Here is a 72,089-nt window from a genome sequence, read left to right as displayed (position 1 = left end):
TGATGTTGTTGTGTTTGGCGGGAGCTGGCATTGAAGATGTACCTACTTTCAGGACATAGCTACCACTTGTCCTTGGTAGTTTTAGATTTGTATTCTATTTATGTATATTTCAAACAGATGTTGTATTTATTTTTATACCAGCTTTTAACATCTAAGTCTCAGTGGCTCATGACTTGTACTACCAATCATGGGGTTATTGTATGGAAATTCAGTTATTTCACTTTTTGATTTCTTATTTATTATCATAAAAATTGAGTAACTATTGTTTGACTAACCTAGTGGGTTGGGTTAGTTTCCATCACGACTAGGTGAATTTTGGGTTGTGATAAGTTATTATTAGAGCTCTAGGCTCATAGGTTCTACGAGTCATGAGCAAGTGTCTAGTAGAGTCTTGCAGATCAGTATGATGATGTCCATACTTATCTTCGAGAGGCTACAGGGCATGTAGGAAAATTTCCCATCTTTCTTTCCTTAGCGTGCGACATTGATTAAGCTTAAAGTGTATCTCGTTGATTCCCTTCCATCCACTTGTATGTCATGCGAGCACCCAATATTAGTTGGGCATCGACGGCTTGTGATGTTATGGATGAGGAACGAGATGTTTTCTCGGTGTTGTGGAGATAGGTTAGTCTGGAGGACTTGCGGCCAGATTCAGATCGCAACTTAAGCTCGGTGGTTTTAGTTGTGTGAGTATGCATTTTTGGACTAATATATCTGGTAGTGTCCCAAGGAGTGGGACTAACAGTCCAATAAGTGGTTTGATGGCTATATGATGAGTACTATGTGACTGAGGAATGTGCTTAGATGGTTTGGGATGTGACAAGAAGAATTTTGCTTGGGATGTGAAAGGACTATGGATGTTTGATTTCTGTCTTGAAGTGTTGTACTGTCTCAAATTTTGAGTGTTTTGAGGGATCTTTCATGTTTGGTCGAATGAAATAGATTATTATGTCTTGTTGTTGAGTTTAGACTCGCGAGGATTAAGAACTTATGAAGGACTTAGTTGAATTACAGTGCGAGATCATGGAAATTATGAAGAAAGAATGATGTGGTTATTAAATGATGTGTACTATGGTTTCGGGCTAAGTGGGGGAGTCTGCTATGGACAATCAGATTGCATGGTCATGTGTTATATTAATTTTGGTTTGAGGCATACATGTGAATCAGTTATGACTTGAAAAGGTTGATTTCGAGGATGACTGGAGTAAGGAAATTTTCTGGATGCATAATGTCTTACACTTCTTGGATATATGGAAATCTTGGAGTGATTCGGGATGGTTATTCATAGTGGATGTAGAGCGTGAGGAGAAGTGATTTACTCGGTTGCTGAATGGTCGGGGTTACATTTTTAGGTGATTGTGTGATAATGGAGCATAAGTCGTTCGGCTCGTTTTAGTGGTTCCTTGGAGATTAGAGGACGAGCAGAGCATACTTGAGAGGTTCAAGAAGTATGATCCTCCTACTTACAATGGTGTAGTTTTTGAGGATGCATACAGTTTTCATGACCGATGCTACTGTATTCTCTGTACCATGGGCATCGTGGAGGTGAGCGGGGTTGCCTTTACTTCATTTTAGCTGACAGGGGAAAAATATAGGTAGTGGCAGGCTTATGAGGAAGGTAGGCTAGCTGATGTAGCGCCACTCACTTGGACTCAATTTTCGAATATATTTTTTAGGGAGTTCATCCCACAGACACTCCGGGATGCGTGGCGCACTAAGTTGAAGCAGCTGTATTAGGGGGCAATGACAGTGTCAGAGTATGCCATGAGTTGAGTTATCCCGCCATGCACCTGCTTTGATTTCTATAGTCAAAGATCGAGTTCGCAAATCTATTGAGGGGCTCAATTATTGTCATAGATTCAGTATGTCATAGGAGTTGAAGACTAATACTCCATTTCAGTAGGTTTTGGAGATCGCTCGCAGGTTGGAGCGTATGCATGGCTAGGAGAGAGAGAGGATAGGGAGGCCAAGAGGCCTCGAGATTCTGGAAGATTTAGTTGTTCCTGCGTTGCAGTTTCAGCTCGTCATGGTAGAGGTTATGTAGGTTGACCAGTTCATTCTGCGCTACAGGCAACTCGCAGTGCTCCAGCCATTCCGAGGTCTTAGATCGCCATTATGCACAACCACTTTCCAGTGCACCTTATGCACTGGGTGCCTTCAGAGGTCATTCTAGCTGACCAGGTCTGACTCAGTTCCAACAGCCACGCCCGTAGAGAGGTTGTTTCGAGTGTGGGTATACTAGGCATATGGTGAGGGATTGTTCCATGCTTAGGAGGGGTGTACCTCCACAGGGTCTACATGGTCTACAGGTTCCACAGGGTTCATAGGTTATGGTTGCTGCTCCAGTTGCCACTCCACTTGCATAGACAACTAGGGGTGGAGGTTAGGCGGGTAGAAATCGTCCTAGAGGGGGAGTTCAGGCCCATTGCTATGCTTTTTCGGGTAGGACTGAGGCTGTTACATAATATTTTGTCATCACGTGTATTGTTCTGATTTGTCATAGAGATGCATCAGTTTTATTTGATCCGGGTTCCACCTATTCGTATATGTTATCTTACTTTGCTTCATATTTGGATATATGTCATGATTCTTTGAGTGCCTCTTTTATGTGTCTATGCCGGCTAGGGATTCCATTATGGTAGACCGTGTCTATCGGTCGTGCTTGGTCAAGATCGGGAGTTATGAGATTCGGGTTGACCTTCTGCTACTTAGTATGGTAGACTTTGACGTGATATTAGGCATGTATTGGTTTTCGCCCTGTCACGTTATTCTGGATTGTCACACCAAGATCGTGACATTGGCTATGCCAGTCTTACCACAGTTTGAGTGGAAAAGAACATTAGATTATGTTCCTAGTAGGGTCGTGTCATTTCTGAAGGCACAACAGATGGTTGAGAAGGGGTGCTTAGCATATTTAGCCTTTGTGAGGGATGTCACTGCTGATAATCCTACTATTGACTCAGTTCCGGTAGTGAGAGATTTCCCAAATGTGTTTCTAGTAGACCTGTCGGGCATGCCGCCTGATAGGGATATCAATTTTTGTATTGACCTAGTGTTGGGCACTTAGCCCATCTATATTCCACCATATCGCATGGCACCAGTAGAGTCGAAGGAATTAAAGGAACAACTTCAACAGTTGCTTGATAAGGGTTTCATCCGACTGAGTGTCTTGCCTTGCGGTGCTCTAGTTCTATTTTAAAGAAGAAGAATGACTCTATGAGAATGTGTATTGATTACAGGCAGCTGAACAAAGTTACAATCAAGAACAAGTACCCACTGCCGCACATTGATGATTTATTCGATTAGATTCGGGGTGCTCGGGTATTCTCGAAGATTGGCTTGAGGTCAGGGTATCATCACTTGAAGATCCGAGATTTAGATATTCTGAAAACGGCCTTCAGGACTCACTGTGGTCACTATGAGTTTTTGGTGATGTTATTAGGGCTGACCAATGCCCCAGCAATCTTTATGCACTTGATGAACAGTGTATTTCATCCATATCTTAATTATTTTGTCATCGTGTTCATTAACGACGTATTAGTATATTCTCACAGCAGGGAGGATCATGAGCATCACTTGAGGATCGTGTTCCAGACCTTGAGGGAAAAAAATTCTATATGCTAAATGTAAGGCCCCGTTAAAATTTTCTAATGATTTAATATTTTAAAGTGCGACAACGGTATTCGGTAATAATGTATTCGAGTATCAAAGGAGACCTATGGGGTGGAACCGTATTATTTTGACATCAAAAGTGTTTCAACGACGTCATTTCTTCGAGTATATGTGGCATAACATTAATCAAACGAGCTCCAAATTCAGTTTTTATTAAAGCATTAGATCCGTATTGAAATTACGGAGCCATAGTAAAAAGAATCGTCGAATTCGGACATCGTATGAAAGAGTTATGCCCATTCCCGTGTCAGGAAAAAGCATTTCCCGTCGCCAGCGCCCAGGGTAGCGCGGGACACTGTCCCTGGCACTGGGATTTCTTTCAGCTACTGGAACCAGTGCCACAGGCAGCCATCGGTGCCACCTGTGGTGCCCAAAATGCTATATACTCATTCGGGGTTCATGTTACCCCATATTTCTTGGCCGAACTTTGGGGTTTTCCTCCACTCTCTCAAGACCTCCAACTCCCCCATCATCAAGGTGAGTAATCCCTACTAATTTTGTGATTCATTCCATCAATTCCACCCTAAAACTAACTCACTCCTCCATAAAATATATAGATCTTCAAGAAATTTCTTCAAGAACTCAAAGGAGGGTTTTGCAAGATTTCTTCCAAAAGGTAATCCTACACCCTTAGACTTACATGTATGGATATATTATGAGAATATGAGTATGAATTAAGTATTGGAACTTATGGTATGGTGATTGAAAGCCATAAGTTCCCAATTTAAATACATAACCATTGTAGAGATTGAAAGGTGATTATTTGATGGAATTTTGTTAGTTGAGGGTGGATGGATGGTCATGTATGTGATGTTGGGAGTTATAGATTGTTCAAGAATGATTGTGGGATAAATTATTGGTATATGGTAGTAATTGGATGAACTAATTTTATGGGTAAGAGATGTAGGGATTCATGCCTACTAGGTGTTTGATAAAATGCCTAAATGGCCTAAACTATGAAATTTGTTACTAATATTGGTTTCATTGGATATATCATTGTAGATTGAAGTTGCTTAGTATAGTAGATCATTGTAGTATCATTAAGGGAAAGATTGAGATATGTTGGATAAACGCTTCTCTTAGAATTGGATCCCACGATATTCATGTGAATTATGTAAGTCCCGAGTGGATTATTATAAAATTGGCTGTTCTGAGTAAGATTGGGTTGAAAGATATATGTTCAACAAGTATTCCAAATGCTTTATTTATGTTATGTTATCAATTGAGGATGTGTTAAAGATATGGGTTGTGCATTAGAAATGTTCGACTTCAAGTTAAATTCAAACGAAGGCTATTATGCCAAATATTTGTGGAATATCTCTATGTGCCTTAGACTCTTAATTACTACATGTCTTGATTTGAATTATTGTTGTTGTTGTTGATGATGTTGATGTTAGAAAGTGAAAAGGGTGAGCATGAAATACTAAATATGGCCAACGTGCCAAGAATGATCTTATAGTAATGGCCATTAGTGCTAATGAAATGAAAAGATGTTAAAGTAATATGAAATGCGATGATTGATATAAAAAGGTTGATGTCTCGAATAAGACAGCCTAGCTGATTGGGTCGTGATCGAACACCATGCCGCACACATGGTGTTGATTGTGCCGGAAACTGTAATTTAAATTGTGATTTTGGTCGATGTCCCTAATGGATAGCCTAGCCGATCGGGTCGTGATCGGACTCCATGTTAAAGACGGTGGTTTTAATATTGAGAGTAATTACGGTTGATGTCTCTAATGAGGTAGCCTAGCCGATCGAGTCGTGATTGGACTCCATACTGAGAATACGGTAGTACTGGTATTGTGAATAATGGTATTGTGGACAATGGTATATCGATACTAAAAAAACTCTCCCAATGTGAGATATGGAAATTACTTTGAACACTGTCTTGATCCTAAATTGACATTTGATGTTGATTAAGGCTTTCATTGATATTATGATAATCTTATTTATATTATTTGTCATTCTATTGAGAGGGTGTTTAGTTATACATACTAGTACTATTCAACGGTACTAACGTCCTTTTTGCCGGGGGCGCTGCATCTTTAAATGTATGCAGGTGGTTCCACAACAGGAGATATTGATTAGTGATAGCAGTACACCTTCTTCCCAACTGACTTGGTGAGCCCTACTTCATCTCGGGGTCATAAATCTTTTGTACATTGTGTATTTTGTTTGAGGTATAGTCGGGGCCTTGTTGCCGGCATTATCATTATAATCTTCCTTAACTATAGAGGCTCCGTAGACATAGTGTGGGTTGTGTATTGGTGTTGGGAAAGACAAACCTGTCATGTTGTATTTGAATTACTATTTTCATTTCAGATTATGAAAAAATGTGTGGAATGGAGAGTTTTAAAAAATGAAGTAACTATTGGTAAAGAATTGGTATTGTAGACATGATCACATTTGTGTCTAATTAATGAAATTATGTATTATCTTTATTCGTGGATGAGTTTGGGTAGAATGAAATCTAACAGGCTTGCTTGGTCGGGTTCACTCGGTTGAGCGCCGGTCGCGCTCCTCGATTTTGGGGCGTGACAAACTTGGTATCAGAGCCTAAGGTTTTAAAGTGTCTTAGGATGTCTCGGAGCCGTGTCTAGTAGAGTCCTTATTATCGGTGTGTTGTCGATCACATCTATAATTAGGATGCTACATGGGCATTTAGGAATAGTAGCCTTCTATCATGTTCTTGATCGTGCGATAAATCGGGTTGTAAGATTTTTCCTCCTTTAACTCCTGAGTTGCTCTAATTTTCAGTACATGACACCCAATGTTACCCTAGGAGTGACAGTTGATACTATAATTGATGATGCAGGTGAGCACCCGAGGAGTGAGAATATTCCTCCAGTTACTACATTACTTGACTCTACTACAACTGATCAGACCGCACCTGTCCCTACATCTACTGCAGGTGCAACAGTCCCTCCAACTGATATGCCAGTTCCACATCCAGTTCCAGCTTCCGATTCTGGTGTTTCTGATGTTGATCTTAGGGGAGCCATATAGATGTTGGCTCAAATAGTGGCATCCCAGACCTGGAGATCAAATGTTGCACACACTTCTTCCAGTCAGCCAGGGGATTCTACTAGTTCCAGGGTGAACATGTTTCTCCAGTTGGATCCTCCAGTGTTCATGGGTACTAACCCAGAGGAGGATCCCCAGGATTTCATTGATGAGATGCACAAGACTCCCAGAGTTATGCGTGCTACTGAAACAGAGGCAGTGGAATTGGCCTCCTACCGCCTGAAAGAGGTGGCATATTCTTTGTTTGAACTATGGGAGGAGTCCCGTGAAGAAGGGAGCCCTCCGGCGAGGTGGGGTGAGTTTGCCGATGCCTTCATTGATCATTACTTACCTGCCGAGACTAAGGCAGCACGGAGTTTGAGAACCTGAGACAAGGTAGCCAGAGTGTGTGGGATTACTGTATGAGGTTCGCGTACCTGTCTAAGTATGCTATTTACATGTTGCCCACTCTGGAGACTAGAGTGCGCCACTTTGTGCAGGGACTTAGTCCCTTGGTAATTAATCAGGATGCTACAGTGGCCTTAAATTTTGATAAGAACTATGGAAAGACGGTAGCATTCGCTCAAGCCACAGAGACCCGCAAATTAAGTAACATAATAGAGCGAGAGGGTAGTAACAAGGCCCGGTCTACGGGAAACTTGGGTGGTTCTTTTGGTTGTGGCAAATCAACATTTTGGGGAGGTTTGTCAGGGCCATCCCAGTCCTTTGCTCAGTCTTTGGCTAGTGCATTGCCATCAGGGCCCAGTCAGTAGCAGCAGTGGAGCCATTTCGGGCCCAATCAGGGCAACATGGGCTCATATCAGCAGGGTCATCATGGTGGTAGATTCCAGCAGCAGAGAAGTCCCTCATGCTCTCATTGTGGAAAGATGCACCGAGGAATATGCTTCATGGACTTGCCCATATGCTACGGATACGGATTGAGGGGTCATATTCAGAGGGATTATCGTTCATCCTGCTAGGGTGCGGGCAGGGTCATCGCACAGCCAGCCAGTTCTGCAGCTACTACATTCACAGCACCTCCTCCAGCTCGAGGCACTCCAACACCCGCAGGGCGTGGTTCAGCTAGGGGTGGAGCACAATGTTCGGGAGAATCCTGCCATTTTTATGCCATGAGGGGTCGCCAGAATTCAGAGGCTTCTCCAGATGTTGTCACAGGTATATTGACTGTCCAATCTCATGATGTATATGCTCTTATTGATCCCGGTTTCACTTTGTCAAATGTCACTCCTTATGTTGCTATGGAATTTGGGATAGAACCGGAACAACTTCATAAGCCATTCTCTGTATCAACTCCGATTGGTGAGTCTATTTTAGCCGCGCGGGTTTATATGGATTGTGTTGTCACGTTGCGTGGTCGGGACACCATGTTCGATCTTATTGAATTGATAATCGTCAATTTTGATGTGATAATGGGGATGGATTGGCTTTATTCATGTTTTGCCAAGCTTGATTGCCAAACTAGAACTGTTAGGTTCGAATTTCCAAATGAGCCAGTTATTGAGTGGAAGGGTGATGATGTAATGCCAAAGGGTAGGTTTATTTCTTAACTTAAGGCCACAAAAATGATCAACAAGGGGTGTATTTACCATTTGGTTTGGGTTACGGACACCGATGCTAAGGCACCTACACTTGAGTCTATGCCTATTGTGAATGAATTTCCAGGAGTCTTCCCGGATGAACTCCCTGGGATCCTACCAGACAGGAAGATTGATTTTGGGATTGATGTGATGCCAGACACGCATCCTATATCTATTCCACCCTACAGAATGACGTCGACAGAATTAAAGGAGCTAAAGGAACAATTGAGAGACTTGTTAGAAAAGGGTTTTATCCGGCCAAGTGTGTCGCCTTGGGGCGCACCGGTCCTTTTTGTAAGAAAGAAAGATGGGTCACTGAGAATGTTTATTGACTATCGACAGCTCAACAAGGTCACGATCAAGAATAAGTACCCACTGCCAAGGATAGATGACTTGTTTGACCAATTGCAAGGTGCTAAGTACTTCTCCCAAATTGATTTACGATCCGGGTATCATCAATTGAAGATTAGGGAGCAGGATGTTCCGAAAACAGCTTTAGAACCCGATATGGGCACTTTTAATTTTTGGTGATGTCTTTTGGGCTAACAAATGCCCTGGCAGTCTTCATGGATCTTATGAACCTAGTTTTCAAGCCGTTCCTCGATTCCTTTGTGATAGTGTTCATTGACGATATTCTTGTATACTCACAAAGTCGAGAGGACCATGCTGATCATCTTAGGGTAGTTCTACAAACCCTATATCAGCACCAGTTATATGCAAAGTTTTCGAAGTGTGAATTTTGGCTTGAATCTGTCACATTCTTGGGTCATGTCGTCTCTAGTAAAGGGACTAAGGTTGACCCTCAGAAAATTGTAGGTGTAAAGAATTGGCCGAGGCCTATAACTCCAACAGAGATTCGCAGTTTCTTAAGCTTAGCTGGATATTACAAAAATTTTGTGGAGGGGTCTTCTACCATTGCCTCTCCGTTGACTAAATTGATGCAGAAGGCAATTAAGTTCCAATAGTCAGATGCATGTGAAAGGAGTTTCCAGGAATTGAAAGCAAGATTGACTACGGCACCGGTGTTGACCTTGCCAGAGGGTGCAGATGGATTTGTGGTATATTGTGATGCTTCAAGAATTGGGCTTGGGTGTGTATTAATGCAACAGAGCAAGGTGTTAGCTTATGCTTCTAGGCAACTCAAGAATCATGAAAAGAACTATCCAACACATGACTTAGAACTTGCGGAGGTGGTATTTGCATTGAAAATTTGGCGTCATTATTTATATGGGGTCCATGTGGATATATTCACGGACCATAAGATCCTTCAATATATTTTCAAGCAGAAGGAATTGAATCTGAGGTAGAGAAAATGACTTGAGTTACTCAAGGACTACGACATTGATATCCTGTATCACCCAGGAAAGGCCAATGTTGTGGCGGATGCTCTTAGTCAAAAATTTATGGGTAGTTTGGCTCACTTGGAGGCATATCAAAGGCCATTGGCCAAGGAAGTTCACCGATTGGCTAGTTTGGGAGTTCGTCTTGCGGACTTTAGTGAAGGAGGGGTGATTGTACAAAATAGGACTGAATCATCACTTGTGGTGGAAGTTAAGGAGAAGCAATACAACGATCCATTGTTGGCGCAATTGAAAGAGGGAATTCATAAACATAAGACCATGGCCTTTTCTCTTGACACGTGTGATGGTACACTAAGGTACCAAGGGCGTCTATGTGTTCCAAATGTAGATGGTCTCCGGGAAAGAATCATGATAGAGGCTCACACCTCTAGGTATTCCGTGCACCCGGGTTCTACGAAAATGTATCATGATCTTAAGGAAGTCTACTGGTGGGATGATATGAAAAGAAATGTAGCGAACTTTGTGGCAAGATATCCAAATTGTCAGCAAGTGAAGGCCGAACACCAAAGGCCCGGTGGGTTGGCACAAAATATAGAAATTCCAATGTGAAAGTGGGAAATGATTAATATGGACTTCGCGATAGGATTACCTCGTACTCGTCGTAAGTTTGGCTCAATTTGGATGATTGTGGATCGACTCACGAAATCAGCACACTTCTTGCCGGTTAAGGATGCCGAGACAGTGGAACAATATGCTCAGTTGTATATCAAAGAAATAGTCGGGCTGCATGGTACTCCGGTTTCCATCATTTCTGATCGTGGAGCACAATTCACTGCTAAATTTTGGAAGAAATTTCAGCAAGGTTTGGGTACTCAGGTGAATCTTAGTACAACCTTTCACTCGCAGACTGACGAGCAGGTAGAGAGGACTATTCAGACGCTTGAGGATATGTTGTGTGCTTGCATTCTAGACTTCAAAGGTAGCTGGGATGATCATTTTCCACTCATAGAATTTACCTACAACAATAGTTATCATGCTAGCATTCAGATGGCACCGTTTGAGGCTTTATATGGAAGGAGATGTAGATCTCCCATTGGGTGGTTCGAAATTGGGGAAGCAGAGTTGATAGGGCCAGACCTCGTGCATCATGCTATGGAAAAAGTTAAAATCATTAGGGAGCGGTTGAAGACTACTCAGAGTCATCAGAAGTCCTATTCAGATATTCGTCGTAGGGATTTAGAGTTCAAAGAAGATGATTGGGTATTCTTGAAAGTTTCCCCCATGAAAGGTGTAATGCGATTTGGTAAGAAATGGAAATTGAGTCCGAGGTATGTCGGACCGTACAAAATCATTCAGAGGATTGGTAAGGTGGCGTACAAGCTTGAGCTACCACCTGAGATGTCGTTCATGCACCCGGTATTTCATGTGTCTATGTTGAAGAAAGTTATTGGAGACTCGGCACTCATTATTCCGGTAGAGACTATTGAGGTTAATGAGGAATTGACTTATGAAGAAATTCCAGTTTCTATTATTGATCGGCAAGTTCGAAAGTTGAGAAATAAAGAAATTGCCTCCGTGAAAGTGTTATGGCAAAACCGGCAGGTTGAAGAGGCCACATGGGAGGCCGAGGAAGAAATCAAGAAGAAGTACCCTTATTTGTTTGAATAGCTATGTAATCGTTCTATGAAATTGTTCCATGTTAATTACATATCATTTGTACAGCTTATGCTAAAGGTGTTCTTTTTCTGGTAATATATTTTGGTTTTGAGGCCACGGTTGGTGTTGTTTTCATGTTATATTGCGTCATCGGATTATGTATATGTTGTACGATTGCTTTCTGGGATTCTCTGACAGGTGGATAGGCTCAGTGACAGGGGAGACTCTGGCGAAATGTTTGGAAATTTATGGAGTTAGTAAAATTGGGAACTATTGGAGTGTGGATGAGGATTTAAGTCACATTAGGTGTCTATGGCGGATTCTAACCCTCATTCGAGGATAAATGATCTTAAGCGGGGGAGAATGTAAGGCCCCGTTAAAATTTCCTAATAATTTAATAATTTAAAGTGCGACGACGGTATTCGGGAATAACGTTGTCGAGTATCAAAGGAGACCTATGGGGTGGAACCGCATTATTTTGACATCAAAAGTGTTTCAACGACGTCGTTTCTTTGAGTATATGTAGTATCACATTAAACAAACGAGCTCCAAATTCAGTTTTTATTGAAGCATTAGATCCGTATTGAAATTACGGAGGCATAGCAAAAAGAATCGTCGAATTCGGACATTGTATGAGAGAGCCCATTCCCGTGTTAGGAAAAACCATTTCCCGTCGCCAGCGCCCAGGGTAGCGCGGGGCGCTGTCCCTGGTGCTGGGATTTCTTTCAGCTACTGGAACCAGCGCCACAGGCAGCCCCGGCGCCACCTGTGGCACCCAAAATGCTGTATACTCATTCGGGGTTCATTTTACCCCATTTTTCTTGGCCAAACGTTGGGGTTTTCCTCCACTCTCTCAAGACCTCCAACTCCCCCCATCTTCAAGGTCAGTAATCCCTACTAATTTTGTGATTCATTCCATCAATTCCACCCTAAAACTAACTCAGTCCTCCATAAAATATATAGATCTTCAAGAAATTTCTTCAAGAACTCAAAGGAAGGTTTTGCAAGATTTCTTCTAAAAGGTAATCCTACACCCTTAGACTTACATGTATGGATATATTATGAGAATATGAGTATGAATTAAGTATTTAAACTTATGGTGTGGTGATTGAAAGCCATAAGTTCCCAATTTAAATATATAACCATTGTAGAGAATGGAAGGTGATTATTTGATGGAATTTTGTTAGTTGAGGGTGGATGGATGGTCATGTATGTGATGTTGGGAGTTATGGATTGTTCAAGAATGATGGTGGGATAAATTATTGGTAAATGGTAGTAATTGGATGAACTAATTTTATGGGTAAGAGATATAGAGATTCATGCCTACTAAGTGTTTGATAAAATGCCTAAATGGCCTAAATTATGGAATTTGTTATTAATATTGGTTCCACTAGATGTTGTCACTATAGATTGAAGTTGCTTAGTGTAGTAGATCGTTGTAGTATCATTAAGGGACGGATTGAGGTATGTTGGCTAAACTCTTCTCTTAGAATTGGATCCCATGATATTCCTGTGAATTATGTAAATCCCAAGTGGATCATTATAAAATTGGTTGTTCCGAGTAAGATTGGGTTGAAAGATATATGTTCAAAAAGTATTCCAAATTCTTTATTTATGTTATGTTATCAATTGAGGATGTGTTAAAGATACTGGTTGTGCATTAGAAATGTTCGACTTCAAGTTAAATTCATACGAAGGCTATTATGCAAAATTTTGTGAAATATCTCTATGTGCCTTAGACTCTCAATTGCTCACATGTGTACTACATGTCTTGATTTGAATTGTTGTTGATGATGTTGATGTTAGAAAGTGAAAAGGGTGAGCATAAAATACTAAATATGGACAACATGCCAAGAATGATCTTAAAGTAATGGCCATTAGTGCCAATGAAATGAAAAGATGTGAGAGTAATATGAAATGTGATGATTGATATAAAAAAGGTTGATGTCTCGAATAAGACAGCCTAGCCGGTCGGGTCGTGATCGGACACCATGCTGCACACATGGTGGTGATTGTGCTGAAAATTGTAATTTAAATTGTGATTTTGGTCGATGTCGCTAATGGATAGCCTAGCCGATCAGGTCATGATCGGACTCCGTGTTAAAGACGGTGGTATTGATATTAAGAGTAATTGTGGTTGATGTCTCTAATGAGATAGCCTAGCCAATCGGGTCGTGGTCGCACTCCGTACTGAGAATACGATGGTACTGGTATTGTGAATAATGGTATTGTGGATAATGGTATATTGATACTAAAAAAATCTCCCAATGTGAGATATGGAAATTAATTTGAACATTGTCTTAATCCTAAATTGAGGTTTGATGTTGATTAAGGCTTTCATTGATATTATGATAATCTTGTTTATATTATTTGTCATTCTATTGAGAGGGTGTTTAGTTATACATACTAGTGCTATTCGACAATACTAACGTCCCTTATGCCGGGAGCATTGCACTTTAAATGGATGCAGGTGGTTCCACAGCAGGAGATATTGATTAGTGATAGTTGTACACTTTCTTCCCAGCTGACTTGGTGAGCCCCACTTCATCTCGGGGTCATAAATCTTTTGTATGTTGTGTATTCTGTTTGAGGTATAGCCGGGGCCTTGTTGCCGGCATTATCATTGTACTCTTCCTTATCTATAGAGGCTCCATAGACATAGTGTGGGTTGTGTATTGGTGTTGGGAAAGACAAACTCGTTATGTTGTATTTGAATTACTATTTCCATTTCAGATTATGAAAAAATGTGTGGAACGGAGACTTTAAAAAAATGAAGTAACTATTGGTAAAGAATTGGTATTGTAGACATGATCACGTTTGTGTCTAATTAATGAAATTATGTATTATCTTTATTCATGGATGAGTTTGGGTAGAATGAAATCTAACAGGCTTGCTCAGTCGGGTTCACTCGGTTGAGCGATGGTCGCACTCTCAGTTTTGGGGCGTGACACTAAATTCACCATGTATGAGTTTTGTCTTAATTCGGTGACATTTTTGGGCCATGTGGTGTCTATTGTGAGATTAAGGTGGATCCTAAGAAAGTCGAGGCAGATCAGAGTTGTTCCAGACCGTCTTTTTCTACTGAGATCTGGATGTTTCTAGGCTTGGCTGGGTATTATTGCTGATTTATGAAAGGGTTTTCATCCATTGCAACTTCGTTGACTAGATTCACTCCGAAGGGTGCCCCATTTAGGTGATCGCATGAGTGTGAGGAGAGCTTTCAGAAGCTCAAGACTGCCTTGATCACAACTCTAGTTCTGGTTTTACCTTTAACATCGGGTTCTTATATAGTTTATTGTGATGATTCGTGGATTGGCATTGGGTGTGTATTTATGCAGGAGGGTAGAGTAATTGCTTATGCTTTGCGTCAGTTGAATCCCCATGAGAAGAACTACCCAGTACATGATTTAGAGTTGGTATCCATTGTTCACACGCTGAAGATTTGGAGGCAGTATCTCTATGGCACGTCTTGTGAGATATTCACAGATCACAAGAGTCTACAACACCTGTTCAAGCAAAAAATATGAACTTGAGGCAGCGGAGGTAGTTAGAGCTACTAAAGGACTATGATATCACCATTATTTATCATCTCGAGAAGGTTAATGTGGTGGCCTATGCTTTGAGTATGAAGGGTGAGAGCATGGTAGTCTTGCTTATATTTTAGTTGGGGAGAGACCGTTAGCATTACTGGTAAGGCTTTGTCCAACAAGTTCGCGAGACTAAATATTTGGGAGCCTAGACGAGTTCTTGCTTGCGTTGTCTCAAGGTCTTCTTTGGTTGAGCGCATCAAGGCGCATCGGTATGATGACCCTCACTTGCTTTTCCTGAAGGACATGATGCAACACAATGATGCGAAGGATTATTGGATATGATGGGGTGTTGTGTATACAGGGCCAGATTTGTGAGCTCAATGTGGATGAGTTGCGTAAGTTAATTCTTGAGAAGATCCATAGTTTGCGGTATTCTATTCACCCGGGTGCCGCAAAGATGTATCATGATTTGAAACAGTACTACTGGTGGAGAAGAATGAAGAAAGATATTGTGGAGTATGTGGCTCGGTGTTTGAACTGTCAACAGGTGGAGTATGAGCATCAAATACCCGGTGGTTTGCTTCCGATGCTTGATATTCTAGAGTGAAAGTGGGAGCTAGGTTGTTGGGCACTGTCGTTCTCTAGTTGATTGGTTTGATCCAGGGGAAGCTAGGTTGTTGGGCATTGATTTGGTTGGGAATGCCTTGGACAAGGTGAAGTTGATTCAGAATCGGCTTCGTATGACGCAGTCCAGGAAGAAGAGTTATGGTAATCGGAGGGCTCATGATGTAGGATTCATGGTGGGTGAGAGAGTTTTGCTTAGAGTGTCGCCCATGAAGGGTATGATGAGGTTTGGGAAAAAGGGCAAGTTGAGCCCTCGGTATATTGGTCCTTTTGAAATCCTTGAGAGAGTGGGTGATGTGGCCTACAAACTTCCATTGCCATCTAGCTTATCGGGAGTTCACATGGTCTTCCATGTATCCATGCTTTGGAAGTATTATGGTGATCAGTCACATGTATTAGATTTCAGCTCTGTCCAATTATATAAAGATTTGACTTATGTTGAGGAGCTGGTATCTATCTTGGACAGGCAGGTCCAAAAGTTGAAGTTAAAGAATATTGCTTCAGTGAAGGTTCAATGGAGGGGTCAACCGGTTAAGGAGGCGGCCTGGGAGATTGAGCACAACATGCAGAGCCGTTATCCTTACCTCTTTGGCACTTCAGTCTCTATGCACTTTCGAGGACAAATATTTGTTTTAAGAGGGGAAGAATGTAACGACCCGATAAGTTGTTTTGTGTATTTGAGCCCCGTTTCCCCTTTTTATGATTCACTCATGTGCATTTGTGGTGTTATACCTTGTTGGGATGGTTGCTTTTGTTTCGGGGAGGTTTTGGGTTGATTTGAACCCTTTGGTTCTTGGTTTAGAACCATAAGTTGGAAATATTGACCGAGGTTTGACTTTTGTGAAATCAACCCCGGAATGGTGTTCTGATGGATCCAATGGGTTTTTTTAGTGATATTGGACTAGGGCATATGCCAGGAATTGAGTTCGGAGGTCCCTAAGTTGATTTGGCTAGTTATTCCAAAAGTTGGCAATTTGGAGGTTCAAAAATTTCTTAAGTTTGATCGTAGATGGAATTTATAGCTATCGGATTGGGATTTTTGTTTTGGGACTTGGAATAGGTATGTTTTTTCATTTGAAACTTGTCTGCAAAATTTGGTGTCATTACGAGTTAGTTTGATAGGAATCGGGCGCTTGGTTGTGATTCTAGTGATTCTTGAGTTCATTGTGAAATTTCATGTGTTTTGATGTCCAATTCATGGTTCCAGATGTTATTTTGGTATTTGATCGCGCGAGCAATTTTGTATGATATTTTTAGACTTGTGTGGATGTTTAGTGTGGAGCCCGAGGACTCGGGTGAGTTTCAGACGTCTTTCGCATTGGTTTGAACGTGTTCCAAGTTGTGGTGTGTTGGTGCTATAGTTGTCGTAATTGCAAAGGTTGGGCCTAGGCTGGCTAGCTCGCATTTGCGACCAATTGGCCGCATTTGCGTAAGAGACTGACTCTGTAAATGCGAAGTCAGTGTCGCATTACGATGTTTCCCTGGGTTGTCAGGTGCCGCATTTGCGAGGTGATCTCCGCATTTGCGAGGGTCCGTAATTGCGAACCCAAGGTTGCATTTGTGGCTTATGCACCTGAACAAAAGGGCTAGAATTATGGGCCTTAGGTTCATTTATCACATTTTAGAACCCTAGACTCGATAGGTGGCGATTTTGAGGAGGGATTTTCACATACAACAATTGGATGAGTGATTTCAATCCATTTTCAATTATATTACATGATTATCAATGAGAGTTAACCTCTAATCCATGATATTTGAATAGAATTTTTGGGGAATTTTGTCTATATTTTGAAAAATAAAAATTTAAGATTTGAGAGTCGAATTGGACTTGGATTTTGAATTGGACGTGGGTAGTCGAAATCTACCCTTGGACTCGGGTTTTGACAAGACGAGCCTGGAGTTTACTTTTGTAAAGATCATGACTTTATTTATCAGAATTGGTTTCTCTTGCATTGTTTGATATTATTAAGTCATTTTTTGTTAGATTTGAGTCGTGCATAGGCGAATTTTGAAGGAAAAGCTATTTTTGAGTGTTGATATGGCCTAATTGAGGTATGTATCTTGCCTAACTTTGTATGGGGGAAACTACCCCGTAGAATTTGATTTAATTACACTATTTGAATTATTTGAAAGATGTGTAAATGAGGTGGCGAGTGTGTACAGAGGCTTATATGTGAAAATTGACTGGTTTAGACTCTTATGTTAGTTATATGCATTTAATTGTTGTTGTTATTACATGTTATCTCGTTCATTGATGAGTTTGCTCTTATATGCATTTTATTGAAGTTGATATTACATGTTACATCTTTCATTGTTGGGTTTATTCCTATATGCACTTAATTGAAGTTGTTAATACATGGATTATCTTTCATTGTTGAGTTTCTTCTTATGTATTTATTTGAAGTTATTGTTACATGGAATGTCATTCCTTGATGAGTTTATTCTTCTATTTCATTGTATTGTCGTTGAGACTCTTGTATACATCGTTGTTGAGTTGTGGGCTATGTTTTGTTGTGATATTAGTAGTATTATTTTGGCAATGTTGTGGCATATGGGCACGTGTGGTGTGAGTTGATTATTGTGTTCTAATGAGATGCACATGCGGCGTTATAAGGGTGGTGATATTGATGTGCATATGGCGAGATAAGGGGGATTTACGTGCGTGTTGCTAGTAAGAGAAATTACTTCATTTGAAGCACACGCGACGAGATAAGGGGACTATAGTGCGTGAAGTTATTTCGGGAAAATATTTTTAAAAATCAATGTATGGCTCACGTGGTGTTATAAGGAAGAATTGTGATTTGTGACTTGTGATATGTCATTATGAGGTGTGATACCTCGGGGTGATTCTTGATGAAAATCTTGTGTTGGAACGACTTGATTATTTGCATTGTCATGTGTTTTTCCTTAATTGATTTCACTTGCGTTTTAACTATGTTCTGGTTATTTAGCTGCATTATCACATGTTTACTCCTTGTTGTCATTTATTGCCTTTACTTTCCATGGTTAGCTTTATATTTACATTCTTCCATTGTTAGCTTTATATTGACATTCCGTTTCACTGTTAGATTTATATTAATACTTTGCACACATTTTTTCATATCTAGTGAGTGTCTTGACTTACCTCGTCACTACTATGCCGAGGTTAGTCATGATACTTACTAGGTATTTTTGTGGTGAACTCATACTACACTTCTGTATATTTTTGTGCTGATCCAGGTACCTCTAAGAGTGTCGGTCGTTAGCTAGTTGTAGGAGATTTTCTACGGAGACTTCAAGGTATATCTGCCATTACACTCGCAGGTCTCAGAGTCACTTTCTAGAGCTTTACTTTACTACTGTTTACTTTCATTCCAAACAATGATTTAATTTATATTCTTAGTTACTCTCATTAGAGCTTATGACTTGCACTACCGGATTTTGGGGTTGTATAACTATTGTTCGATTTTAGCTACGTTGTTTTATTTATTAGTTTAATGTTTAATAGTAAGTTGGTTATTTCTGTTCAAACTTAACATGTGTTCGGCTTACCTAGTCTAAGAGACTAGGTGTCATCACGATTCCTAAGGTGGAATTTTAGGGTCGTGACGGGGTTGGATCAGTATTGCAATAGAAATGATCGGTTCTTTTGATTTTTTTGGTGTGGTGAGGCTTTACCGTGTGGCAATACTCTTGGGATTAGCGATATGCGTAGCTTGGTTGAGTTAGAGGGATTCATTTTTGATGGCTTGGTTATGTGCGAATGGGTTTTGAAAAGTTCTCGATTGTGTCGACCACGGCTTGAGACAGATGTCTTCTACATATATGAGGAGTATGTTGCGTGTTGTGATTTTATCGCGGATGGGGTTAAGTGGAAGGTTTCTTGTTGATGGGGTGTCTATCCTACTTGTGATTCAGAGTTTATAATAGGGTTATCGTATTTTTATATGATGGCACGATGGATGCGGTGCGACGTGTGCGATTGAGATTTGCATGTACAAGTTGCAGTTCAGCTTCAACGGGAAGGTCACAAGTTCTAGACAGCATGGACGGTTTAGAAGAATGTTGGCACTATCTGGTATCACCTGAGAAGGGTGCACATTTTAGAAAGCGCGCTGTGTTTTGACTTGCGGATGCTTGACTACTGTTACGGTAATCGCCTGATTGATCGATTGCTGATGTGCAGATTTTGCTATGCGAAACAGTGGAATTATGGAACTAGTTTTTTGATATGATTGTGTATGAGGGAGGTGTCGGTCATTTGAGTGGTGGAGTTGGGACCGTACATGTGGATTCTTTCATTCTTGGGATTTGAAGAGTAGGAAATATGAGAGGCAGATTATTCCTTGTTGTGGACGGTAAGGGTACGTTAAGAGGTTGTCAGCTGATTGTATGTGTTATAGATAGGGTATTATGGACTTTTCGAAGGTTATCTACCTATTTTGGGAGGATCAAAATTGATTTGGAGGCCACTGGTAGGCCTAATGAGAATGTGTATTCTACATCGAGTCGGGTATGTTTACTCAGCACAACTGTTGTTGAGGGGTGTGTCATTCGGTTAGAGTTGATCTTATTCATGCTGATATGTTCCATGTGTTACTCTTCTATGCTACGATGCATTGTGAGACTGTTGACTATTTACACACATGATGCGATTCTATTTGGGCCTTGTGGAAGAATTCGAGCAAGATGGATCTTAGGGTGTTGAATGATTGATTGCGCCTTGGTTATGGTCTTCCTGTTGTGGTATAGTGTGCTATCCATTTCACTATGGTTATGGTCATACACTTCACATGTTTGTTGTTAATATGCATATGGTTGTTGATTGTGAGCATCATGGCTTGAGGTATTCCATGTGGACAGGTGTTTGGGTCGGGACGCATATTGCAGCGGGGTTTTGTTGGGATACGATCCTTTGTGATTATTTCATGTGCTTTGTTTCTCCTTTGTGTGATGGGTTTATAGCATTGCACCTTGTGGTGCATTTTTTGAGCTTGCGAATGGTTCTATCATTTGATTCTCTTTCCATCATTGGGTACATTTGAGTTGTTTCTTATTTAGTGCACGGATTGCACGACATGTGGCTCGAGGTGCTGCTGGTGTGGCATGTCGGCCGAGCAGCTTGTACTGGATGAGGTGAGATTATTGTACAGGGGATGAGTGATATCGTATTTGATTAAGGTATATTTGGAAGAATAACGTCATTAGTCAGCTCAGAATTTGGCTATGGTTCTTATCAGGCGAGATAGCTCCACGACTTGTTGATATGATGGGTGGTTGCGCATTTCTGCGTGTGTCTTTCATCATTTGCATAATATAGATGTTTAGAACATGATTTTATTTGATATGAGGTTTGTTACTGGTACCAGATTTGTTATTGAGAAGTTATTGTGATCGAAAGTTATTGCTATGAGTATCTGAGTTATGTGGAATATCATATGATTATATTTGGAATATGGTTATAGCTTGATACAGCGTGTTCAGATTTATGCAGTATATAGATGTGAGAATCGGGTCTTATAATTAATTTTGGATGTTGGAGATGGGGTTCCAAGATTTATGGACTAAGGTTGAAGGAAGAATCTTCTGTTGGCTAATGTTGACGGGATTATGTAGATTGAGGTGACGTGGAATCACTCATAGGTATGTGTATGGTGAAGTTATATAGTGATTTGATGGCTTTGGAACGACTCTTGGCACGTTCGAGGATGAACATATGTTTAAGTGGGGGAGAATGTAATGACCCGACCGGTCGTTTTGAGCATTTGCCTTCAATTCGGTGGTTTAAGGTCATGAGTAGCTTCATATAGTCTATGATGACTTGCGTGTATCATCAGTTTTGGTTTTCGAGTGGGCCGGGATTGATATAGAAGAATGATTCTCAATTAGGAAGCTTTAAGTTGGAAGAGTTGACCAAGTTTGACTTTGGTGTATTTGACCTCAGATCGGAGTTTTTATGATTTTGTTAGGTCCGAATGGAGATTTTGGACTTGGGCGTATGCCCGGATTTGCATTTGGATGCTTCTAGAAGGTTTTAGCTCTAATTGGCGAAGGTTGGCAATTTGAAGGTTTGAAAAGTTTATAGATTTGACCAGAAGTTGACTTCGATGTTATCGGGTTCGGATTGTTGTTTCGGGAGATGGAATGGGTTCGTTAGGTCATTTGGAACTTGTGTTCAAATTTGAGGTGATTCCGAGTTATTTAGACATGTTCGACGTAAGTTTAGAAATTGAAAGTTTGAAATAGTTCATTAAGCTTGAATTGAAGTGAGATTCCTGGTTTTGATGTTACTTTGCGGAATTTGCTGCCTTGTATAGGTCCGTGTTATGTTTTGGGACTTATTGTATGTTCGTACAGGGTCTCAAAGGGCTCGATGAGTTTCAGGGTAATTTCGGATCATTTTAGATGGGTTTTGTGTTGCTGGTTTGTTGGTGTGAGGCAAGGCATTACGATCGCGAGCAGGTGATAGTGTTCGCGAAGAGATAGGTGAACTGGTGGAGTTTTGTTCTTCGCGTTCGTGGGTGAGGGAACACGTTCGTAAAGGTTGTTTGATGGGCTGGGTACTTTACACTACGCGTTCGCGACTCGGAATCTGCATTCGCGGAGGTTTGGCTGATTGTTTGTGCATCACGTTCGCGATACTAGTGACGCAAATGCGGAGGGTCTTCTTTTGCAGTGACTATTGTGCTTCGCGATTGTGAAGATATTCCCGCGATCACGATGGGTATCCTTAAAGCAGAGTTATAAAGTACTCTATTTCGGACTTTTAGTTATTTTTATCATATTTTGAGATTGAGAGCTCGCACTTTTGCAATTCTTCAGGCGATTTTCACGATTTGGATTGGGGTAAGTATTTTTGACTTGGATTTGATTATTTTACATGATTTCATCTTCAATTTTGGAATTTTAATTATGAATCAAAAAGGGAAATTGGGAATATTTGTCAAAATGTTTCTAAAGTCAATATTTGAGATTTGAACATCAATACAGAGTCGGATTTGAGCGATATTAGTGGGATTGGACTCGTATTTGAATGTGTTATCGGAATTTGTGAGTTTTGTCAGGTTCTGAGGTACGGGCACAAGTTTAACATTTGGTTGACTTTGAGTATATGATTAAAGATTCAACCTTTATCGTTTGGGTTTGTTTCCTATGGCATTATTTGATATATTTGAGTTGCTTTTTGGTTAGTTTCGAGTCATTCGGAGGTCGATTCGCGTGGGATGACTTTTATAGAGTATTATTTTGCTTGTTCGAGGTAAGTAACATATCTATACTTGGATTTGAGAGTAATTATCCCTGAGAACTATGATATTTGAGATGTGTGGGGGTAAGGCACGTGCTATGTGACGTGCGTGTGTGCATGCACTGGGGTATTCATGATCCATGTAGTTCTTAGGCTATTATATGCCTTATTTTGATATCATGCTTCTTTTATATCATGTTCTCTCCATTTGTATGACAATGCGAGTTATTATTCGTGCTAGAAATCATATCTAGGCAATCTGCTTAGTTGTTTTAGACATGATAGGGCTATTTTTGTAATATTGAGCTATTTGCCTTAGCCATAGCGATTATGTTCAGTCATGATAGTTATATCAGCATGTTTTATCTCTGTCTCTTTACACTTTTGATATGTTGTCTCACATGTTATTGGTGTCCTTGTACGTGATACGAGTTTGAGATGTATTTGTGGCACATTGTGATACTCTGTGTTGTATACTTGGATTATGTTTCTGTGAGATGTGAGCCATTGAGACTTGAGCAGATTGATGACTCACGTGGGCCATAGAGCCGTGTGGTGAGTTATGTTGGATTGGGTTGCATGTCACAACAGATTAATATTTGGGTCGCGTTGCATGCCGCAACTGATTGATATTTGGATCGGGTTGCATGCCGCAACAAGATGATATTTGGATCACCTTGCATGCCACAATAGTTATATTGATTATTGATTAGTGTTTGGGTTAAGATCTTCCCCTCCGGAGTCTGATATAACAGTGAGCGCAGGCACAATGATATATATGTGCTTTGGTGAGGAGCATTCATGCTAGGCACCCATACAGTGCTGAGTGTTGTTGTGTGTGTGATGGTGAGGGGCATTTGTGCCGGGCACCATGACTTTGCTGAGAGTGAGTGTACTTCATGAATTCACTTTAACGTTATTGACCTGACATGTAGGTATAGAGATGTATTTTTCTCATGCTAAATGGTAAACAAATATTATGGACTTGACATATATATTTGACATGTAGGCATAGAGATGCATTTTTCTCGTGTTAGCTGGTAATTGAAATGTTTTACCTGTCGTTGTTAAGTTAGAAATCATGGTTTTCTTGATATATTCATGTTTTAGGGAGTTCGGTGGTAAGATTGAGGCTTTGACAGTTATACTTGAAAATCATGTCTTATTTTTCGTATTTGTCAACGAGCTGAACATGATATCTCTTGAGTTATTTTCTTTGTTGTCATCATTATATCCTGTGTTGTCAGTGATTATTGATATTGGACACTGACCTTCTTCCGAGCTCGTCACTGATTTAAGCTTGAGATTAGATTTGTTACTTATTGAGTACATGGGGTCGGTTGTACTCATACTACACTTTTGCACCTTGTATGCAGATCTTTGAGCTGAAGCTGTTGTGTATGGCGAGAGTTGGCATTGAAGATGTACCTGTTTTCCGAACATAGTGATATTTGGCTATAATTCTATATTTTTAGTGCATTACTTACCTTATATTTTGGTGTTTTAATGTTAAACTATATTATATTTGTGCTTAATCGAGTTTATTTTATGTGTAGGTACTTTGGAGATAAAATTTGGAGCAAAGTAGAGATTTTATGTGTATTTTATACACTACAAGAATGGAGTTATGATCATTTAATTATTGGATATACAATGAGTAAAGTGTGACATAACAAAAGAAGACAAAAGTCAATTGAAAAAGAAGACAAAAATGTGAAAATGGGAAGTAGGCAAAGAAACTCAAAAGTGAAGCAGAAAGAAAGCAGGCGAAACGAGACTTTCTGCTCGCGTTTGAGCTCGTGAGGCGCGGTTTGACGCAAGATGCGTCACGCGTTTCCCGTGGCGACGCGTGGTCCGGGTCTCAAGCCTATTTTGTCTTTTTTTTTGTTTTGGACTTGGTTATTTCGTTTAGGCCATTTTCCTACACATATAAATAGTCTGTAAACATAATTTTTGGAGGATTATACCTGAGATTGGACCAAGGGGGAGCATGGAGCCGCCGTGTAGGCCAGAATTCATCAGATTCCATCTTTCTTCTATCAAACTTAGTAATCTTTACTTTTTCATGATGATTTATTATTTTGTTACCATGTATATGTGGATCTAAACTTCACGTTCTAGGGTTGTGGTTGTCATGAATATTGAAATTTATTAATTATATTACCGTTAATTCGAGTTATCATCTTTGGTTGTTTCTCTAATTCTGTACATAATTGCTTAATAGTTTGGCCAGCAGTTGAGTTCTATTTACTATGCTATGCTATGCTTGGGAAAGCCGTGTTTAGATTAGAGTAGAATTGGAGAGAGCTTGTTTCTGAACCCGTGGCTCGGGAAAAGATTTCGCCGTTTGGATAGGAATATACCTAATAGTCTTGCTTAGTTGAATACCGTATTATATTCATTCATGATAGATTCAAGACCATAGGAATATAGGGTTGATATATTATGGATAGACAGATAGTATTGTGGGAACATGCTATTTATATAAACGATCCGGTCAACTAGCAATCATAGATAATTTGGATTAACAGGTGTAATTACAAACTCAATAGGATTGATAAACCGACCACAACCCTGAAATTTATATCTCCCTTGGTTACGTGTTTGAATTTCACAATAGTAGTTGTAATAGAAAAGTTAAACTTTTGATCATCTTCGACAGTAAGTTGATTTTAGTTTGCTTAGTTAACGGTTAATCTAAGTCTCTGTGGGTTCGACATCCGACTTTCGAGTCACTTTATTACTTGACGGCCACGTATACTTGCGTGTACTTGGGGAATAAACACATAGCTACCACTTATTTTTGGTAGTTTTAGATTTGTATTCTGTTTATACATATTCCAAACAAATGTTGTATTTATTTTTATACCAGCTTTGTAAATCTAAGTTTTAGTAGCTCATGACTTGTACTACCAATCATGGGGTTATTGTCTGGAAATTATGTTATTTCACTTATTGATTTCTTATTTATTTTCATTAAAACTGGATAACAATGTTTGGCTTACCTAGCGGGTTGAGTTAGGTGCCATCACGACTAGGTGAATTTTGGGTCGTGACAACTTCCTTCGTTCTGTTTAAGCAAATGAGAAAATTTGAATACTAGTAGTGGTTAGTATAAGTAAAAATTGAGTAGAACAATCAACGGAATACGGGAATAGTCTCGGGATCAAAAGGTCACAATCTGAAGTAATGTTAATATTAGCTACTAATCTAGTTATATTTTTATCCTCGTTTAATAACTCTGTGAAAAGAAAAAGAATTGAGTGCAATCAAACTAATAAATTAAGAGTTTAAATTGAGTCGAGAATTTCGCCTTTTAGTTTTCAAATTGAATGCGATAAATCACATGCAAAGGATTCCCAATTAAATAGCAGCATTGCATGTGGAGAACAAGAAACCAAAATTAGTGAGATTTAGAACTAGGAAGATTCTTGTGGCAATTATCAACCTTATAAATTTTAATTCAAACCTTTCAATTATGCATGCATTTCAGTGCCGAAGACAGTAGGTTGGGGGTTCATAAATTTTCTGTCACGTGAGAGGCAACATGCACACTAGTTGTAAATTACTTGGCGTTAACCTAATTAATTACTTTCTACGGTCCACAATAAGTGATAAATTTATCTTTTTATTTTGGTCCCTGTGGAATCTTATAACGATGAATGTTTAAAAGTTTCCCTGATTCAACGCAATTACTTAAACTAAGAGGTCGTTCTTTTACGAGATAAAAATTGTAATGTTGGGATTAATAATGTATGGATTATAAAGTATGAATTGTCATATTAGTATGGCGTCTCGCACAATGTAAGATTTAAAATGTATTTGTTTACATTTGTCATTGTTTAACACATACGGATTATTTTGGACTTTTTATTTGCTTTAATCCATATATTATTATTTCCCGCATTCTTATTCCACTTTCAATCCTCCATAGAATAATATTAAAATTCTTACATAACTTACCCAAGAATTATCTATATCTATCTAATCTATAATATTATAAAAGTGGAAATTCCTTAACTAAAAAATTAAATTACATAAATGCCCTTGTAAATAATTTAAATACGTTATTTATACCAATTTTTTAAATAAACGCCAAATTTATTTGAAGGGATGTGATCCTTCACCTTAGTGAAAGTGGCGACTCTTTACAATATTTAGATGTAAAGGACGCCTAGAAAGGACGCCTCTCTTCATACACTTGCAATTTAATGGCCCCTCTTATAACCTACTCATAAATAATAAATAATCTGTTCAATTTTTTTGGAAAAAATAAAACTAAGGAGACACCAAAAAACTATGCCTGCCTTCAGATGCTTTTAATCTTAAAAAGAAAAAGAATGCCAAGCTTCAGACAAAACGTTGTTTCTAACGTTGCTCCTATGAAGCCCTTGCAACTGTTTAGTGTGATCCTCTGGAAAAAAAAAACTTCCCATGACACTTTCTACTCATGTTCGATCGTCTTTGTTAATGCTGGTATTATTCTGTCCATCTATCTTTCCCTCTAAATTCACGGCGATATTCGTAGGCGAAATGCAAGTGCGCTTCTACTTGAATTTTATTTGTTAGATTTTCTACAATGGAGTAAATTAAGAAGCAATTTGGTTCATAGCAATTGAATGATAAAGATATAAACAATTTAATGAATTAAAAATTGAATGAAATAGATCTGAGAATAGTGAAGGGAATAAAGCATGGTTTGTTCAATGAGATAAGTGATTCAAGAATAAATAATAGAAGACTTCTTTTAAATTCTGACTTTACAGAATTTACGTCCTACACATTACAAATTTTGTCTTTACAGATATATAATGTGCATATATTTTGCCTACTGTATTAGTATACGTTACTCATGGTGTAACTATAACTCCTTATGTTAACGTGGACTTTGGATAAAATTTGATGTTACAAATGTGGAACACTAAAAATACTTTTTGAATCACTGCAATATTGAAATTACCTTTTCAAGTCTCAAAAACAAAATTGTTTGCTTATTAAATACTAAGTTTTTTAGAAGTCGCTAAAGTTCCAAATCACAAAATAAATCAACAAAACATTGTAAATCTTATCCTGATTTAAGTGGTAGCCAATGCCGATTTGTGTTCTTCATTGTTCTCTATTTTTGTTCATTGTTTACTCATGTAATACCTCTCATTTACTATATGTCTATCATTCTATTGCGTAGATATTATTATCTATTTTGATATTAACCATTTATTTTCTATATATATATATATATATATATATATAGAAAATAACTTTTTATATTATTAGATAGTTGAGAAGATGATATTTTCTCCTTGTCTGAATTCTTGATTCGAGAATCATGACGTTGTTTCTTGGATTGTTGAACCAATCTTTTTATTTAAAATTATGTTGTGATTATTTTATTTGTAGGTACAGGAAGTTATTTTTTTGTTACTTTATTTTTTTTACAACATGGGTAGAAGTTGTGAATTATATGTTATATTGGTTGGTTTATCAGAGAACATAGAAGTTGTAAAGCTTTGGCTAGAGAGAGCAAAAACCACACAGGTGATGTCTTCCGAAGGAGCTGAAAAGCCACGAAAATGTGGAAAAGGGGTACCATGAATTTACAAAAAATGAATTCATTGTCGGGGACATTTGGGAGCCTTTTTCATCCACTACAAAAAATGGGGTATTTGCGGCGGACTATTATGCGGCGGTTCAGAACTGCTGTAATTATAATTAATGGCGGCTTTCAAAACCGTCAGAATCGCTTTCACCAAAAGGTATAATACGTCGGTTTTCCTTTAACCGCCGCAATATGTCAAAGAAACTGCCCCAATATGTATTGTTAAAATTGGCTATTTACTTTTGCTGTTTGTGGCGATTATTAACCGCCATAATTGTTGTCTTTAAAATTATAGCCAAAAGTTGTCCAGTTTATAGCCAAAAACTGCCATAATTGTAATATTTTTAATGTTAAGTTTTTAATTCCACATTTAGATCCTTTGTACTCCACAAAATCCATCATAATATGTAATCAAGCACCCATCATAATAATTAACATAAATTATAGAGAATTAGATAAGCAAAATATTCATCATATTAAAACATAAGTGCCCAAAATCCACATCATCCAAGATATAAGTTTAAGTTGCAAAGAGTTATTCAACAGTTACAACACAAAAAAAATATAGTTCATCCTAACAATGATTACTAATTGTCATTTGCTTCATTTTCATAGTTACTTTCGTCAAAGGATGGCCCGGTTGGTGACAGAACGTCATCTCCAACGCCATCTCCTAGATTGGGTGCCTGCATAAAAAAAAACTAATTAGTAGTCTCAAACATTTACTTTAAAACACTTCAATCACTGCTCTCATTCCACCAGCCTTTTACTGAGAAACAATGGGTGTTAACTAAGCAAACAAAAATGAACAAAGAGTGCTTCTTTTTAGCTTCTCCACTATTGGACCAAGAGGAGTTGTTCTCATCGAAACCATTGCCAAAGCAACTTCCTATAGAAAATGACAGCACCATAAACATCTGTAGAAACAGCAAATACTTTCCAGGTCTGTATTCATAATAATTCAGCTTCCAAAATATGTGTTATTTCACTTGGTTATTCTATATGGACATACAAATCTTGAATGTGCAAACAAAGAAAAAATAAGTACTTGTACCTGTGAAGGAGTCGAAAATAAGTGAGCAAACTCCTTGGAAATTTTCTGATGTTTGGCTAAAAATCCATATTTTTGCATGTAATTAGCCTTGCATTATACCTCGATCTTGTTAATTTTTATGTGAATATTTGTGACTCGAGCTTAATAATGTTATTTATATGTGTAAGAGTCAATCGGAAGTGATTTGAAAAGTTTTTAATGCAAATGGACGTCAAAATGGAAGAATTTGGAGGAAGTATAAGTTTGGTGCCAGGCACCAACCAAAACGCCATTGACAGAAGTGGAAAAGGTTTGTTATCCAGGTTGGCGCCAGGCGTCAACCGAGATGCCAAAGGACGGATTTTGTCCTAATTCGACTGGGACTTGGGGATTTCAACCCTACACGTCCCCAACATATATAAAAGGGGTTCTAAACCTATTTTAGTGGGGGGGATCGAACATACTTTGGACCAAGGGAGAGCATGGAGCCGCCGTGGAGGCCAAAATTTATCAGATTCCATCTTTCTTCTATCAAACTTATTAATCTTTACGTTTCTTTGGATTAATTGTTGTTTTACTACCGTGTCTATGTGGAGCTAAATTTCGCGTTTTAGGGTTGTGATTTTCATGAATATTGAAATTTATTAATTACATCACCGTTAATTCCAGTTATCATTGTTGGTTGTTTCTCTAATTCTGTACATAATTGCTTAATTGTTTGGCCATCAATTGAGTTCTATTTACTATCTATATTATGTGTAATGACCCAACCGGTCGTTTTGAATATTTGCACTTCGCTCGGTAGTTTACGGGCACGAGTAGCTCCGTATGATGTATTATAACTTATGTGAATCGTCGGTTTTGATTTTCATGTTATTCGGGACTGATTTGAAAGAATGATTCTCAACTAGGGAGCTTTAAATTTGAAAGAGTTGACCAAGTTTGACTTTTTAACATTTGACCTCGGATTGGAATTTTGATTGTTCCGTTAGCTCTATTGGATAATTTTGGACTTGGGAGCGCGTCCGGATTGTGATTTGGAGGTCCGTGGTTGAATTTGGCTCGAAATGGCCAAAGTTGAAATTTTAGAAAATTTGTCCGGGAGTGGACTTTTTGATATCAGGGTTAGATTCCGATTTCAAAAGTTGGAGCAGGTCCATAATGTCAAATGTGACTTGTGTGCAAAATTTGAGGTCAAACGGACGTGATTTGATAGGTTTCGGTATCCATTGTGGAAGTTTGAAGTTTCAAAGTTCATAGATTTCGATTTGAGGTGCGATTCGTCATGTTGATGTTGTTATGTGTGATTGAGGCCTCAAGTAGGTCTGTATTATATTATGGGACTTCTTGGTACATTTGGACAGGGTCCCGAGGGGTTCGGGTGAGTTTTGGACGTAGTTCGGATAATTTTAAATGGTTTTTGCATTGTTGATTTTTCTGCTGTTACCTAATGCTTCTGACGTTCTTCGCGATCGCGAAGGCGTGGCCGCGATTGCGAAAGATGTTTGGTAAGTGGAGCTATATGTTCTTCGCGTTCGCGCTTCTGAGGTCGCGTTAGCACTGGTTTGAAAATTGTAGTCTTCGCGTTAGCATCCATGGCTATGCGTTCGCGTAGTGTTGAGCGGGGATTGGTAAGTCTATATGGATTCTTCATCGCGTTCGCAGTGAGTTGTCCACGATCGCAGAAGTTTGGTAGTGTGTTTCATCACGTTCGTGAGGGTTTTGCCGCGAACGCGTAGTGCAAAGTGAGGCAGTGTGGATTTCTGCTTCGTGAATGCGAGGCTTCTACCGTGTTCGCGTAAGAGGATGCCTCGGCAGAAGTATAAAGTACTCTATTTCGAGGGTTTCAGCCATTTTTATATTTTGGGACCTATGGAGCTCGGATTGAGGCGATTCTTGAAGTAATTTTCACCATATGAATTGGGGTAAGTGTTCTCTACTCGGGTTTGGTTATATTTCATGAATCTATCTTTATTTTTTGTAATTGGATTGTGATTTTCAAAGAGGAAATTGGGGGTTTTGGCCTAAAGTTTCATAATGTGAATTTTGAGTTTTGAACATCGATTCGAAGTCAGATTTGAGTGAAACTAGTATGGTTGGACTCATAACTGAATGGATTGTCGGATTTTATGAGTTTTGTTGGGTTCTGAGGTGCGGACCTGGGTTGGACATTTTGGCCGATTTTTAGTTTTTGATTAAAGATTCGACCTTTTTCATTTGTAGTGCTGAGGGTACGAAATCCCGAATTACGTGTTATGTGATTGGTATTGAGGTGACGCACATGCTAGGTGACGGGTGTGTGGGCGTGCACCATGTGAATTGTGACTCCGTTGTTTCTTTGGCACTATATAGTGGCCCTATTTTTGTTGATATCTGTGTTATTACCATGTGATAAAGTAAATGAGCTGTCAATCATGCTAAATATCATGTTTAGGCTTTATGCTGATATTGTTAGGACCCATAGTGGTTGTTTCTTGCTGTCATCTCACTGATTTCATTGATATATCATACTCAGTCATATTCATGCATTCATATCATATCTCAGTCTTAGTTGTTATTTATTTATACATCATATCATTGTTGTCGGGCTAGTTTCATGACATTTTGAGCCCGTGAGTGCGACTGGAAAGATTGATGACTGAGTGAGCCCAGGGGCTTGTTTGTGAGGATATTGATACTATAGCACGTGAGTTGTCCGTGCAGTACGTGAGTTGTCTGTGCGGATCCATATATTGATACTATAGCACGTGAGTTATCCGTGCAGCACATGAGTTATCCGTGTGGATCCAGATATTGATATTTTGACACGTGAGTTGTCCGTGCGTATTATAGCGCTTGGGCTGTAGGAGCCCTTCTGGAATCTGCACACCCCCAGTGAGCGCAGTCGACTATAAATATATGAATCGGGCTGCATGCCGCAACGAGTATTGTACAACGCTGAGGGATTGAGTGTGCTGAACATTGAGCATAGTGATAGCAGATGCGAGATAGTGAGATTGAGTACTCTAAGAGTGTGAGTACATGATTCATCTCTGAGATACATGCCATTGGCATGCACACATGACATACAGACATAGAGATGCATTTTTTCTCACGATGTACGGTATCATTCATGACTTTTTACACACATTGATATGTGGGCATAGAGAGGTATTTTACACTTGCTATCTGGAAAGAAAATGAAACAACTTATTTATTATGGAAAGGATATTTGGAAACAAAATTACAGTTTTCAAACTTACTCGTATATTTGGCATTTTCGGTAAAAGATTTGGGTTTTTACTAAGATACTTGAAAATCATGACTATTTTCTGAAACTGTGAACGAGTTGAGCATTTTATTTCTGATATAATCTCTTATTACTTGTATTATGCTGTTATGAACTATTGTGGGATATTGGTATTGGACACGACCTTGTGTTAGCTCGTCACTACTTTCAACCTAAGGTTAGGTTTGTTACTTACTGAGTATATGGGGTCGGTTGTACTCATACTACACGTTTGTACCTTGCGTGCAGATATTGGTCGCTGATGTTGCTGTGTTCGATGGGAGCTGGATTGAAGATGTACCTGCATCCCGGTTGTAGCTGCCCCTTGTTTGTGGTAGCTTTAGATCAATAAAACTCTATTTATGTACTTTTCAAACAGACGATGTATTTATTTCATTTCATCTTTGTAAATTCTATTATTAGAAGCTCATGATTTGTACTACCAGTCCTTGGGAAATGTATAAAATTCAATAAATTACTATCGTTTATTTGTCTTGTTAATATCATTAAAATTGGATAGTTACTAGTTGGCTTACCTAGCGAGTTGGGTTAGGTGTCACACGACTAGTGAATTTGGGGTCGTGACACTATGTTTTGGAAAGCAGTGTTTAGATTAGAATAGAATTAGAGAGAGCATGTTTCTGAACCCGTGGCTCGGGGAAAGATTTCGCGGTTAGGATATGAATATACCTAATAATCTTGCTTAGTTGAATACCCTATTATATTCGTTTATGATAGACTCAATACCATAGGAATATAGGATTGATATATTGTGGATAGGCAAATAGTATTGTGAGAACATGCTATTCATATAAACGATCCGGTCAACTAACAATCATAGATAATTCAGATTAACAGGTGTAATTACGAAATCAATAGGATTGACAAACCTACCACAACCCTGAAATCTTCATCTCCTTTGATTAAAATCCAACCAAAATCGTTTGCTCCTAATTAATTTAGCTAATTGCTTGTTTAATTTATGCAAAAGTAGTTTAGTAAAAAAATAATATTATTTATTATCTTGGACAGTAAATTGATTTTAGTTTGCTTAGTTAACGATTAATCTAAGTCTCTGTGGGTTCGGCATCCGACTTTCGAGTCACTTTATTACTTGACGGTCACGTATACTTGTGTGTACTTGGGGAACCAACAAGTTTTTTGGCGCCGTTGCCGGGGACTTAGTTATTGATTGTTTATCTACGTTAAGCTTTTAATTGATTTCTCTTCAATTTTTAAATTTTATTATTTAGTTAGTATTTTTTTCTTTTTCTTTTTCTTTTTATTTTCACATGGCATCTTGGAATGAAAATTATTTGAATGATAGTTATTCTTACTTTGATGATCCTTGTCCATATTGTGGAGGACCCTACTAGTGGAAATATTGTCAAAATATTCCCGGGAGTGAGTTCAGAGCACCATCTCAATCTTATGAGTGGAATATTTGTAATATGTATGGTGGTCAAGGTGGCCATTGGGATGGCTGTCCTAATTATTTTTATCCTTCTTCGAGCACTTATTATGATATTTCTAATAAATTTTGTGAGTTTGACAGGAACAAAGTGGAGAATGTAGAATATGATGCTCAGACTATGGACTTGTTGAGGCAATTAGTGAAACAAACTGTTGAACGCCGAAAAGACTTTGAAAATTTCAAGGCAACAATCAAGATAATGGAGGCTAAAGTGAGTGAAATGTCTGAGCCATGTACGGTCCGACAATCAATTGTAGAGGATATTGGTCACGAGTTTTGTGAAGTCGAAGAAGAATTTGAGAGCCCATCTATGGTGCAAGAAGTAGAACTCCAAGAACTACTTGATATCGAACGTGATGCCTATATTACGGATATATTGAAGCAAGTAGCAGAGTAACATGACGAACTCAGATGATCTATGAACAGAATGAGTGCAACAATCACCAGAATGAAGGCCAATGCAGAAGACTTTGCCGAAGAGAGCGAGTTTCATCAAAAGGAAAATTTTGAAGAAGTGGAGATTTTGAGCCAAACTTGGCTAATGGAACAAGCTGAACGATTAGAAATATATAAGGCTCAACATGATAAAATTATGGATGGGATGAAATACTTAATAGAAGGAAGAGCTGAACTGGGACAAGAGATCGAAAAATTTGGCATTCCTATTCATGACTTGGGAGCTCAATTGAATGCAAAGTTTGATGCGTCTAACGCCCAACAAAATAGTTCTGAGTTGTGTGAAGCTGAAAAGGAGCTTATACGCCAAATTGAGGAGCTAAAAGTGGAGAGTCGAGCATTATACCATATTTTTCTTGAGGATGCCAATATTGAGAAGAGTGTTCTAGAGTCATGTGATAAAGTAGATAATATTATATTTGAAGACTCTAGTGTGCGTATATATGAGGATGTAAATAATGACGCAATACTAGAGTTGGAACGCATTGGTCCTCATTCCATCCATTTCTCAACATTGTGTTTGGATGATGATATGGGAATTGAGTCATTCGAGCCTTTGGAGGAGCCAACGGACGAGGAACAAGGTGCTTACATTCTTGAATTTTTCATGCCAGAGAGACAAAATTACATACCTCATCTGAAGGCTAAGAAATATAGAATGCAAAATTGGTTACTTGGCCCAATTATATTTGTCCCACCACCCCGAGAACATAGCAAAAAGCTTGAAGCCAAATTGGGGGCTTAATTCATAAGTTCGAGGTGGAGGCAAAAAGTGACTCAAGTCGTGTCGCGACGTTAAATTAGGCGCTTGTTAGGAGGCAACCCAGCTTTACTGATTTCTTTTATTTTTATTTTTGTAATATTTTTTCTTTGTATTATTTGTTTCTATTTTGTAGGATTACAAGCATAGGAAGCAAAGCCATTGGAAGAGTGCAAAAGCGAGCTAGATGGTGAGAACTAAGTGTGGGGTACCCACACAAAGGACCGTACCTGGGAGAAGTCTGAGTACCTCGTGAGCCGTGATTGCTTCGGCCTTTGGCATTTCAGGGAGTTTCTTGTCCACCCTCGTTATTGTTTTGCTTTATTTGTGCATTGGGGACACTGCACTCTTTTAAGTGTGGGGTGAGAGAATTCCTCTAGATAATTAGTAGTAGTATGTTAGTAAAAATATTAACTTCTTATTTTGATTTTAGCTTCTTATTTTTTATTTTCGTAGTTGTGTGATATTTTAGTAGTTTAATTTTTTTTAATAAAGAAAAATCGGAAAAAAGTAAAAAAGGTTAGACTTTTCCCGACGATGGATCTCCTAGACAGTTTTCTTGAGGGATTAAAGTAAAAACAAAAAATATAAAAATATGTTTTTTAGTTAGTAATAATCCCCCGTGGTTTTTCTTTGTACCTCGGTTCTTTTCCATGGGATGTAGTTTGAACCGGGTAGTAGTTTTTTTTTAGCGTAGGATTTAGGAAAAAATGAAGGAAGAAATATGAGAGTCCTGGGCGCTCTTGACTTGTTTGATAGTAGCATATTTAGGCATCGGCATGTGTAGTATCTTCACTATATTTTGAAATTGATCATGATGCCATTATAATTTGGATAGCATATTTTATGACGCCTATGTCTCATTTTCTTGACTTATGTTAATTTTGTGCTTAATGCTTAATATCTTGTGGCTCCGTGAATACTTGCATTAGTTTGAGAGTCGGAATGAGACCGTCCTTAGTGAGTCATGTGCCATGTGTGAAGTGAGATATTTATGGAGTCCATGTCATTGTACTTGTGTCTAGAACTTGCCCGGTATGTTAGTTGAAGCGAAAGTTTAGGTGATGCTCGGTTTGAAAAATGATTTTAGGCTTTCTTTGATCTTTTCGAGCTTAAATGCTTATCACAAATAAAATCTATCCTTAGTTAACTATTTTGAGCCTATACACTTTTATTTGGCACCCACATTACAAGCTTATACCCTTTTTGTTCTTACTTTACATTATTTTGATCCTTTTACCCCTTAAAGCACTTTAATTGTGAAATGAGCGCTAAAAGAATTAAGGAGGGAATTTTGGTGGCTTTCTAGTGGAACCAATGAAAGGAAGAAAGGTGCACTTATTTTGTAAAAGAATACACCACTAGCGAAAATTATAAAGAAAAGGAAAAATTTAGATGAATAAATTGGTATCTTGTTCTTGCTAGTGAGTATAAGTAAAGTAGTGCCTAAAGAAAGAGGGAACGTTGTTAGGGATGATTTTAGTTGTGAAATTGAAGTTGGGATTGAATATTTTGCACTTACAGTTGATTACGAGATGTGTTAAAGTGCTTAGTGGGGTTAGCCACTATTCCTAAATATATCCTTCCCGTCCCTTAGCTCACATTACAACCATGAAAAAGTTCTAATTGATTTTAGATCGAGTGAGCCTACATTAGTAGAGATTTACATTAAGGACAATCCTATGGTACCAATTGCATGCATGTGACTTTTTTTGTGAGAGTGAGCACTTTTTTTTGATATATATGAGTCCTTAAAATATATTTGAGCATTTGATTTGAATATGTGGATTCAACTTACTCTTTTGTTCTTGTTGTGAGGGCACATGATTTCACGAGGGATAAGTAACGTTATTAGACTTCTCTAGGATGTTGGGTATTCAAGCCATGTGTTCAATGTGACACTAAGTCGGTTTTAGAGGCTAGGATTGTTATAAGCTTGTTGTCTTTATTGTGAATATTTTTGAAGAATGGCAAAAGTTAAAGGGAAGTGTAAGTGATTGCATATGCTACAGTTTAACTGTTTCTATCAACCGTGGTTATTGGTGTAGTGTACTTCAAATGTGTAAATATAAAGTGCTCAAGAATAGTGTGAATTGTTGGTTGCTCGAGGACGAGCAAAAGCTTAAGTGTGGGGTGGTGCTGTTTGGCTAAAAATCCATATTTTTGCATGTAATTTGACTTGCATTATACCTCGATCTTATTAATTTTTGTGTGAATATTTATTACTCGAACTTAATAATATTATTTATATGTGTAAGATTCAATTGAAAGTGATTTGGAAAGTTTTTAATGCACATTGACGTCAAAATGGAAGAATTTGGAGGAAGTATAGGTTTGGTGCCCAAGTTGGTGCCAGGCACCAACCAAAACGCCATTGATAGAAGTGGAAAAAGTTTGCTGTCCAGGTTGGCGCCAAGCGCCAAGCGAGACTCCAAAGGGCAGATTTTGTCCTAATTCGGCTGAGACTTGGGATTTCAACACTACACGTCCCCAACATGTATAAAAGGGGTTCTAAACCTATTTTTGAGGGGGATCAAACATACTTTGGATAAAGGGAGAGCACGGAGCCGCCGTAGAGGCCGAAATTCATCAGATTCCATTTTTCTTCCATCAAACTTGGTAATCTTTACGTTTCTTTGGATGAATTGTTGTTTTGCTACCATGTCTTTGTGGAGCTAAACTTCGCGTTTTAGGGTTGTGATTTTCATGAATATTGAAGTTTATTAATTACATCACCGTTAATTCGAGTTATCGTTGCTGGTTGTTTCTCTAATTCTGTGCATAATTATTTAATTGTTTGGCCAGCAATTGAGTTCTATTTACTATCTATACTTTGCTTGGGAAAGCAATATTTAGATTAGAGTAGAATTAGCGAGAGTATATTTCTGAACCCATGGCTCGGGAAAATATTTCGCGATTAGGATACGAATATACCTAACAGTCTTGCTTAGTTGAATACCGTATTATATTCGTTTATGATAGACTCAATACCATAGGAATATAGGATTGATATATTGTGGATATGCGAATAATATTGTGGGAACATGCTATTCATATAAACGATACCAAAATTATTTGCTCATAATTAATTTAGCTAATTGCTTGTTTAATTTCTGCAAAAGTAGTTTAGTAAAAAAATAACATTATTTATTATCTCCTCTGATTAAAATCCAACCAAAATCGTTTGCTCCTAATTAATTTAGCTAATTGCTTGTTTAATTTCTGCAGAAGTAGTTTAGTAAAAAAGTAACATTATTTATTATCTTGGACAGTAAATTGATTTTAGTTTGCTTAGTTAACGATTAATCTAAGTCTCTGTGGGTTCAGCATCCGACTTTCGAGTCACTTTATTATTTGACGACCACGTATACTTATGTGTACTTGGGGAACCAACAATTTCCTATTTTCATTTGAAATAAGCTTATTAGCGCATTTAATTATGATCTCATATTTTCCATCTCTTGCAACCATTGTGGAGGTGGAGCACTAGCGCTAGCTGCGCCCATATAAGAACAATTACCTCGTATTGATGTTTGCTTGAATACTACAGTTGGAACTGCACCCATGCCTAAGCCTCGAACACGGCCAGGGTGCTCGGGACTGAAGACTACACCAAGCGCGTCATTCGGTGAAATTTTTGCCAGAGTTTCTGGTCTTTGTCTTCGAATTTTTTTAATTCTTTCCTACACGAGAGACAAAATATAATTACAAAAGCCTACTACAACAGAATGTACTACCGAATCATTGGCTATATACTGTCACTGGCCATGGTAACTGACCGTGATATAACGAGTTTAATTAGATAGATAATGTACATAAATTAATTCCTTCAGATAGTACATTTATCTCTGGCTTAGTAATACTAGCTGGTCCTGAACTAGCACATCATGGATGTCTCCTTTTTAATGCAATACAGTTACACGAGGGAAAGAAAAGGATCAAAATGGCTTCAGTGGTATCACTTGTTATCAAGAAGTTGCTGCACTTATTGTTCTGTTTATACTATTCAGGAATCAATTAGGGTTAACATTTCTGCTTTTGTTAGGCAATTTTTCTTCATCTTTGATGCAAGTATTGCAGGCAATTCAAGAGCAAGAGAGATCTCTTAGAGACACATTCAAGAAACACTCAATAGACTACCCTACTTATGTCCATGTATAGCTTTAACTGAAAGTATATATATGCAAATTCATTACTGCAGAAGTAGTTAACAATGACACAAATGAAACCATCTGAAAACGTCCTATGGGAAAGGAAAAAAAAAGAGAACTAATCCACTGCACATATATAACTCTTTTGTCATTTATTGTAGCATGTTCCAGAAAATATTGGCTGCTATGGAGTAATATAGGAAAAGAAAAGTAGGAAATAGATTATGCAATGGCTAATCAAGATTAAGGTAGAAGAAACTGTTCTTATCATGGCATTGATGTAGGTGACAAAATGTACTAGAGAAACTAAGTTTTTATAATAATGGATTGGGACGAACTTAAAAGGAGCGACATGGACAATGAGAAGCTATATAGCTGACTCTAATTTGCTTGGGACTGAGTAGTAGTTTTTGTCGTTTAGACTAAAGTTTAGGCAATTAGTAGAATGCAGCAGCAGTGTTTGATCCAAGGATTGTCTCGCGGCTGCTGGTTTGAGGATTCAGATTACTTTCAATTTATCACTCTGCCACCTATCAGCATGTACTAATAATTTAAAGTTAAACTCCTCACTGTATCACCACACGTTTTCAGATGTTTTCATTAAGTATGAAAATGGATATGGAACAAGATTAGCATAATAAAACTGTTTAAATCTATCAAATGAAATAACAGTAATCATGTCAAAACTTACCCCAATCTCCCTAGCTTGATCATTCACATAACTCCCATCTTTCCTCTCATGAGTCTCAGTCCACACTTTGCCTCGATCAACTTCTTTTCCGTGTTTCTTCTGAATGTTTTAAAAAGTAAAATTAAACTAAATAACTCTTGTCACATTAAAGCAACGGTAAGTACGTCGTATTAAACTACCATCAAAGCCCTTCTTCTAGCCAAACTCATAGCACCACTAGTATGGGGAAGTATTTGTTGTTGTCGAATCCGTTGTTTTCTCCAGCAAAGCGCCTACGAGTCAAAATAGGAGAATTTTTGTTACATATAAAAAGCAACAAGGGGCCCAATTGCATTAAGCAAAACAAAAAAAGGGAAAAAAAGAAGCCACAACAGTGGCAGAGAAGAAGCAGCGAAACAAAAAAGGAAAACAAAACAGAAGCAACAGCAGTAGAGACAAGAAGAAGAAGAAGAAGAAGAAGAAGAACCTTTGTTTTCTCTTTTGAACGATAGTTAACATACAATGCCCATTGGTCCATGGAAATTCCTTCTGGAGTATTCTTGATGATATTTTCTTTACTCAATAATGGATCCTCAGCCTCATGCCATAGTTTAAGCCTGAAATCCTTCCACTTTTTTAAAGAGAATTGTTAATCCAACCTTTTACCTTTTGCTGATCACTCGTAAAGAAAAATCGAGACTTCAAAAAAATAATATATGTTAGTTTATTGATGACAGAACTATAACATATAAACTAAGCAAAAGAATTAAAAGGCATTACCATTACGAAATCATTAAAAGCATGGTCCATAAAAGGTTTAGGAATGGATGCCCAAACTCTCGAAGCCAATAGGAAAGTATCGAGGATTTGTAGCAAGCTTCCCCAAAAATCCTGCAAGAAGGCCGGCTGATTTTTCAATAGGTTGAGCAAACTCATCACATTCTACAATTATACACAATCCATTCTCCAATTTATGGACGTCCTAAACCTTAAACCTAATAGATTTGATCACTTGATGTTCATCTGCAACAAAATAAAGACCATATAAAAATATTAATCGAGGAAACAAAATCATTTTTAATTTATATGTACCTATAACATTGACAACCCAATCAGGAGGCTCTGAGTCATCTGTAACTCGTTTACGTCTAGTTGGTTGTGAAGAGACTGCATCAGATAATAAAGATGCAATAATATTATGTGACGAGACTCCATCAGATGATGAAGATGGAATGATATTCTGTGATGAGATTCTATTAGTTGATAAAGATGGAATGACATTCTGTGACGAGACTCTATTAGTTGATGAAGATGGAATGACATTCTGTGATGAGACTCTATTAGTTGATGAAGATTGAACGATGGGCTGTGTATGACGTAAAGAGAGTCGATCAGAAGATGAAGATGAAGCTTGAACCTAAGACTGCGCATGTGATGACTGCTCTGGAGCAAGTGAAGAGCTCCCTTTGATTGATTTGATTGATTTTTCACCCGAAATATTAACAGAAGGAAATCCCCATGCATCCTTTCTAAACCCTTTATCCCTAGTTGTGTCAGCCCATTTACACTTGAATAGTGTAATCCTAAATCGATAGTAGTTAAACTCAATGATGTTTTCTAATTTGCCATAATATGGCAAATCTACTTGCCTCAGGTATCCATCAGTACCACTAGCAATACAAGATGTGGACGAAGTCAAAAAAATCCCATTGTTTTGCATTTTCAACCTATGCTCTCGAGTTGTTGTCCGAAATTTGAACCTATTGATATTAAATGATGTAAACCTTCTAGTATATGGTGTTGGACCATCTGCTAAAAACTTTAGTACATCAGACACAGTATTTGAAGTGGATTAACAATCTGAAACAAGAATGTAAAATGTGTTGGTCACAAATTTAAAGTTATAAAATTCTAATACATTTGTAACCAACCTGTCAAGGAAACCAATCAATGAAGTCTTTATTAACTAGCTTCTCTATCTCCGTATTTGAAGGCTTTCGGCCCTTCCACCGCCTCCGTACATAACCTTTAAATTCCCAACATGAGATGTTGATATAAATATAACAATTAACATAAGTTTTCATGTATTTAATGTATGTTTTATTTAGATATGCCTTAAATACTCACTTAATGAATGGCATGACTTGTGGACAATTTAGTAATACATATCGATGTGCTTGACATTTTGCCATAGGTGACAACTCAAATGTTACAGCTCCTAGTCCTTTAGCAACTGGTGGGAAAATACTAGATGAATTCACCGAGCCTCTATCCTCCGGAAAATCGTCAAGACGATGTGGCCTATTACATCTTGTCTCAATCCCTTCAATAAAATGGGAAGAAAAAGTAAGAGCCTCTTCATCTAGATATCCTTCAGCTATAGAACCTTCTGGTTGTGATATGTTTCGCACATAGGATTTGAAGTGTCCCAAATACCTAAACAAAAGATCAAAAATTCGTTGATGGATACAAATTAACATCTATTCTTAATGAACAACCTCCAATTAAGTAATAAGAAATATTGTTTACCTCTCGATAGAATACATCCACTGACACTGTTGAGGTCCCCCAAGTTTTGCTTCACCAGCTTGATGATAAGTTAAATGAACCATGATTGTAAAGAATGTAGGAGGGAATAACATTTCCAGGTGATTCATGGTGAGAAAATATCGAGACTGGAGCCTGCCAAGGTCTAAGGGGCTTAAGCTTTTGGCACAGAGTTGATGGAAGAACGAACTCAACTTATTAATACTACAGTCACCTTGTCAGGAAAAATATTACATATGGCAATTGGTAACAAGTGCTGCATGAGAATGTGAAAATCATGACTCTTCGTTGACTTGAGCTTTTGTTGTTTCAAGTCGACACATCTTGAAATGTTGCTAGCGTATCCATCAGGCATTTTGACATTATTTAAAGTACGCAAAACTATGTCTTTCTTAAATCCACTGTTCTTTGAATTTAAAAGAGTGAACAAGGTTGGATGATAGCTTCCATTCTCGTCTGCCCAAAGTTCTTTCCTTATACCCATTTCTCTAAGATCATTCCGAGCTTTAAGATTGTCTTTTGACTTTTTAGTATCATTGAGCAAAGTATATATCACATTCTCACACACATTCTTCTAAATGTGTATAAGGTCTAGATTATGACACAACAAGTTAGATTCTCAATAAGGAAGATAAAAAATATGCTTCTCTTTCTTCACTATTTCAGTCTATCTTCAATAATAGTTTTTCCTCGAGTTCTTTTACCTTTAGCATCTGACTCTGGTACTTTCCCAAAATTATCATTGATTCCCTCCATTTTTTTCAAGATGTCTGACCCTGATAATTCTATTGGTGACTCCCGTTGCTCGATTTTTCTATTAAAACGGACACGCTACAATCTAAACTGATGGCCGCTTTCAAGAAAACAATGATGACCCATTAAACACCATTTTCTACTATGTTTCAACCTGCAAGAGTCTGTATCAAAGTTACACGTAAGACAAGAAAATTGAGTGTATGTATTCCATCCAGATAAGGTACCAAGCCGAGGAAAATCACTAATTGTCCACATCAAGGCTGCTCGCATTTTAAAATTTTCATTCTTTGAAGAGTCTAATGTCTGCACTCCATCGTACCACAATTCTCTCAACTCTTGGATAAGAGGTTATAAGTACACGTCTATGTCATTGCCATGCATTTATTTTCCTGGAATGATCATTGAAATAATGAATGAAGTTTGTTTCATACACTCCCAAGGAGGACGATTGTATGGAATAAGAACCACATGCTAAATACTATAGTTTGTTGCCATTGCTCCAAAAGGATTGAAACTGTCACTAGCTAGGCCAAGTCGTACATTTCGAGGATCTGCAGCAAATTCAGGATGAAGCAAGTTAAATGCTTTCCAAGCCTGAGAATCCCTTGGATGCCTCATCAATCCATCTTGGTTACCCGCTGAAGAATGCCATCTCACAGACTCAGCAGTTTTAGAGCACATGAATAATCTTTGTAACCTTGGCTTTAGTGGAAAGTAGCGCAAAATCTTTGCGGGCTGCTTCTTCTTATTGTCCTTTCACCTAGATGTCTTGCATTTTTTGCATTCTTGTAAGCCTTCATCTTCACAAAAATATAACATACAATCATTTAGGCAAGCATGTATCTTGGTATAATTGAGGCCAAGTTTGTTGATGGTTTTCTTGGCCTCATAAAAAGAAACAAGAATCTTGGAATCTTCAAAGGCATATTTTAACAATTCTAATATCAAACTCATCGCTTTGTCAGTCATTCGGCACAAACACTTGATATGATATAATTTGACTAGAAAGGATAATTTGGAATACTTCGCGCACACTTCGTATAATGGTTGGTTGCCATCTTCGATCAGTTCATAGAACTTTGTATATTCTTAATTATCCCCATCAATATACTCTTCATTAAATGTTTCTTCTCTATTCATAGGCTCACAAGACACACCAGGCTCATTTACATTGTTTCCTATGAACCCAAATGCATCGTTAATCATAGTTACTATTGGATCTTGGAGATGTAGAGTTTCTTCTATGACATGTGTGCTCTGAAACGTTTGTGCCATAGTTGCATTTGATTCTTCACCATGTAAATACCAAATTTTATAATTTTTGGGAAAAGGCTTACAAGTCAGGTGCTCTTCAACTATATTTCTTCTTTGGCACTTATTAAAACCATAATTTGGACACGGACACTTAATTACGCGTCCATCGATAGAATCATGTTCAAAAGAAAAATCCAAAAATCGTTTTAGCCCACATGCATATTCAGGTGTGTTTCGTGATTTGCTAATCTAAGATTTATCAATTGTCATAGCTAGAAAGAAATATTAAAAAAATATCATAATATCAAAACAAAAAAAGTTAGTTCATAGGTTTTGAAGAATCCGTAAATAGAAGGGAACAACTTGTTCATGGAAAAACAAAAAATACACGTGGAGTTATGTTCTGTAACAGTGGAGTTTGGTTAAGATAATACACAGCTATTTTAAGAATGTATTGTTTTAGGCCATTCTAGATGCTTTTGTATGCTTTACATGCTGTTCAAGCTTGTTCTGTGATAGTGTTACTCATAAAAGCTGATCAATTTATTCCTTGCACAACAAAGTAAAGAAACAACACAATTAATTATCAAATCTACAACAACCATTAACTAATCTTTTAATTGATAAAGAAAAAACCAAAAGTTAAATCTTTAATCAATTTAGAGTGTCTAGTGACAGGAAAAAGTTAACTACATCAGGAATATCTTCTGCTACCAATGATCAATCGCAAATGAGTACCTAACTGTAATTTCTCAAATAATGTCTTGAATTACATTGTCTATATCTGAAGAATATAACAGAAAGGATAAATAGACATTTCCCAGTTATGACATCATGCATGGTGCGATGGCCCTCTAGTAAAACATTATAACATCACAGTTAAAAGATACTTGTTTCTTCACTAGAATTACAATACTTCCGAATTGTTTAATCAAAATGAATTGACAACTGAAGAGAAGCCTAGATAATTGTAATACAGTACAAGAATAATGCATACCTATCAAATTGTTCACTGTCGACGTCGATCCCAATAGCTTCAGCTACCTATCAAGCGCAAATTTAATAATTAAGGTTAGTATTAGACTGAACAACAACTAAAAATATCAAAAATAAGCGCATGTATTTGACTACAATCAGACCAATTGAACAGAAAAAGAACAAAAAAATAGACTAAACACTAATAGAAAGAAGAAATAAAGAAATTGAGGAAAATCAGTACACTCTCAAACATGCATGAACTCTAGCAAATAGAAAAGAGAAGTCAACAACTAAACCAATAAAATCGACGGTTGCATCAGTAAAATTGACTGCAAAAACGGTGAAATTGACAGAAAACCAGTGAATCGACAGCTAAAATCAGTGATTTAAACTGATCTTCATCTAATACACATACATGCACGCCTTAAATCAATGAAATCAATGGCTAGATCAGCAAAAACGAAAGCAAAATCAGTGAAATTCACGGCTAAGATTAGTGCTTTAAACTGATATCCATCAAATACACACACATGCACGCCTTAAATTAGTGAAATCAACAGCATTTTGAAAGGAATTACACGAACGACTTGAAATAGGAGATGTATTAAAACATGTATTTATCAAAAAAGGGCTATTTATAGATGAATTGAAACACATTACCACATAACAAGTTGAAATCTGATCTCCTTACAAAAGCTAAAGGATTTGGGAGAATCGTTAAACGATATGACCTTAAACGATTTGGGGGAATCGTCTTTTTGAGAGAGAAAGAGAGAGATAGAAGGCGTAGAGAGAGAGAGAGAGAGATAAGAGCATCTAACCGGGGAGTTCTAAATATGTTGCTATTAAAATTATGTTTTTTATATTTAATCTTTTTGACAAGAGGGGTTGCTCTGATGCTAAGCAACCTTCACTTCCAACCAAGAGGTTGTGAGTTCGAGTCACCCCAAGAGCAAGGTGGGGAGTTCTTGGAGGGAAGGATGCTGAGGGTCTATTGGAAACAGCCTCTCTACCTCATAATAGGGGTAAGGTCTGCGTACACACTACCCTCCCCAGATCCCATTAGTGGGATTATACTGGGTTGTTGTTGTTATTGTATATTTAATCTTTTAGCCGGGGAGTTCTAAATAAAAAGAATTATTAAAAACTGTGTGAGTTAGTGGCGGTTTTGAACTGCCGTATTTTAAAAAAAAATGCCGTTTTAACATATGTCCTAATGACGTCTGGAACGCCGTCGCAATAATTCCGGTTTTTTGTAGTGATCAGTCATAAATAAAGGTAACGACTTAAAGAATCTTAAGATCTATTAATCTCGATTATGGAATTTTAAATGCATGTCATAGTTTGTATATTGTATGATTCCCTTTATGTATTCCCTATAGAGTATTCGTATTTGAGGTTTCAAAATCCACTGGTTTCTTCCGTTGTTTTACCTTCACTTTATTTGTTTCTTTACTCTGTCAATTTTTCATAAATTGTGGAGTTTAGAATATTTTGATGTGTCTATTGCATCGCTTGGTACTTTTTTCCAGAAAGATTATTCAACCTTCAACATAAAATAAGGGAATAAAGAATATATTTAATATAGGAAATAAAGCGATGTTTAAATCCCTTTAATATATGAAATCATGATTATTGCCTTTCAATATTCAAGAAAGAAACAAGGTAATCTTTGATGTTGTTGTTGTATGTTGGTTTGTGCTTCTTTACAAACTATTTTGACTTTAACAATTGTATTTATTGGCTATATGAAGTTCCAGTTTGGATCATTAGTTCGTACCTCATCTATTGTACTTTCGTTTCTATTATTAATTAGTCAAAATACTCTTGCTGCTTAATGTAAATCATTTTATACCAGAAAAAATGATCATTCAGCAGGTCTTGTGACCCTTTACCCATTCCCATAGTTTCTCAACAGCCAATTAATGACATAAAAAATACATACCCCTTAACTTTTTGATAGGTATTCTTCATCAGTTATAAAATATAATGTCACTCCTCTTGATTATTATGCAATTCTTCTTGAGAATTGAAGAGTACATTGTTATTTTTCTTTATTCAGTCTACTACTATAAGTATAGTATTGTAACGATCTGGCCGGTCATTTTAAGTGTATTAGCCCCGACTCCCTATTTATTGCCTTCTCTGTATTGTACTGTGGTTACGTGACTTCCCGGGAGGTTTGGTTTTTGGTTTCGGAGTGAAATGGGACACATAGTCCCTAAACTGGAAGTTTAAGTCGTAGGAGTTGACCGTAGCTTGACTTATGTGAAGACGACCCCGAAATAGAGTTTTGACGGTTCCAGTAGCTCCGTAGGGTGATTTTGGTCTTATGAGCGTGCCCGGATGTTGATTTGGAGGTCCGTAAGTCATTTCGGCGTTAGTTGATGAAAGTTCGAAATTGGTGGAATTTTGGGAAGTTTGACCGGAAGTGGACTTTTTGATATCGGGGTCGGATTCTGATTCCGGAAGTTGGAGTAGGTTCGTAATGTCATTTCTGACTTGTGTGCAAAATTTGAAGTCAATCGGACTTGATTTGATAGGGTTCGATATCGAATGAAGAAGTTAAAAGTCTATAAGTCCATTAGGCTTGAATTGGGGTACGGTTCGTATTTTTGATGTTGTTTGAGGTGATTTGAGTCCTCGACTAAATTCGTTAGGTGTTTTGGAACTAGTTGGTATATTCTAACGGGGTCCCGGGGGTCTCGGGTGTGATTCAAATCGGTATCAGAAAGAAATTTCAACTTGTGAAAATGCTGAAGCTCCTAGTTCTGGTGTCATTGCATCTACGGAAGGATTAGCCGCGGGTGCGGACTCACAGGCATGGCTCACAGGTGCGACAATTGTTCCGCAGAAGCGGCATCGCTTCTGCAATGGAGAAGAATGCAAGTGCGTCCAGAAGCGCAGGTGCGACTTAGTCGCCGCAGGCGCGACTTGCCCTCGCAGATGTGAAGTGTGCTGGGCTTAGTCATAACCGCACCTACGATAGGAATTCCGCAGGTGCGGCAGTAAGGTCACAGGTGCGACACAACTGGGAAGAAAAGAGGATTTTCCGAGGATTTGATTCATTTTTATTTTTGAAACTTTGAGAGCTCGGATTGAGGCGAGATTTTGAGAAATTTTCGGAGGAAGCAATTGGGTAAGGATTCTTGACTCGTTTTGGATTTATTTCCATGAATCTATTGTTAATTACACCTTTTAATTATGACTTTGGAGTTTCAAATTGGGGAAATAGTTTAGGAGTTCTTTGACCAAAGTTTTGGGTTTTGAAAGGCTAAATGAGGTCGGATTTGGATAATTCTTGTATGGCTGGACTCGATATCTAATGGGTGCTCGGATTTTATAATTTTGGTCGGGTTCCGAGACACGGGCTCGGGGTGACGTTTTGGGGCGATTTTCCAATTCTTTGCTAAAATTATTATTTTATTATTTAAACTAGTTTCCTATAGTTATATTCATAGTATGAAATTATTTTGGCTAGATTCGAGCCGTTCGGAGTTGAAAAATCGAGGGAATGGCCTTCTAATTGATTGATTGAGCGTGGATTGAGGTAAGTGACTTGTCTAACCTTGTGCGGGGGAAATTCTCCTTCAGGATTTGGTATGTTGGTGATAATTTGTGATATGTGAAGGCCGTGTACGCAAGGTGATGAGTGCGTACATGGGCTAAATATTGAAATTCCGGTTTTGCTACGTAGTTTTCTTTTCATACCTTAATTGAGTTACTTTAGCACGTTATAGTAATAATAGCCTAATTTCACATGCTTACTTGTCTTATCTCCTATTTGCAACTTGTATCACATGTTTAATTGAATTACTTTCTTTTCTTGATTTCCGTATTAATTACTTAACTGTGAAAATTCTTTACTTGAAATATCATTTATTTAGTTGTTGTGTTTTGGCTTTCATGTTATTGTTGAGGTGATTATTTGGTTGTTTGCACGAGGTTTCTGTTGTACGGTTGTTATTGTTTCACAAGGTTTTTGCAGTGCGGTTGTTATTGTTTGTACGAGGTTTCTGCCGTGTGGTTGTTATTGTTGCACGAGGTTTATGCCGTGCCATTGTGATTATTGATACTCATGCGGTGGTATAGGGTCTGGGTGTTGAAATGCATGCGGTGAGATAAGGTGGGCTTGATACGCGGGTTGCTATTTCGGGAAAATGATTTTCAAAAAACTAAATATAAAGACTCATGTGGTGATATAAGGAAAGACTGTGATTTGTTTTTATGATTTGGGACTACGAGACGGTACCTCGGGGGTTCCCTTGTTGATATTCTTTATTTGCTGGATTGTTTGGTTCTTGTTTTCCTTAACATGTAAAATTCTTGTTTTCCTTTCGTGTTGTATTAGTTTTCCTTGATTCCGTGTTGTTTTTTCCCGTAAATTCTTTATTGTTCACTTCCCTATCATTTTCATTATATCATAATATCTTTGTCTTGTTTCTTATTGTCTCTAGTAGGACCTTGACAAGATCTCGTCACTACTCTACCGAGGTTAGCCTTGTCACTTACTGGTACTGTTGCGGTATACTCATACAATGCTTCTGCACATGTTTCATGCATGTGCAGGTACATCCTTTCAGCCTCAGTATCAGTGCGCTGTGTTGCTGCTTGGAGACTTTAAGGTACACCTGCCCGTGTCTGCAGGCCTCAGAGTCCCCTTCTATCCTGTTTTTCCTTATTTCTTTATGTTTTTGATAGACAATAATGTATGGGATTATTCATCATTGTATATAGAACTTGTGACTTATATCTCATCGGGTTTTGGAAAAATTGTACGTATGGAGCTTATAGTCTATTAGTGAAATTATTGAAGTTTTGAAATTTAAGTTTTTATTTGATGTTTTTCGCATATTGTTAGGTTTACCTAGTCTTAGAGACTAGGTGCCGTCACGAGGTTGATCCCACTTGCTCCATCTATATCTCAGGCCAGGGGAGGAGCACAGACTCCTGCCGCCCGTACCCCAGAGCAGCGGGTCCAGGTTGACCAGTTCCCAGAGGTTATACCAGTGCAGGCGGTAGCCCTAATTCAGCCCGAGATTAGTGTAGCAGCTTCTGAGGAAGAGCAGCTCAGGCTCGAGAGTTACAATAAGTACCACCCTCCTACTTTCAGTGGCTTGGCTTCAGAGGATGCCCAGGGTTTTCTTGAGGAGTGCCACCATATTCTCCGTAGTATGGGTATTGCGGAGTCTAGTGGGGTTGCTTTCACTACGTTCCAACTTATGGGAGCGACTTATCAGTGGTGGCGAGCATATGAGTTGGGTAGTCGGGCCGAGGCAACTTAACTCACTTGGACTCAATTCTCATATATGTTCTTGAGGGAGTATGTCCCCCAGAGTCTCAGAGATGCATAGCGCGCAGAGTTTGAGCAGTTGCGCTAGGATTATATGACGGTGTCGGAGTATGCGGTCCGATTCAGTGATTTGGCTAGGCATGCACCAGCCTTGGTTGCTACTGTTAGAGATCAGGTCCATCAATATATCGAGGGGCTCAACCCCAGTATCAGATTTAGCATGGCCCAAGAGTTGGAGATGTACATTGCATACCAGCAGGTAGTGGGGATCGCTAGGAGATTGTATGGTATGCTGACCTGGGAGAGAGAGGAGAGGGAGGCCAAGAGGTCTTGAGAGTCTGGCACATATAGTGGTACCCGTGCCCCAGATGCAGCTCGTCATGGTAGGGTCTATGTGAGTTGCCTTGTTCATTCAGCACTTTCAGCTTGCAGTAGTACTCAGGCTCCCTATTATGCACCGCCATTATCTAGTGCACCTCCTGCACGGGGTGCTTTTAGCGATCAGTCCAGTCGATCAGGCCCGAGCCAACTAAAGCAGCCACGTCCTCCGAGAGATTGTTTTAGGTGTGGTGACACTCTTCATATGGTGAGGGATTGCTCCAGATTCAGGAGGGGTGCAGCTCCACCGACTACTCAGGCTCCGCGTATTCCATCGGGTCCTCAGGCTTCTCAGTCCATAGTCGCTGCACCAGCTGCCACCCTACCTGCACAGCCAGCTAGAGGTTGAGGTCGGGCAGGCAGAGGTCGCCCTAAAGGGGGAGGCCATGCCAGATACTATGCTTTTCCTGCTAGGATGGAGGCAGTTGCATCCGACTCTGTCATCTCAGGTATTGTTTTGGTCTTTCATAGAGATGCATCAGTCTTATTTGATCCAGGCTCCACTTATTCATATTTGTCATCTTATTTTCCTCCGTATTTGGGCTTATCCCGTGATTATTTGAGTTCTCCTGTCTATGTGTTTACACATGTGGGAGATTCTATTGTTGTTGACTCTGTGTACTAGTCGTATTTAGTTGTTCTCGGTGGTTTTGAGACCAGAGATGATTTATTGTTGCTCAATATGGTAGACTATGATATTATTTTGGGCATGGACTGGTTGTCGCCCTATCATGCTATCCTTGATTGTCACGCCAAGACAGTGACTTTGGCTATGCCAGGTCTACTGTGGTTAGAGTGAATAGGTACTTTAGATTATGTTCCTAGCAGGGTTATTTCATTTCTGAAGGCTCACCGGATGGTTGAGAAGGGGTGTGATGTGTATCTGGCATATGTGAGAGATGCCAGTGTTGATACTCCTACCATCGAATCAGTTACGGTAGTGAGGGAGTATCTAGATGTATTCCCAGAAAATCTTTTGGGCATGCCGCCCGACTGATATATCGACTTTGGTATTGATTTGTTACTGGGAATTCAGCCCATTTCTATTCCACCCTATCGTATGGCCCTAACAGAGTTGAAAGAGTTAAAGGAATAGTTGCAAGAGCTGCTTGATAAGGGCTTCATTCGGCCCAGTGTGTCGCCTTGGGGTAATCCAGTCTTATTTGTAAAGAAAAAGGATGGTTCTATGCGAATGTGTATTGATTATCGCTAGTTGAACAAGATTAAAGTAAAGAACAAGTATCCATTGCCACGTATTGATGACCTATTTGATCAGCTTCTGGATGCCAGAGTGTTCTCTAAGATCGACTTGCGTTCAGGCTATCATCAGTTGAAGATTTGGGAGCTAGATATCCCGAAGACTGCCTTCAGGACTTGGTATTGACATTACGAGTTCCTTGTGATGTCTTTTGGGCTTACCAATGCCCTAGCAGCATTCATGCACCTGATAAACGATGTATTTCTGCCCTATCTTGACTCGTTCATCATTGTGTTTATTGATGACATTCTGGTGTACTCCGGAGCCAGAAGGATCATGAGCAGCACCTGAGGACTGTGCTTCAGACCTTGAGAGAAAAGAAGTTATATGAAAAATTTTAAAAGTGTGAATTCTGGCAAGATTCAGTGGCATTTTTGGGTCATGTACTGTCAAGTGAGGGGATCAAGGTGGATCCGAATAAGATTGAAACAGTGCAGAGTTGGATCAGACCATCCTCAGCTATGGAGATCCGGAGTTTTCTTGGTTTGGAGGGGTATTAGCGTCGATTTGTAGAGGGTTTCTCATCCAGCACCTATGACCAGGCTGACCCGGAAGGGTGCTCCGTTGAGGTGGACCGAGGAGTGTGAGGAGAGCTTTCAAAAGCTCAAGACTACTTTGACTACAGCCCCAATGTTGGTATTGCCTAAAGGTTCGGGGTCTTATACTGTGTATTGTGATGTATCGCACATTAGCCTCGGCACGATGTTGATGCAGGATGGTAGGGTGATTGCCTATGCGTCTAGATAGCTGAAGGTGCATGATAAGACCTATCATGTCCATGACCTCAAGCTAGCAGCTATTGTTCATGCCTTGAAGATCTAACGACACTATTTGTACGGTGTCCCTTATGGGGTCTACATCGATCACCGGAGTCTATAGCATTTGTTCAAATAGAAGGGTCTTAACTTGCGGCAGCGGAGGTGGTTAGAGTTACTTAAGGACTATGATATCACCATTCTATATCATCCCGGGAAGGACAATGTGGTGGACGATGGCTTGAGTCGCAAGGTAGAGAGTTTGGGCAGCTTAGCATATCTACCGGTAGCAAATAGGCCATTAGCTTTGTATGTTCAGGCCTTGGCCAACCAGTTTGTTAGATTGGATGTTTCTGAGCCGAGCTGAGTTTTGGCTTGTGTTGTTTCTCGATCTTCTCTTTATGATCGTATCAGAGAGCGTCAGTATGACGACCCCCATCTTCTTGTCCTCAAGGACACGATTCAACACGATGATTTCAAGGAGGACACTATTAAAGATGATGGTGTACTACGGATGTAGGGTAGGCTATGTGTGCCCAATGTATGTGATTTGCGTGAGTTGATTCTCCAAGAGGCTCATAGTTCGTGGTACTCCATTCATCCAGATACCGCGAAGATGTATCCGGACTTGAGGCAGCATTATTAGTGGAGGAGAATGAAGAAGGACATAGTGGAGTATGAATCTCGGTGCCTACATTGTCAGCAGGTTAAATATGAGCATCAACAAAGGTGGATTGCTTCAAAAGCTAGAGATCCCAGAGTGGAAATGGGAGCAAATTACTATAGATTTTATTGTTCGGCTCCCACGGACTCAGAGGAAGTTCGATGCAGTTTGGGTGATTGTGGATAGATTGACGAAGTCAACTTATTTCATTCCAGTAGTGATTACTTATTCCTCTTAGCAGCTGGCTCAAGCTTATATTCGCGAGATTGTTAAGCTTCATGGCATGCCAGTATCTATCATCTCTGACCGGGGTATGCAGTTTACATCGTGGCTCTGGAGCGTCGTACAACATGAGTTAGGTACTCGGGTGGAGTTGAGTATAATGTTTCACCCTGAGACAAACAGACAGTCCGAGCGCACTATTCAGATATTGGAGGATATGCTTCGTGCATGTGTGATGGAGTTTGGGGGTTCTTGGGATCAGTTCTTGCCACTTACAGAGTTTGCCTACAGCAACAGCTACTAGTCGAGCATTCAGATGGCCCCGTATGAGGCTTTGTATGGTAGACAGTATCGGTCTCCGATGGGTTAGTTTGAGCCTGGCTAGGCTAGGCTATTGGGAATAGACTTGGTTCAGGATGCTTTGGAAAAGGTTAAATTGATTCAGGACCGACTTCGTACAGCCCAATCCTAACAGAAGAGATATGCGGATCGGAAAGTTCGCGATGTTGCATTCATGTTTTGGGAGCGGGTCTTGCTCCGGGTTTCGTCAATGAAGGGTGTTATGAGGTTCGGGAAGAAGGGTAAGCTGGGCCCTAGGTATACCAGACCTTTTGAGATTCTTGAAAGGGTTGGAGAGGTGGCCTACAGACTTGCACTGCCACCTACTCTAGCTGCAGTTCATCCAATGTTCCATGTTTCTATGCTCTGGAAGTATCACGACGATCCATCTCATGTGTTAGACTTCAACTCAGTCTACTTGGACAAGGATCTATCTTATGTTTAGGAGCCGGTGGCCATTTTGGACAGGCAGGTCCGAAAATTAAGGTTGAAGAACATTACTTCAATTAAGGTCCAGTGGAGGGGTCAGCCAGTCGAGGAGACAACTTGGGAGACCGAGCATGATATACGCAGCCATTATCCTCATCTTTTCACCACTTCCGGTATGCCTCTATACTCGTTCGAGGGCGAACGTTTATTTTAAGAGGGGGAGGATATAACGACCTGGCCGATCGTTTTGAGTATATTAGACCCGACCCCCTATTTATTGTCTTCTCTGTGTTATACTGTGGTTACGTGACTTGCCGGGTGATTTGGTTTTTGGTTTCGGAGTGATGGGACACATAGTCCCTAAATTGGAAGTTTAAGTCGTAGGAGTTGACCGTAGATTTACTTGTGTGAAGACGACTCCGAAATAGAGTTTTGACGATTCCAATAGCTCCGTAGGGTGAGTTTGGTCTTATGAGCGTGTCCGATTGTTGATTTGAAGGTCCGTAGGTCATTTCTGCGTTAATTGGCGAAAGTTGGAAATTGGTGGAATTTTGGGAAGTTCGACCGGGAGTGGACTTTTTTATATCGGGGTCGGATTTCGATTCCGGAAGTTGGAGTAGGTTCGTAATGTCATTTATGACTTGTGTGAAAAATTTGAGGTCAATCGGACTTGATTTGATAGGGTTCGACATCGAATGAAGAAGTTAAAAGTCTATAAGTTCATTAGGTTTGAATTGGGGTGTGATTCATATTTTTGATGTTGTTTGAGGTGATTTGAGGCCTTGACTAAATTAGATAGGTGTTTTGGAACTAGTTGGTATATTCGAACGGGGTCCCGGAAGTCCCGGGTGTGATTCAGATCGATATCAGAGAAATATTTGGACTTGTGCAAATGCTGAAGCTCCCAGTTCTTGTGTCATCGCACCTGCGGAGGGATTAGCCGCAGGTGCGGACTCGCATGTGCGAGAAGTGGAATGTAGAAGCGGAGAGGGCAGTGCAGGCATGGTACGTAGGTGCGGCAATTGTTCCACAGAAGCGGCGTCATTTTGCGATGGAGAAGAACGCTGGTGCGGCCAGAAGTGCAGGTGCGACTTAGTCACCGCAGGCGCGCATGCCTAGGTGCGACCTGCCCACGCAGATGCGAAGTGTGCTGGGCTTAGTCATAACCGCACCTGCGATGGAAATTCCGCAGGTACGGCAGTAAGGTCGCAGGTGCGACATAACTAGGCAGAAAAGAGGATTTTTCGAGGGTTTGATTCATTTTCATTTTTGGGACTTTGAGAGCTCGGATTGAGGCGAGAATTTGAGAGATTTTCAGAGGAAGCATTTAGGTAGGGATTCTTGACTCGTTTTTGATTAATTATTATGAATCTACTGTTAATTACATCTTTTAATTATGATTTTGGAGTTTAAAATTGGGGAAATAGTGTTGAAGTTCTTAGACCAAGTTTTTGGGTTTTGAAAGGCTAAATGAGGTCGGATTTGGATAGTTCTTATATGGTTGGACTCGATATCGAATGGGTGCTCGGATTTTATAATTTTTATCAGGTTCCGAGATGCGGTCCCGGGGTGACTTTTTGGGACGATTTTTCATTTCTTTGATAAAATCATTATTTCATTATTTAAACTAGTGTCCTATAGGTATATTCATAGTATGAAATTGTTTTGGCTAGGTTCGAGCCGTTCGGAGTTGGAAAATTGGGGGAAAGGCCTTTTAAGTGATTGATTGAACGTGGTTTGAGGTAAGTGACTTGTCTAACATTGTGTGGGGGAAATTTCCCTTAGCATTTTGTATTTTGGTTATAATTTGTGATATGTGAAGGCCGTGTACGCAAGGCGACGAGTGCGTACACAGGCTAAATATTGAAATTCTGGTTTTTTCTACGTAGTTTCCTTTTCAAACCTAAATTGAGTTACTTTTGTATGTTATAGTCATCAGGTTTAGCCTAATTTCATATGTCTACTTGTCTTATCTCCTATTTGCAACTTGTATCGCATGTTTAGTTGAATTACTTGCTTTTCTTTATTTTCGTATTCATTACTTAACTGTGGAAATTCTTTATTTGAAATTGCTATCCTTGAAATATCATTTATTTAGTTGTGTTTTGGCTTTAGTGTTATTGTTGAGGTGATTGTTTGGTTGTTTGCACGAGGTTTCTGCTGTGTGGTTGTTATTGTTGCACGAGGTTTCTCCCATGCGATTGTTATTGTTTGCATGAGGTTTTTGCCGCAAATATTTACAGAGTGAAAATCCAATTTTGGCTAGGAGAAGGTGATTTCATCTGGGCCCGACCTTACTTGGTATAAATACATGGAAAAATGTTATTTTCAGGACTTTTGACATATATTCGACCTAAGGAGGCTAAGGAGGAGTTGGAAGAACACGAGCACAAGGATTTCATCATTCATTCCTCACTCAAGACCCGAGTTTGGATCAAATTTATGTTTTCTTATAATTTAACTTTATTTCTACTGAATTTCTCCATATCTATGGAGTAGTTCTCTTTAGGGTTTGATGGATTTGGTGTATTGATGATTGTTTGTGGATTATAACTCTAGTTTTGATGTATTGAAGCATTTTTGGATGATTTAATTGTTGCATCTATATTCACTTATTCATGTAATCGAGTGAGGCATAACTTGTCATATCTTTGCATTATATTGTTGGTTGATTTCATAGATTCTTCTTAGTAATCGAAAGAGGCTAGTTGAATCATTGATTAAATCTAGTTGGGAGGATAATCAAAAGAAGTTTTCCTAAAGACTAATCCACTATGCATTCTTGCGTATCTTCACGTGCTTAAATTGGTTCATCTTGTGAGGTTAAGACTTAATCGAGAGAGGAGTTTTTGCTGAACGTTTGAACTAATAATTGAGTGAATTCGATAGATTCACTTAAACATTAGAAGTGAATTATCTAGAGTTAGATCCTAAATAATTATCTTGCACCTATCCTATCAACACCTATTTTCTCCCATTGATAACTTCCTTGCCTACTTTTGTTTCAATTGTCATTAATCAATAGCTTTAAATTCTTAGTTAATTTTAGTTAGAAATCATATAAACCTCAATTATTGATTCTTTTGGATAGCAATCAAGCTAGAAACTACAAGAATACTATTTAAATCCAATCCATGTGAATACGATATTATACTATACTATATTTGACTAGCGAGCATAATTTAAGTGTGTGTTCTGAGCTCATCAAATTTTGGCGCCATTACCGAGGGATTGACAATCAATAGTGTTTGAAGTGGTTTGTAGTACTAATTCAGGAATTTTTCTTTTTATTTTATTTTATTTTTCTCTTTTTACGTTTGATGTTCTTTGACTGTGCGCAGGTTACAGGTTAAGATTGGTGCATGACTCGAACTTCTGCGAAGGAAGTGCTACTATACGAGCCAGAAATTGAAAAACAACTGCAACAGCTGAGGAAGGAAAGAAATCTCACCGAGACATCAGAAAAGGTTGGGCAATCCCCAATCAAGGAAATTATTGATGGAAACGGTGAGGATAATGTAGATTTGGCTACGAGAGAAGCAGCCCAACAAAGAGAACAAGCTGCACAAGATGCTGAGGAAGCAGCTATTAGAGATGTACAGATTATCTACGAAGAAGAGAGGGGTCATATAGTTAATCAACATCAACCCTTGCCTGGGAGACCACTTGGTGATTATGCTAGACCGGTCTACAATCAAGTATTATCCAGTGTTAGACCACCTCCAATTGCAGCAAACAATTTCGATTGAAGCAAGGGTTGCTTCAAACCCTTCAGAATTGCTGTGTCTTTAGAGGAAAGCCAAACGAATATCCAAACACTCATCTAATGGACTTCGAGGAGATTATGAACACCTTTCAATACAATAGGGTATCACAAGATGCAGAATGCTTAAGGGCATTCCCCTTTTCACTTAAAGATGATGCTAAGGAGTGGCTTCAAAGCTTGCCCAATGGCTCGATCAGAACTTGGGAGGAGATGACCAGAAAATTCCTTGATAAATATTTCTCCTCGGCTAAGACGGGTAAGATTAGAAGAGAAATCCATATCTTCTGCCAGAAAGAGTCTGAAACTATTTTTGAAGCATAGGAGAGGTTTAAGAAAATAGTTAGAAAGTGTCAACATAGCAGAATTGACCTTCGGATGCAACTCCAGGATTTTTGGGAAGGAGTGACACCGGCCCCGCATAAAATATTGAGCAATGTAGTGGGAGGTCATTTGATGAAGAAGACTCCAGATGAGATAGTTACAATTCTCGATGAGTTATCTGAAGATGCAAATCAGTGGCCCTCTGAGACTGCTGAAAGAAGAAGATCAACTAGTGTTCACCAAGTCGATGCTAATACATCTGTGCAGGTACAACTTGATGCTATGGATGAGGAAATACGAAAGCTGAACTTAGTCTAGATACAAAATGAGCCTCATGTAACTTGTGATATATGTGGAAGAGGACACCCTACTCATGAGTGTCAAGCCTCAACTGAGGAAGTGAATGCTGTGGGAAATTATAATGCAATGGGTCAGAGTAACCCTGGGTTTTTATGGAGTTCACCTGGGGGTACTGTGAATGCGTGGGAAAAAAACAACCCAGACCCTAGGGACAAGAAGCTCCTGGCTTTATGAATCAGCAGAGGTAGCAATTTCAGCCTCAATAGCCCATTCAGTCTGGCATAGAGGATCTAATGAAGGTTTTCATTATCAAGATAGATGAGAGGCTGGACACTCATGGAGCAGCTATGAAAGAGTTAGGCACTGGTTTCCGCAACCTGGAGATACAAGTGGGACAAATTGCAATAATATTATCTGAAAGGGATCCAAGAACTCTCCCCGCTGATACTGGGAGAAATCCCAAAGAAACGGTGAATGCTGTAACTCTGAGAAGTGGGCAAGTGTTGAAAAATCTCACCCAATCAAAAATGATATGAACCTTGAAAAAGAAAGTGGGGAGCAGCTGCAGAGTGATGTTGATAAAAATAAGAAAGGCCCGATGAAAACTGATAAGAAGAAGGAAGGAAAATCAAGAATGGACGAACATGATGAGAGCGAGTATATGCCTGCTTTACCTTTCCCTCAAAAGCTATATAGAGAAAAGCTGGACAAGCAGTTTGGGAGATTTCTGGATGTGCTAAAACAGGTTCATGTAAACGTATCATTCACAGAAGTGCTCTCACAAATGCCTGCTTATGCCAAATACATGAAGGAGATCCTTACAAAGAAGAGAAAAATCGAGGAGACCTCACTGGTCAAGCTCACAGAGTATTGCAGCGCGATATTGCAAAACAAACTCCCAAAAAAGTGTAGAGATCCAGGGAGTTTTACTATACCTTACTCTTTAGGCTCTATTAATTTTGATAAATCTTTATGTGATTCTGGTGCCTCAATTAACTTAATGCCCCTAACTATTTACAGGAAACTGGAGAAGGAGATTTGAGAGATAATGTCAGTGCCAATATCTTTGCAGCTGGCAGAACAAACGACTCTAATATCTGAGGGGATAATGGAAGATTTGTTAGTTCTAGTGGATAAGTTCATATTTCCTATGGATTTTATAGTGGTGAAAATGGAGAAAAACAAGGAGGTCCCCCTCATCCTAGAAAGACCATTCTTAGCGACGGGTGGAGCAATATTGGCTATACACGAGAGAAAACTCATGCTTAAAGTAGGTGAGGAGACTGTGACTTTTGAGATGAATGTAGCAAAGGGGGCACAAAAGGAAATACCAGCAGCAGCAAGTGTTGAGTGGAAAGTGAAGGGCTCAAAAGAGTAGGCTACAGTGAGCGAGAAAGATAAGTGTGGGTTGTACCCCAAAAAGTGTAACGACCCGACCAGTCGTTTTAAGCATTGGCACTTCGCTCGGTAGTTTACGGGCATAAGTAGCTCCGTATGGTGTATTATGATTTACATAAATCGTCAGTTTTGGTTTTCATGTTATTCGAAATCGATTTGGAAGAATGAATTTCGTGGTTTAAGCTTTAAGTTGAAGAGTTGACCATGTTTGCCTTTTTAGTATTGGACCTTGGATTGGAGTTTTTATCGGATTTGGATTGTGGTTCCGAGAATTTGAATAGCTTATTTAATGAATTTGGGACTTGTGTGCAAAATTTGGGTTCATTCCAGGTTGATTTCATATGTTTCGGTGAGAGTTTTAAAAGTTTTCTAGAGTTCATTAAGTTTGATTTGAGGTGCGATTTATCGTTTCGATGTTGTTATGTGTGATTTGAGGCCTCGAGTAGGTTCGAGTTGTGCTATAGGACTTGTTGGTATATTCGGATGGGGTCCTGAGAGGCTCGGGTGAGTTTCAGACGAGGTTCAGATCATTTTGGGAATTTTAGCTAATGTTCATTTTGAGCAGTCCTGGTGTGACCGCACCTGCAGAATGTTGGGCGCATGTGCGATGTTGCACAAGTGAGGTAGTGGATGCAGAAGTGACATGGAAAGACTAGGGCAGTGTTGCAGGTGTGAGGTTATTTTCCGCACCTGCGTGATCGCATATGCGGTGCTGGGAACTCGGAGGCGATGGCAGCGCAGAAGCGCATTTTTGACTCGCACCTGTGTGATCGCATGAAGCGGACTTTCAGCCACAAGTGCGAGGGCAGGCTACCAGTGGTCATTCGTAGGAGTGGAATATTTTCCACAAAAGAGATGCTGCAGAAGCGGCTAAGTGAGTCGCAGGTGCGACAATGCCTTGCCAGAAGCTCTATATCCGGGTTTTGGGTTCTTTTATCATATTTTGAGATGTGGGACTCAGATTGAGGCAATTGTGGAGGCACATTTCATCACAAGGATTGGGGTAAGTGTTTTATACTTGATGTTGATTATATTTCGTGATTCTATCTTCGTTTTTTATAATTGGATTATGATTTTTAAAGAGAAATTGAGGTTTGTTTTTATTAAAGTTTCATAGAGAAAATTCTTAGGTTTTGAACATCGATTCGAAGTCTCATTTATGTGAAACTAGTATGGTTGGACTCGTAATTGAATGGGTTGTCGGATTTTGTAAGTTTTGTCGGGTTCCGAGGTGCGGGCCCAAGTTGGACTTTTGGGTTGATTTTGGGATTTTGATTAAAAATTTGATCTTTATTTGGTTTATTACTTTGGCGTTAATTGATGTATTTGAGTTGCTTTTAGCTAGTTTCGAGCCGTTCGGAGGTCGGTACATGAGAGATAGCATTTTTGGAGCATCTCTTGGCTTACTCGGTATTGGAATTGGCTTGTTTGAGGTAAGTAACACTTCTAAACTTGGTGCTGAGGGTATGAAACCCCGAATTACATGTTATGTGTTTGGTGTTAAGGTGCCGCACATGCTAGGTGACGAGCGTGTGGGTGTGCACCGTGTGAATTGTGACTCCGTTATTTTTGTGGTACTGTGTAGTTACATGATCTTATCTGTAATCATGAAATCTCTACATGCTAGAGCTATTGAGCTGTGATCCATGTTAGAAACCATGTCTAGGTTACATGCTTATTCTGTTGGTACCCACTGAGGTCATTTCTGTTGTTGCGTATTTGCTTACAATTCAATTTCATACTCAGTCATGTTCATTCATTTCACATCATATATCAGTCTCTGTTTCTATATATTGAGACATCATATCATCATTTTTGGGCTAGTTTCATGGTATTATGAGCCCGAGAGACTAGAGAGATTGATGATTGAGTGAGGCCGAGGCCTGATTGTGAGTGATATTATGGGATTGGGCTGCATGCCACAGCATGTTATATTGATTTATGCCAGGATCTGGCTTATTATGGCGCTTGGGCTGAAGAAGCCCCTCCGGAGTCTGTACACACCCCCAGTGAGCGCATTTGATTATATTGAGGGATGGATCTTCCCGTGGGGGAGGATGTAAGGCCCCGTCAAAGTAGGTGTAAAGGTTAAACCCGGTTCAGACTTTTTGGATTGAACAGTGTGTTGGGGAGTTGAAGGAAAATTATTTCTGCGCCCCATTCTGTGGCCGCATAATAACTCTGTGAGCCGCAGAATGGTCGTAGAGTGAGTCAGTTTTCTAGGTCATTTTGATGTCATTTTTGCGGTCCATTATGCTACTGCATAACCGTTTCGCGGGCCGCACAATCAGTCTTGAAGTTTTGTGGAGGGAGGTTCTGCGACGCATTATGCGACCGCATAACAGGTCTGCGGGCCGCATAGTGACCGCAGACCCAGTCAGTTTCTTTCCAGTTTTGGCACCCAATTTGTGCGGCCGATATGCGTACCACATATCCATTCTGCAGTCGAATATGTGACTGCATATCCTGTTCCGGGGCTTCATTTTAGGGTTTTTATAACTCGACCCTACTTCATTATATCTACGCAAAGGACCATATTTTGAGCAAAATCTGATACTTTTAGAGTGAGAAAGAGTGCTTAGTGCGGGGGAGCAACCTTTAACCTATTATCCATCAATCCTTGCTCAATCATTGAGGATTAAAAAAGAAAGTCTCCTTCTTAAAGGTAAGAATCTATGCCCTAGCTCTTAATGTCACAAATCTACTAAAAGGGGAGTAATTTGAAAGACAATTCTTGGGTGTTGGAGTGGTTATCTGACATGCATGTGTTATCAAAGAATGTGGGGAGGTTGTGCGCTAAAAATGGTGGAGAATGGGATGGGGAATGTTGGAATCTTTCACAAAAGGGCCTTAAAAACCTTAATGCACACCTAGTGCTTGTTAATATGCTCAAATGAGCTAGAATGATGATCATCTTCCTAATTTTAGTCCAACTTATTATATTTCTAAAATAGATCGAAGTGCTAAGAATTCCGGAACATTTTAGATTTTAAAGGAAGCTCAATTGAGGTATGTTGGCTAAACCACCTTCTTCTTAGAATCGAATCTCACGGTGTTCATGTAATTGTAGTAAATCCTTGATCATTATTGAATTGGCTATTCCTAATATGGTTGTGTTGAAGGATGTATGTCCAATATTTATTCTAAATGCTTCATCATGTCATCTTGCCATTTGAGGATGTGTTCAAAATGTGGAATATGTGTTAGAAATGTTAAGACTTCATGTCAAGATCGAAATAAAGATTGTTATGCCAAAATTGAATGAAAAGCCTCTATGTGCCTAAGATTTCCCAAATTGCTCATATGTGAATTTAATGTCTTGAATGGGAAGCCCTATTGTGGTTGATAATGATAATGATATTTGAATGTGGAAAAAAGGAACTAGAACTATGAAATACGACCAAGTGCCAAGAATAAATTTGTAATCGTGATTACTAGTGCCAATGAACCGAAAGAATATGAAAGAAGTATGATGTGAAATGATTGACTGAAAAAGGTAACGTCTGGGGTGAGACAGCCTAACCGATCGGGTCGTGATCGAACGCCATTCCGCACACAATGTGGTGACTATGCTGAATATGATAATTGCAATTGTGGTTATGGTTGATGTCTAAAGTGGGACGACCTAGCCTATCGGGTCGTGATCGGACTCCGTGTAAGAATATGGTGGTATTGTAAATTGTGGAATATCGACATTAAAGATCTCCGAACACAATAACATTGAAATTGACTTGAAGACTTATGTGATCCTTAACTTGATGTTTTAGTATTATTTGAAGCCGTTATTGAATTCTTGACTGTTCCCCTTGCATTATTATTCATTCTATTGAGATGGTGTTTAGCTATACATACTAGTGCTATTCGACGGTACTAATGTACCTTTTGCCGAGGGCGCTGCATCTTTAAATGGATGCAGGTGGTTCCATAGCAGACAGTGTTGATCACAGATAGTGCTGCATCCTCTTCTCAGCGGACTCGGTGAGCCCCATTTCATTCTGGGGTCATGAATTGTACATTTTGTTTATATTGTGGTCACTTTTTGAGGTATAGCTGAGGTATTATTCCCGGCACCATCTTTACTCTCTTTTGTATCTTTAGAGGCTCTGTAGACACGATATGGGTTGTATATGAGTGTTGGGAATGCTAAACAAGTTATGTTGTGTTTTGATCACTTGTTCCACTCAAACTATAAGAATATGTGTATTTTGGGACTTAATAGTGGAGTAACTAATGAAACACTTTAATATTGTATGAATGAACTTCCTACTGTCTAATTAAGATAATCATGTCTTTTCTTGATCATGGGTGAGTTGGGTAGAAAGTATTCAACAAGCTTGCTCGACTGGGTTCACTCGGTTGAGCGCCGGTTGCGCTTCCAGAAGTTAGGGCGTGACACATGGATCTTGTCCGAAGCATTTATATTTGGTGATGGACCTTCCCCGTGCTGGATTGGCCTTATACAATATTGAGTGATTGACTGTTAGTTGATATATATACTTGGGATGGATCTTCCCTCGACTGCATTGGCCATATACAGTACTGAGTGACTGAGCGTGTCGAGAGATTGAGCATGATGAGTGGAAAGTGTGAGATAGTGAGATTGAGTACTCTGAGAGTGTGAGTACATGATTTCATCACTGAGACACATTGCATTTGACATGCATACTTGAGATACATGCATAGAGATGCATTTCTTTCTGCCACTCCAGTTTTGGTGTCATTCATGATTTCTCAGGCATATTGACATATAGGCATAGAGATGTATTTTCCTCATGCCATTTGATAATGAAACATTTTATTAGTTGTTGAAAAGGTTTTGGGAAAAATCACAATTTTCAAACTTACTTATAAATTTGGGTGATTTCGGTAAAGGATTTGGATTTTTACTGATATACTTGAAAAGCGGGCCTATTTTTCTGGAAATGTGAACGAGCTGAGTATTTTATGTCCGAGCTACTTCTTTTATTACTTCCATTATGTTGTTATGAACTGTTGTTGGCTATTGGTGTTGGACCCCGACCTGTGTTCCAGCTCGTCACTACCTTCAACCTAAGGTTAGGTTTGTTACTTATTGAGTACATGGGATCGGTTGTACTCTTACTACACTTCTGCACCTTGCGTGCAGATGTTGGATGTTGATGTTACTATGATCGACGGGAGATAGATTTGAAACGTACCAGCATTCCGGCTATAGCTGCCTCTTGTTCATGGTATCCTTAGATTTATAAAAATCTATTTATCTACATTTCGAATAGATAATATATTTATTTCATACCAGCTTTGTAAGTTATAATATTAGAAGCTCATGATTTGTACTAACATTCCTTGGGAAATTCTTATATAAAAGCAGTTGTATTTGTATTTATTTTCTTAATAAATCTCATTTAAATTGGATTGTTATTAATGGGCTTACCTGACGGGTTAAGTTAGGTGCCATCACGACTAGGTGGATTTTAGGTCATGATAAGGTGGTATCAAAGCTCTAGGTTCATAGGTTCTACAAGTCATGAGCAACTGTCTAGTAGAGTCTTGCGGATCGGTATGATGACGTGCATACCTATCTTCAAGATGCTACAGGACATTTAGGACAATTTTCCATCTTTCTTTCCTTATCGTGCGGAATTGATTCAGCTTGAAACATAGCTCCTTGAATTCCCTCCACGCATTCATAAGCGCATGTGAGTGCTCGGTATCAGCTGTGCATCACTGGCTGGTGATTCCATGGATGAGGTGCGAGATGTGATTTTGGTGTGCTAATGATGGGACTGACTGGAAGACTTGAGGCTGGGGTTTGACTGTAGCTTGAGCACAGGGATTTCGGTTGTGTGAGTACGTTCTTTTGGATTTATATGTCCGATAGTGTCCTATTAGTGAAAATTGTGGCTCGATGAGTGGCTGGATGGCTATATGATGAGTATGATGTGATTGCAGGATGTGTTCAGATAGTTTGATTGTGAAGAGAATAGTTTGCTTGAGATGTAAAAAGGACTATTGGGTGCCAGATTGTTGTCTTGATATGAGGTATAGTCTCGAGTTATTAGTGTGTTGAAATATTTTACATGTTGTTTAATTGTGGAACGAAATAGATTTTCATGTCTTGTTGTAAGTTCAGACTCAGGAAAAAATTAAGTGATGCCGTAGTAATCGTGGCTACGAAAGGATATAGCAACATTCTAATCTGAGGCTAAGCAGGTAGTTATCTCCTGCAGAGTAATCTACGGAGATGTGATCCTTATAATGTTGTGTGGAGAGTTCCTCTTTTACCAGCAGGGTATATGTGTTGAGATTTGAATTCGAATTCAGTTGAGAAAGTTGACCTGATCGTCATATGGATGTATACGAGCTTAGTAGATGCTTTGAGGTACTATATGGTTTGTGTTATGTGAACTTATGAGACTTTAGTTGAATCTCCAAACGATATTATGGTAGTAATAGAGTATGGGTATGCTGGGTTATCAGATGTTCTATGCTATGGCATTGAGCTAAGTGGGGGAGTCTGGTATCAACGATTCGATTGCATCGTTATTTGTTGTATTAGTTTTGGTTTGAGGTATACTTGTGAATGAGTTATGACCTACAGAGGTTGAGATCGAGGATGGCTCGAGTAAGCAAATTTCTGGAGGCGGGTTATATTACACTTTATGGGTATATGGAAATCATGGAATGAGTTGAGTTGTTATTCATGACGGATGTAGCGTGCACAGTGTATGAATTTGCTCAATTGCGTTAAAGCAACGTTATTTCTTCAGGTGTTGTTGTGCTAATGGGGCACAGGTTGTTCGGCCCGTTGGGAGCTACTAGTGAGATTTGAGCAGAGTAGATAAATATCGAGAAGGTTCTAATGGATTCCAGATTTATATGTGGCAATTGAGAATTTTTTCGGACTTATATATGGCTAGAATATGAGATTTGCATTGGATGGTGTCGAGACTTGCAGTATTTCTGTATCCTTATGGATTCTACATTTCCGTATCAAGAAGGCGAAGGAAATGAATTTAGGTTCGCAGAAGGTCTCTTCATAGTGGGTATGTCGGTTGTGGTGCTTTTGGGGTACTTAAAAGTTAATTCAGCAGCTTATGGGCCTTAGGGCAGTGTGGTTCTATGCTAGGGTTCATAGGGTGAGTTTTGGTTAAGGATCGTGGTGTTCTAGCAAGGAGAAGTATCACTTTGAAGACAATTTGGAAGGAACTCGGAGAAATAGGATATTTTAGTAGTAGTAGATGGGATCAGCACCGTAATGGATATGATCGGTTCTTTGGGTACTTATGATGTAGTGAGTTTTCTACAGGTGTTTTGTGGTGATACTCGTGGGTTTGGCGACTTATGTGGCTTGGTTGAGCTACAAAGATCCAGTTATGTCGGCTTGGTTATGTGCAAATGGGGTTCGAGGAGTTCTCGATGGTTTCTACCATGGTTTGAGATGGATTTTTCCTACAGGCATGAGGAACATGTTGCGTATTGAGATTTTCTCCTGGATGAGTCCAAATGGAAGGTTTCTGACTGATCGAGTATGTATTCTGCCTGTGACTTAGAGTTGATTATAAGATTCTTGTACTCTTCACATGATGGCATGATTGATGCGGTGTGTTGTGTGGGATTAAGATTTGCATGTGAAAGGTCATAGTCCAGTTTTGAAAGGAAGGGCATGAATTCTTAGACAACATGACAGTTTCAGATAACTAGATGAAGAATATTACTACTTCGTATTGCCTGAGGAGAGCGTATATTTCAGAAGGTGCACTGAGTGTTAACTTACAAATGCTTCATTGGTATTGCGGTACTCGCCTGGTTGATCGACTGTTGATATTCAAATTTTGCTATGTGGCACAGAATAATTATAGAAGTATTCCCCGTGGGATGATCGTGTATGAGAGATGTGTTAGACATTCGGGTGGTGGAGTTGAGATCAGATATGGTGATTCGTGTGTTCTATGGATTTGGAGACAAGGAGTTCTCAGAAGAAGATTGTATCGTGGTTGTGGACGATGAAGATGTGGCTAAAGCTAGCCAGATGATAGAATATGTTATGGTTAGGTCATTATGGACTTTCGGAGAATTATTTATCTATTTGTGGATGACCAGTGTTGATTTGGGACTCATTGGTAGGCCCAACGAGGATGTGTATTCTACACCGGATCAGATTGGTTTACCCGTACTGCCATTATTGAGGGATGTGCCATTCGGTTAGAGTTTAGCTTATTCGTGTTCTGATATGTTCTATGAGTTACCTTTCTATGCCACGATGGGTTGTGATTCGTTGGTTATATGCACACATGGTGCGGTTCTATTTGGGCCTTATAGTGGAATTTGATCGAGATGGGTATTAGGGTGTGGAATGAGTAATTGTGCATTGGTTATGTTATTTTTGGACTGTGGTATTGTGTTATTTGTTTCTCTATGGTTATGGTCATGCATCTTGGGTACTTGATGTCGAGTTGCATGTGTTTTTTGATTTCAGGCTTGGTGGCTTGAGGTATTTCATATGGGCCAGTGTTTGGATGGGGTCACGCATTGCAGCAGAGTTATGTTGAGATATGATCCTTTGTGTTAGATTCATGTATCATGGTTCTACTATGTATGATGGGTTCGTAGCATTGCGGTTGTGGTGGTACTTGTTGAACTTGCGAGATGGTTTTCTCATGAGTCATTTTTCCATGATTGAGTACATTTGGGTTGTTGCTTATTGGTGCACAGATTGCACGCATTGTGGCTTTAGGTTGTATTGATGTAGCAAGTCACTAGACTGGTTGTTGCTTATTGGTGCACAGATTGCACGCATTGTGGCTTTAGGTTGTATTGATGTAACAAGTCACTAGACTGGTTGTGTTTGATGAGATGAGGTCATTGGACCTAGAATGGATACTATCGGATTTGAATACGGAAGAATAATATCAGAAGTTGGCCCAAGATTTGCCTTTGGTTCTTGTCGGATGAGAGAGAGCTCCATGACTTGTTGATTTGATGAATAGTTATGAGTTTCCGCGTGTTTCTTTCATCAGCGGCAGTGTACGAAGGGTTTTGGACGAGGCTTTGTTTGATATGAGGTTTATTTCCGGTAATGGGTTGTTTTGAGCAGCTACTATGATCGGGAATTTTGCTACGAGTATGCGAGTCATGTGGTTGGTCATATGATTACATCTTGGGTTATGGTTATGGCTTGATACAGCTTGTTCATACTTTTACAGTGTGTAGACGCGAGGTTCGTGTCTAGTAAGAAATCCTAGATGTTGAAAACTGGATTCTATGGTTTACGGGCTAAGGTTGAAGTAATGATCTTTAGTTATGTTGTGTTGTCGGGCCTATAAGGAATAGGGTGATGAGGGATCAACCCCGGGTATATGCATGGTAAGGTTACACGACGTTTTGATGGCTTTAGAACAACTCTTGGCACGTTCGAGGAAGAACGCATGTTTAAGTGGGGGAGGATGTAATGACCCGACCGGTCGTATTAAGCATTGGCACTTTGCTCAGTAGTTTATGAGCATGAGAAGCTCTGTATGGTGTATTATGACTTATGTAAATCGTCGGTTTTGGTTTTCAGGTTATTCAGAATCGATTTGGAAGAATGAATTTCATGGTTTAATCTTTAAGTTGGAAAAGTTGACCAAGTTTGACTTTTTAGTATTTGATATCGTATATGAATTTTAATGGTTCCGTTAGGTCCGGATGGTGATTTATGACTCGGGTGTATGCCCGGATTTGCATTTGGATATTTCTAGAAGGTTTCGACAGAAATTGGCGAAAATTAGAAATTTGAAGTTTTGGAAAATCCATAAGTTTGACTGAGAGTTGACTTTGTGGATAACAGATTCGAATTGTGGTTCCGAGAATTTGAATAGCTTCGTTATGTCATTTGCGACTTGTGTGCAAAATTTGGGTTCATTCCGGGTTGATTTGATATGTTTCGGCACAAGTTTTGAAAGTTGAAAGTTCTAGAGTTCATTAAGTTCGATTTGAGGTACGATTCATCGTTTCGATGTTGTTATGTGTGATTTGAGGCCTCGAGTAGGTCCGTGTCATGCTATAGGACTTGTTGGTTTATTCGGACGGGGTCCCGAGGGGCTTGGGTAAGTTTCGGACAATGTTTAGATCATTTTGGGAATTTTGGCTAAGGCTAGTTTTGAGCAGTCCTGGTGTGACCACACCTACGGAATGTTGGGCGCAGGTGCAACGTCGCACAAGAGAGGCAGTGGCTACAGAAGAAGCATGGCAAGACCAGGGCAGTGTCGCAGGTGCGAAGTTATTTTTTGCACCTGCGTGATCGCATATGCGGTGCTGGGAACGGGGATGCGATGTCAGCGTAGAAGCACATTTTTGACTCGCTCCTGCATGATCGCAGAAGTGGACTTTCAGCCGCAGATGTGAGGGCAGGCTACCATTGGTCATTCGCAGAAGCGGAACGTTTGCCGAAAAAGCTACGCCTCTGAAGCGGCTAAGTGGGTCGCACGTGCGACAATGCATGGGCAGAAGCTATATATTATGGTTTTGGGGTTCTTTTATCATATTTTGAGATGTGGGATTCGGATTGAGGCAATTTCGGAGGCAAATTTCATCACAAGGATTGGGGTAAGTGTTTTATACTCGGTTTTGATTATATTTCGTGATTCAATCTTCGTTTTTGATAATTGGATTATGAATTTTAATGAGAAATTGGGTTTTTTTTACAAAAGTTTCATAGAGCGAATTCTTGGGGTTTGAACATCGATTCGAAGTCGGATTTGAGTGAAACTAGTATGGTTAGACTCGTAATTGATTGGGTTGTCGGATTTTGTGAGTTTTGTCGGGTTTCGAGGTGCGGGCATGAGTTGGAATTTTGGGTCGATTTTGGGCTTTTGATTAAAGATTCGATCTTTATCGATTAGGTTTGTTCCTTTGGCGTTAATTGATGTATTTGAGTTGCTTTTGGCTAGTTTTGAGCCGTTCGGAGTTCGCTACGTGCGAGATGGCATTTTTGGAGTATCTCTTGGCTTGCTCGATATTGGAATTGGCTTATTCGAGGTGAGTAACACTTCTAAACTTGGTGCTGAGGGAATGAAACCCTGAATTACGTGTTATGTGTTTGGTGTTGAGGTTACACACATGCTAGGTGACGGGCGTGTGAGTGTGTACCGTGTGAATTAAGACTCCGTTATTTCTGTGGTATAGTGTAGTTACCTCATCTTATCTATAACCATGAAATCTCTACATACTAGAGTTATTGTGCTGTGATCCATGTTAGAAACCATGTCTAGGATACATGCTTATGCTATTGGGACCCACTGAGGTCATTTCTGTTGTTGAGTTATTTGCTTAAATTGAAATTTCATACTCAGTCATGTTCATTCATTTCACATCATATCTCTGTCTCTGTTGCTATATATTGACACATCATATCATCATTTTTGGGCTAGTTTCATGGCATTGTGAGCCGA

General features: G+C 39.2%; 1 protein-coding gene and 1 non-coding gene across 24 annotated transcripts; both read right to left on the bottom strand.

Moving 5' to 3' along the window:
- Nucleotides 1-28,664: 28,664 nt before the first annotated feature.
- LOC107765063 (uncharacterized) lies at nt 28,665-46,377 on the bottom strand. 23 transcript variants are annotated; one of them, XM_075232703.1, is made up of 13 exons: nt 46,216-46,377; nt 45,575-45,621; nt 42,782-44,123; nt 42,550-42,702; nt 42,148-42,456; nt 41,952-42,046; nt 41,113-41,187; nt 40,801-40,911; nt 40,508-40,651; nt 40,221-40,313; nt 40,042-40,140; nt 38,720-38,882; nt 28,665-28,894 (listed from the first exon to the last, which is right to left on the bottom strand). In XM_075232703.1, the coding sequence occupies exons 8-13, from the start codon at nt 40,828-40,830 to the stop codon at nt 28,863-28,865; spliced, it is 561 nt and encodes a 186-aa protein (XP_075088804.1). In that variant the 5' UTR covers nt 40,831-40,911; nt 41,113-41,187; nt 41,952-42,046; nt 42,148-42,456; nt 42,550-42,702; nt 42,782-44,123; nt 45,575-45,621; nt 46,216-46,377; the 3' UTR covers nt 28,665-28,862. The 23 variants fall into 23 exon arrangements, 16 of the variants coding, with proteins under 16 accessions (XP_075088804.1, XP_075088802.1, XP_075088819.1 ...); XM_075232701.1 differs by lacking the exon at nt 41,113-41,187 and adding an exon at nt 41,009-41,043; XM_075232718.1 differs by lacking the exon at nt 41,113-41,187 and having other exon boundaries at nt 40,508-40,719; nt 40,801-41,043.
- A 12,540-nt stretch (nt 46,378-58,917) lies between these two features.
- Nucleotides 58,918-59,024, bottom strand: LOC142174076 (small nucleolar RNA R71). Its single transcript, XR_012703432.1, has one exon. It is a non-coding gene; the product is annotated as a small nucleolar RNA R71 (small nucleolar RNA).
- Between the last annotated feature and the right edge of the window lie 13,065 nt (nt 59,025-72,089).

Source organism: Nicotiana tabacum, chromosome 2 (genome assembly GCF_000715075.1).
Source record: "Nicotiana tabacum cultivar K326 chromosome 2, ASM71507v2, whole genome shotgun sequence".
NCBI classification, from domain to species: Eukaryota; Viridiplantae; Streptophyta; class Magnoliopsida; order Solanales; family Solanaceae; genus Nicotiana; species Nicotiana tabacum.
This window is presented reverse-complemented; position numbering and strand designations above follow the sequence as displayed.

Coding starts and splice junctions, on each gene's coding strand:
- LOC107765063 (XM_075232669.1), bottom strand. CDS start 40,956: ATGAGTTTGCTCAACCTATTGAAAAATCAGCCGGCCTTCTTGCAGGAT. Junction 40,314..40,507: donor GTTCAAAAGAGAAAACAAAG/GTTCTTCTTCTT, acceptor TTTGACTCGTAG/GCGCTTTGCTGGAGAAAACA. Junction 28,895..38,719: donor CAAGCAAACATCAATACGAG/GTAATTGTTCTT, acceptor TTTTTTATGCAG/GCACCCAATCTAGGAGATGG.